The sequence below is a fragment of the Spinacia oleracea genome, chromosome 3 (assembly GCF_020520425.1).
Source record: "Spinacia oleracea cultivar Varoflay chromosome 3, BTI_SOV_V1, whole genome shotgun sequence".
Taxonomy (NCBI): Eukaryota; Viridiplantae; Streptophyta; class Magnoliopsida; order Caryophyllales; family Amaranthaceae; genus Spinacia; species Spinacia oleracea.
In genome coordinates, this window is record NC_079489.1 from 7,257,840 (window position 1) to 7,318,461 (window position 60,622).

General features: G+C 34.4%; 6 protein-coding genes, 1 non-coding gene and 1 pseudogene across 9 annotated transcripts; 5 read left to right on the top strand and 3 right to left on the bottom strand.

Moving 5' to 3' along the window:
* Nucleotides 1–10,075: 10,075 nt before the first annotated feature.
* Nucleotides 10,076–13,258, top strand: LOC110797509 (cytochrome P450 81Q32). The gene is made up of 2 exons (XM_022002627.2): nucleotides 10,076–10,713; nucleotides 12,164–13,258. The coding sequence occupies exons 1-2, from the start codon at nucleotides 10,142–10,144 to the stop codon at nucleotides 13,104–13,106; spliced, it is 1,515 nt and encodes a 504-aa protein (XP_021858319.1). The 5' UTR covers nucleotides 10,076–10,141; the 3' UTR covers nucleotides 13,107–13,258.
* A 7,506-nt stretch (nucleotides 13,259–20,764) lies between these two features.
* Nucleotides 20,765–21,863, top strand: LOC110796633 (NDR1/HIN1-like protein 26). The gene has a single exon (XM_022001708.2). The coding sequence runs from the start codon at nucleotides 20,865–20,867 to the stop codon at nucleotides 21,486–21,488; it is 624 nt and encodes a 207-aa protein (XP_021857400.1). The 5' UTR covers nucleotides 20,765–20,864; the 3' UTR covers nucleotides 21,489–21,863.
* Nucleotides 21,864–26,228: 4,365 nt separating this feature from the next.
* Nucleotides 26,229–27,341, top strand: LOC110797517 (acidic endochitinase SE2). The gene has a single exon (XM_022002635.2). The coding sequence runs from the start codon at nucleotides 26,273–26,275 to the stop codon at nucleotides 27,152–27,154; it is 882 nt and encodes a 293-aa protein (XP_021858327.1). The 5' UTR covers nucleotides 26,229–26,272; the 3' UTR covers nucleotides 27,155–27,341.
* Nucleotides 27,342–28,482: 1,141 nt separating this feature from the next.
* On the bottom strand, nucleotides 28,483–29,960 carry LOC110797525 (uncharacterized). The gene has a single exon (XM_022002647.2). It carries the CDS (start codon nucleotides 29,775–29,777, stop codon nucleotides 28,863–28,865), a length of 915 nt encoding a protein of 304 aa, XP_021858339.1. The 5' UTR covers nucleotides 29,778–29,960; the 3' UTR covers nucleotides 28,483–28,862.
* A 409-nt stretch (nucleotides 29,961–30,369) lies between these two features.
* On the bottom strand, nucleotides 30,370–37,586 carry LOC110797534 (uncharacterized). The gene is made up of 14 exons (XM_022002657.2): nucleotides 37,336–37,586; nucleotides 36,377–36,437; nucleotides 35,924–36,259; nucleotides 35,593–35,768; nucleotides 35,417–35,480; nucleotides 35,054–35,331; nucleotides 34,571–34,949; nucleotides 34,357–34,457; nucleotides 34,216–34,259; nucleotides 33,128–33,326; nucleotides 32,591–32,735; nucleotides 31,025–31,155; nucleotides 30,798–30,930; nucleotides 30,370–30,663 (listed from the first exon to the last, which is right to left on the bottom strand). The coding sequence occupies exons 2-14, from the start codon at nucleotides 36,420–36,422 to the stop codon at nucleotides 30,629–30,631; spliced, it is 2,067 nt and encodes a 688-aa protein (XP_021858349.1). The 5' UTR covers nucleotides 36,423–36,437; nucleotides 37,336–37,586; the 3' UTR covers nucleotides 30,370–30,628.
* A 2,094-nt stretch (nucleotides 37,587–39,680) lies between these two features.
* LOC130470899 (U6 spliceosomal RNA) lies at nucleotides 39,681–39,780 on the top strand. Its single transcript, XR_008931616.1, has one exon. It is a non-coding gene; the product is annotated as a U6 spliceosomal RNA (small nuclear RNA).
* Nucleotides 39,781–47,397: 7,617 nt separating this feature from the next.
* On the bottom strand, nucleotides 47,398–55,814 carry LOC110797543 (uncharacterized). Of its 3 annotated transcripts, none has more exons than XM_022002668.2 (13): nucleotides 55,267–55,740; nucleotides 53,860–53,924; nucleotides 53,401–53,742; nucleotides 53,067–53,224; nucleotides 52,889–52,952; nucleotides 52,516–52,799; nucleotides 52,032–52,413; nucleotides 51,817–51,917; nucleotides 51,693–51,736; nucleotides 50,247–50,445; nucleotides 49,715–49,850; nucleotides 47,733–47,863; nucleotides 47,398–47,637 (listed from the first exon to the last, which is right to left on the bottom strand). In XM_022002668.2, exons 2-13 carry the CDS (start codon nucleotides 53,903–53,905, stop codon nucleotides 47,494–47,496), a joined length of 2,031 nt encoding a protein of 676 aa, XP_021858360.2. In that variant the 5' UTR covers nucleotides 53,906–53,924; nucleotides 55,267–55,740; the 3' UTR covers nucleotides 47,398–47,493. The 3 variants fall into 3 exon arrangements, 2 of the variants coding, with proteins under 2 accessions (XP_021858360.2, XP_056694492.1); XM_056838514.1 differs by having other exon boundaries at nucleotides 52,519–52,799; nucleotides 55,267–55,725; XR_002535865.2 differs by lacking the exon at nucleotides 47,398–47,637 and adding an exon at nucleotides 49,470–49,605 and having other exon boundaries at nucleotides 47,732–47,863; nucleotides 55,267–55,814.
* Nucleotides 55,815–58,493: 2,679 nt separating this feature from the next.
* On the top strand, nucleotides 58,494–58,584 carry LOC130470898 (uncharacterized; annotated as a pseudogene).
* Nucleotides 58,585–60,622: the final 2,038 nt, after the last annotated feature.

A 60,622-nucleotide genomic window follows, 5' to 3' on the forward strand; every position in this document is an offset into this window, starting at 1 on the left:
GATAAAAACGTTAGGTAGGGGGACACAATAACAGTAATGTTTCTGATTTGTTATCATCTTCCACGATTTCATGTATTTAATTCTCTTATCTTCCCTGGCTTCCTTATCTTCCATGAATTCACATAAATTTTCACCACCATTAATTCAAAAAATTGACAAATTTTAATTAAAGTAAAGCGAGAAAGGGTGAAAGAGTTAAAGTAAATCACACAAGGAGTGAAAAAATTGGAGGTAAATTGAATTAGGTAGCCACATGTAAATATTTCATCTACTTTTTCGTTTTCAGGTAGTAAAAACAAGTTTTAATTTATTTTTAGGTGGTAACAAGTTTTAGGATTTAGGTGGTAAAAAATAAATTTTCAAATTTGTTAGGTAGTAAAAACAAAATTTCCTTTAAATTATCAAAATTGGTCGATTGAACAAGAGAGTTCCAAAAAGCGTGGCACTATAGATTCTCCATGTCTTTTATTTTTGTAACACATTCTTTTCTTAATCTAATAAATCCAATATTAGAGCTTCACTTAAAACTCCCCCTTTTAAGAATCAGACTAATTAATTATGTTATGAGTATTTTAATTATGATATTTTAGTCTATTAAAGGATATTCCTAATGGTTATATCAGGGTATAGCCTATACCCTCCTCTAATGAAGCATTAAAAAATAACATTTATGTTTGTTGATTAGGTTCTGCAACTTATTACTGTTCATTTTTTGAGAATAAAATGTTCACTTCTTGTGTATAATATTGTATTGTCTTGCAAATATTTTTGTATTTTATATTTTTGCCAAAATTGGATCTAGATATTTAACGTTTAGATCTGAATTTTTCAAAATGTTCATATTTATATATGGTTATGTTCATTTTGTGAGACTCTGATGTACATATCTACTTATTAAAATTAAGTACATGTAATTTATTCATTTAGTTCTGGAACTTGTACGTTAATGTTTATATTATAATAATAAAATATTCTTTTTTATTGCATGTAATATCAGAAAATGATATTCACATCTACTCTTATATATACGGAGTAAAAATTAAACTTATGATGGTTAACTTGATTAAGTTGTCCCCTCAAAAAAAAAACTTGATTGAGTTGTGGAACTTAAAAATGTTCATTTTCTGATAATGAAATGTTCATTTTTATAAAGTTTTATGTTTAAATTATTGAAAAGTAAGAGGTACGATGTTCATAATGTGAATGTGTAGTATGTATACTATTTAAGTTCATTTTTTTTATAAGTTTCCGGTCTCTTCATTAATTTTCAAAAACACATTTTCATATTCATTTTAGTAAATAATACATAAATTATGTACATTCATTTTAAATAAGTATTATGTTCATTCATAAAATGATTTATTATGTTAATAGGGCTTGATTTATTTGATAACTGTTCAAAAACATGTTAAAATTTATTTTGAGCATGTACATTTATAAAAGGTTGAATGTTCAAGTATAAACACATTTGTTATTCTATTTTTTTTTAATTCACATTGATTATTCTTGTATATTATCATTTAAAAATTTTGCATGCTCATCATTTTTAAATCAGTAAATGTTCATTTTAAAATTAGTAGTGATCATCATAACCAATTACTTACTAATTTCATTTTCAGCGTACAACAATGAGGAAATTGAAACCGTGAAAGTCAAATATTGTGTTCAAATCACACTTCATACACATATTCAAAAGTATTAGAATTTGAGACTACATCAAAAGCAAGATTCAAGATTGAACATATAGAAAATTAACATGATGATTTGTAATTTTGTACCAATATCTTGTAATTCAAGTACAAGTTTACATAGGTAGTGCCTAAAATGTTCAATTTTTTTGGTAAAAATATGTTATTTGACATGTTTTAATTGCACAATATATGTTCAATGTAATACTCCCTCCGATTTATTTAAGAGATACACTTGGCCGGGCACGTGTATTAAGAAAAAGAATTGAATGAAATAAAGTAATAAAACAAGTAGGGTTGAGTAGATATTTTAATAATAAAAACAAGTGGGACCATGTCATTTTAGGTAGTGGGGGTGGGGGTGGAGTGTAGATAGATTATTTAATTAGATGGTGAGGTTGATAAGTTACTAAAAATGGCAAGTATATCTCTTAAATAAATACGGCCGGAAAAGGCAAGTGTATCCCTTAAATAAATACAGAGGGAGTAACATAGTAATATAATAACTATGTTCAGTTTAAGATTATTAATACTCATTTCACAATTAGAAGATAAATGTTCATTTGTAAATTGGTAGAATAAATGAGGATTCCTAAACAATATGATAAATGATGTGGGAACTTTCGTTGGTGCTGACGTGTCACCCTTTTCACGGAGTTATCAGGTATGCGCTGGCACGATCTTCTTACAACTTGCAAAACAAAAATATCCTCGTAGAAATATTTTGAGAAAGTATTTTTAGAGAGAAAGTAGAGCAGAATAGGTGAGAAACTGAGAATGAATTAAATGTACTTTCACCTTGGGATTTGGACTATTTATAAGGCTTGGATTTTGGAATTTGTTCCCAAAACCTAGCTATCTGATTGATTAACTCCGTAAATTTTTGGCTATACCCGGGTACAGCCAAAGTTGGCTGTACCCCCATCCAAAACGATGTCGTTTTGTGTTGTTTAAAATGAACATTAATATACTGGTACAAAAATGAACGTTTACTATTTCGGAAATGAACATTTATTTATTTATTTGGAATGAACATTGACTATTTTGGAAATGAACATTTATTTATTTATTTGGAAATAAACTACAAAAATGAACATTTACTATTTCGAAAAAGAACATTTATTTAGTTATTTGGAATGAACATTTACTATTTTGGAAATGAACATTTATTTATTTATTTGGAAATAAACAATATAGGCGCTTGTAAAAACATAAAAGACCAATGAAGTGAACAATTTCATTATGAACATTAACCATATATTTATTAGAACAAACAAATAAACAAGAAAGAACAAATAATTCAACAAAAAAGAACAAACAATATAAAAAAGAACATAAAATTCCAGAAAAAAGAACAACCAATACAACAATTATGAACAATTTTATGATGAATTTTAAAGCCAACATGAAAAAACAAACAATACAACAAGAAAGAACAAATACTGGTACAAAAATGAACATTTACTATTTCGGAAATGAATATTTATTTATTTATTTGGAATGAACATTTACTATTTTGGAAATGAACATTTATTTATTTATTTGGAAATAAACTACAAAAATGAACATTTACTATTTCGAAAAAGAACATTTATTTAGTTATTTGGAATGAACATTTACTATTTTGGAAATGAACATTTATTTATTTATTTGGAAATAAACAATATAGGCGCTTGTAAAAACATAAAAGACCAATGAAGTGAACAATTTCATTAAGAACATTAACCATATATTTATTGTGAACAAACAAATAAACAAGAAAGAACAAATAATTCAACAAAAAAGAACAAACAATATAAAAAAGAACATAAAATTCCAGAAAAAAGAACAACCAATACAACAATTATGAACAATTTTATGATGAATTTTAAAGCCAACATGAAAAAACAAACAATACAACAAGAAAGAACAAATACTGGTACAAAAATGAACATTTACTATTTCGGAAATGAACATTTATTTATTTATTTGGAATGAACATTTACTATTTTGGAAATGAACATTTATTTATTTATTTGGAAATAAACTACAAAAATGAACATTTACTATTTCGGAAATGAACATTTATTTATTTATTTGGAATGAACATTTACTATTTTGGAAATGAACATTTATTTATTTATTGGGAAATAAACAATATAGGCGCTTGTAAAAACATAAAAGACCAATGAAGTGAACAATTTCATTATGAATTTTAAAGCCAACATGAAAGAACAAACAATACAACAAGAAAGAACAAACAATAAAGCAGATAATTATTATGAACAAAAAAATAAACAAAAAATAACAAAAAATTCAACAAAAAATAACAAACAATATAAAAAAGAACATAAAATTCCAGAAAAAAGAACAAACAATACAACAATTATGAACAATTTTATGATGAATTTTAAAGCCAACATGAAAGAACAAACAATACAACAATAAGTTTGATGAATGAATTTAAAAAACAACAAGAAAGAACAAACAGTACAACAAGAAAGAACAAACAAAACAAAAAGAAATAATAAAATATTAATGAAGAGTTTAATTATGGTCATTAACCATATGATTATTATAAACAAACAAATAGACAAGAAAGAACAAACAATATTAAAAAAAACATAAAGTTCTAGAAGAAAGAACAAAAAATACAACAATTATGAAATTTTGATGATGAATTTAAAAAACAACATGAAAGAACAAACAGTACAACAAAAATGAACAAACAGTACAACAAGAAAGAACAAACAGTACAATAAGAATGAACAAACAGTACAATAAAAAAGAACAAATAGTCGACAAGAATGAACAAACAATATGAGCGCGTCATTTTTGGGGGTACAGCCAGAGTTGGCTGTACCCGGGTACAGCAGTTAGCAATTGGATTAACTCTTTAGGAGGAGACATGTGTCCTTATTAGGTACTTTGAAAGATGACTTAGTGGACCTCTTATCATTGGGCCTTCCGTACTTCACTTTGGCTTATAGATTAGCTGTATGGCTTGTGCTTATGTGGAATACATGACACCTAGCTGTGCGCAGTTGCTGCCATGTGTCGTGTTATAATTGACTAATGGTGGACAAATTGTTTTATGCTACATCAATAATCGTTCATCTTCAAATGAGTAGATAAATGTTTATTTCCAAATAAATAAAGAAATGTTAATTTTCAAAATAGTAAATGTTCATTTTCAAATAAATAAAAAAATATTTATTTCCGAAATATTAAATGATCATTGCCAAATAAATAAATGTTCATTTCCGAAATAGTAAATGTTCATTGCCAAATAAATTAATGCTCATTTCCGAAATAGTAAATGTTCATTTCCATATCCAGGTATATTAATGTTCATCCTAAACAACACAAAATGACGTAGTTTTGGATGGGAGGTACAACCAGCTCTGGCTATACACGGATACATCAAAAAAATTAAAGGCTCTTTATGTTTTTTTTCTTTAATTGTGTGAGCAAGACCCAATAGCAAGTTTGTTAAGCTATGAAGAACTACTCGTTCGCTTTAGTAGTTATATATATGAAGTACGAAATACATTTCCCTTAAAAAAAACAAAGAGTACGAAATACATAGATCTTGTCATTATGATTGAGACTGGTTCGGATCATATTGGGTTTAGAGAGTATTCGGTTTGCTTTTGGACTAGGTCGAATTGGGAATATTATCTTTCAACCCAAATTCTTATATGAGAATGTCTTCATCATCAACTGATGGTGAGACCAATTCACACTTGCGAATTTAGGTATGTTACTTCTATAGTTTAGACATATTACTTTTTTAATAATTTTAGAGGAGGTACTTTTTTAGTTCAGGTATGTTACTTCTATAGTTTAGACATGTTACTTTTTTAATAATTTTAGAGGAGGTACTTTTTTAGTTCAGGTATGTTACTTCTATAGTTTATACATGTTACTTTTTTTATACGGAGTAGTTTTAGGGGAGATACCTTCTTAGTTTAGGTATGTTCTATAGTTTAGACATGTTACTTTTTTTATAATTTTAGAGGAAGTACTTTTTAGTTTAGGTATGTTACTTCTATAGTTTATACATTTTACTTTTTTTTAATATTTTTAGAGGAGATATTTTTTTTTAGTTTAGTTATGTTACTTCTATAGTTTAGACATGTTACTTTTTTTTATAATTTTAGATGAGGTACTTTTTTAGTTTAAGTATGTTACTTCTATAGTTTAGACATGTTACTTTTTTTTATACGGAATAGTTTTAGGGGAGGTACATTTTTAGTTTAGGTATGTTACTTTTATAGTTTAGACATGTTACTTTTTTTATACGGAATAGTTTTAGGGGAGGTACATTTTTAGTTTAGGTATGTTACTTCTATAGTTTAGACAAGTTACTTATTTTTTTTATAATTTTGGAGGAGGTACTTTTTTAGTTTAGGTATGTTACTTCTATAGTTTAGATCTGTTACTTTTTTTTATTTAGTTTTAGAGGAGAAACACTATTGGTTTCGCGCTCGTCACAACATCAAGTTGATGGTGTGACTGGTCTCACAGGAGACGCGCTGATCTTTCAATGCTTTACCTATCTAATGAAATAACCTTATGATTTCAAAAGAAAAATGAATATAAAACATTGCGTATTTAAATTGATGTATCACAATTCACAATCATGAGTTATTATTCCCTCCATCCCTTAATACTCACCTAAGTTTGACCGGTATAGAATTTTAGGCAATTTAATTGACTTATTTATTTATTAGATGGTACTAGTACTCCCTCCGTTCCTTAATGTTATTCCCATTTGGAATGTTGAGACTAGTCACAATTGAAGAAAATCTTTTGAATTACTACCAATATATAAGAAGAAATATAGTCATGTGAGATCTAATTTGATTCATCTCGATGAGTTCTTTAACAACATAAAAATTTTATAATTTTTAATAACATATAATTAGAGATATTAACGATGTCAAATATGCATTGCCAAATGTGCCAAAATGAAATGGGAAAAACATTTAGGAACAGAGGGAGTAGTTGATAGTTGAATATTTTTCAAATATAGTTAGTGAGAAATATGTCAAATAAAGGGGTGGGGATGAGGGAGACCGGTGAGTTGAACTTTTTTAATGATTTTTTTAAGAAAGTAGGAATAAATGTTGGTCCATGTTAAGTGGGAAAAATGATAGACACGCTACACTATTCACAAATTCCAATTTGACTACAACTTGTGATTTATGGGTGAGGAAAAATATTAATTTTCATTCAGTAATTAAGGCCCTGTTTAGTTCACCTTATTTCAGGACCTTATTACTTATTTTAAATTTAATAAGATCAGATCAGATCATTAGAAAAATAAGTTCAGATCAGAAAAAATAAGTTCAGATCATATCAGACCAGATTATTATTATTATTATTATTATTATTATTATTAATAATTATATATTTATATCATTGTTATTATATTTACTATTTTATTAGAGTTAAGCCCATTATTGGGGTTTAAGTTTTGCTAAATCACCAATTGGGACCTCACTTTTTTTTGGTCAATAATTGGGACCTAAGGTTAGATTTTTGGTAGTTTAACTCACCTTTAATTCGAGGTTGACTATTCAAACTAATAAAATAAATCAAAAATAAATTATAAGAGTTATGACGTAATAAGTAGTATTATTTGCCAATTTTTTTAGGGGTTTTATTGGGTTTATTTTGTTCGTCTTTAGATTTTAGTTAATTAGTACTTGTTAATTTTGTGATTTTTTTCCCCTCAAAAAAAAAATTGTGATTTTTTGTGAGATTAATAATTGAATTGGTTAATTTTGTGATTTTGTATGATATTAATGCTGCTAAATTTTATTGTTTTTGTGTTGATTTTGATCGATTTGTTATTGTTTGATTTTTTTTTTTATGTTTACTTTGTGATGTTTATACCTTAATCACTTAAGGAGATCGAGCAATTTTTTTGCATACTTTATAAATTGATTGAAAGTAAAATGAGGTTCCACCATTCTTTCAAATGAAGATGCCTTTTAAAGGGGTGACATACAGTGAGAAGTATGATAGATTGATACAGACTACGAAGTATTTTTAGGATGCGACTCGTATACTCATTTTCTTTTAAAAAATCATGGGTCGGGACGGGCTGGGCTATGCTAAATAGGTCACTTGAACTGACTAAATATGACTTGCTTATGACCCGAACAGACCAATTTCTTTAAGTTTGGGCCGGAGCCGCCCTTGACATGGCCCATTTTATAGCTCTATGTTAAAACATTCAAGGGAACATTTTGGTTTTTTTGGTTTCTAAGTAAAATTATGTAAATATTAGAAATTAGTTATTTAACATTTATTTTATCAATTTATCGTTGAACTGTGAACTATAAATCTATAATGGACGAACTTCATCAATAAAGAAAATAGAAATTAATGTGGTGTTGGTAGTTTCCGATGATGTTTGTTTAAGAGGGGGATATTGGAGGTGTAAGAATAACAATTAATTAATTAAATTAGTTTTGTATTTTTGCAAAAATAAAATGTTATAATTATATTTCTTATTTCTTAACCCAAGGACTTAACATTTTTTTAACCACCATAGTTAACTTTGGCTAAAAAAGTAAGATGAGGTCCCAATTATTGACCCAAAAAAAATGAGGTCCCAATTGGTGATTTTATATAAAACTTGGACCCCAAACATGGGGTTAACTCTATTTTATTACTATTATTGCTTTAATGAAAAAGAATGTTGTTGTCGGCGCAATTAAAATCTATTACTTAAGGCATAAAAAAAACATTAACAAAGCATTCAAATTCATCATGTCCAAATTAAAATCATTGAGTCCAGATCAGAAACTATATGATCAGGTCATGTCCATATCAGAACTGATTTTTATAGATCAGAACCATTATATATTTAGACCAGAACTTATATGATCATATAATATCCAGATCATAACTGATATGTACAGATCATGTCCAGATCATGTTCAAATCTGCAAAGATTTTATCTACATCAGAACCAATCCTTACAGAACCAATATGTTCAGATCAAAACCGATTTGTACAAATCATGTCCAGATCAGAATCGATATGTCCAGATTATAACTGGTCTAGATATCGACTTTGTACAGATTATGTTCAGATCATAATTGATCTGCAAAGATCATGTCCATATCAGAATTGATTTGTACAGACCGTGACCAGATCAGAACTGTCCTGTACAGATCATGTCAAGATCAGAACTGAACTATATAGATCATGTCCAGATCAGAACTGGTTTCTACAGATTATGTCCAAATCAAAACTGAACTGTGCAAATCATGACCAGATCAGAATTGGTCTGTACAGATCATGTCCAGATCAAAACCGAACTGTACAGATCATGTCCAGATCAGAACTGGCCTGTACAGATCTTGTCCAGATCAGAATTGAACTGTACAGATCATTTCCAGATCAGAACTGAACTGTACAGATCATGTCCAGATCAGAACTGATATGTACAAATCATGTCCAGATCAGAACCGATCTGTACAGATCATATCTAGATCAGAACTTATATGTCTAGATCATAATCGATCTATCTAGATCATGTCTAGGTCTATCTAATATAAGGAATAGTTAAATCATGAGCAAAGTCAAATAAATAATAACAATGTTATAAATTTGTGTAACATTTATTTTACACGTAAGTCGTTTAATACTAATAAATGTAGATTTTTGTTTAAAGTTAGTTATGAAGAATCAGATTAGATCAGACTAGATCAGATCAGATCAGATCAGGAAAAATAAGATAAACTAAACAAGGTCTAAGCCTGTGATTTGCGTAATACTTCGTATTTCGGAAGATAAATTTTAATAACCTGAGGAATTAGGTAAGTTGAGTGGTAGAAAAAGAGTGGAAGTAAAAGGACCACAACGTGCCACGTCCAAGCTGCAACTAACTACATGGAAATTGCTGGAAATATCTTAAAACAAATGGAGTACAAGGTACTGACAATGCTCGTGACCATTTAATTTCTTTATTTTAATATATCTTGTATTTTGCTCCACAACCTCTACCTACCCCTTATACTAAATTATACTTAATGAGTTAATCATACAATGGTACCCTCAATATTCCATTATTAGCCTCACATGCTCCCTAAATTGACCACCTCTACCTAGTTTTTAATGTTAAAAGTATTGTACTAATGTTTTATTAAAAGAAAACGGATACTACTACATGTACATCTAGTATACAATGCATCTTATACATCATGTTTTTCTATGGGTTGAAATGACATATTTATTGTCTTTCATTCTCATTTTTTAGTGGGTTTGATGATGTGTCAACAAATTAATGGTGGTATACAAGAAAATCATGTACACTAGGTGTACATGTAGCTTTTTCCAAAGAAAACAGAGTGAGTAGCATTTCTATATAAAATGCACCACATAACATTTAATATATAGTTAAAGAACACAAACTTTAGAATAGTCTCTCAAACATTAAGCAACACACAAAGATGTTAACATGGGTAATCTCACTTATGTTCATATCATTAATAGTTTATAAGTTGTTATTATCAAACACAAATAAGAAAAGGTTACCCCCAAGTCCACCATCACTACCCATAATCGGGCACCTTCACATGCTAAAACAACCCCTTCACGAGTGTTTCCACAATATAGCCACCAAGTATGGAGAAATCATACTCCTTAAATTCGGTGTTCGTAATGTCCTCCTCATCTCCTCCCCTAACGCAGTTCAGGAATGTCTTGTTAAAAACGACACCGTATTTGCTGACAGACCCAACACACTTGTTGGAACACTGTTGCACTACAACAATACCTCGATTGCGTTTTCGCCTTACAATGATCACTTCCGTACACTTAAACGACTCTTGACTCAGGAGGTGTTTTCATCAACTAAGGCTCCTCTTTTCTCTTCAATTCGTGTTGATGAATGTCGTATCCTTCTCCGCGATTTGTGGTCGGAAACAGAAGCTAATACTCAGAAGCCAATGAAGATCAGTATCAATAAAGGGGTTATGGAATGTGGGCTTAATATTATGACCAGGATTACTTCTGGGAAAAGGTACTCGATCTATCACTAGTTGTAGTGTATGTCGTCTTAAAATATGTCTCATTAATCTCATTAATTTACTTACTTGCTAATACTTACTACCAAGTTTATCAAAATCGTGATTCTACTTTGAATCGAAAGGGACATTTAGAATCGAATCGTAAAATTCTACAAACAACATAATCAAAATTTTATTCTCAAAATTCATTTAAAATGCTTATATTATAGGTAAAATACATAATAATTGAAATATATAGCTGTTTAATAGATAAATAAGCAATAATTAACAATATTTATCTATTAATAACTTTGTCAACGTGATTCAAACTTATGAGGTTTCCTCTAGTCAAGAAAAAAGTGTAGAATCGTAAATCGAATCGGTGACAATATTTAAATCGTAGAATCGTAAGATTCTTCGATTTGAATCGCGATTTTAATAACCTTGCTTACTACTTCCTTTTTAAAATTATCTTTACACTTTCCGTTTCGGTACGTTTCATAATGTTCTTTACCCTTTGCTTTAGGCCCAGTTATGTTCACTTTATTTCCACTTATTTCAGGAAAAATAAGTTTAGTTAAGATCAGATAAGTTCAGATAAGATAAGTTCGGAAAAATTAAGGATTGACCAAGTTTTATAACTAAAGTAAGTTTTGATAAGTTCTAATAAGTTCAGTTAAGTTCAGAAAAAATAAGTTGAAATGGTGAATAGAAGCACCCTTATTCTACTTTTGGACTTGAATATTTACAATTTTTCACTCACTCTATCTTACTTAATTCATTTTTTTCTTACCCACCCACCATTTTACATATTTTGTTATAAACTATACTTTGAATATTAATAACCGCAAAAAGATTCATGTTAATAACATCCTTAAATAAACCGTGCGTGTGTCAAGTGCTAAGTCGTGATATATTAATAATATATAGCAATATTAATTACCAGCCCAATACTAGCAAACCAAGCCTAATGCCCCACTTGGCCCAATAACTCAAGCCACCACATATTCAATCTATTTAAGGATATGCAAAACAACATATGTCATCCATCCCATATGTTAAGTGAAGACTGTTATCTAATATATTTATTTTACTTTATCCATATTTTATTATAGGAAAATTTGTCAGAAAGGTCATTTTAAAACACAAAAATTGTGAAGAAATGACCTTTTAAAAAAAAGTTGTCAACCAAGGACCAAATTGGAATTTTTGTTGTCAATCAGGACCAATTGTCAATTTCCGGTAGTCAGCCACTGCTTTCCGGTGTTGACTGGCGCGTGACAAGCACGTGGTTGACTTTTTACCAATTTTTTTTTATATAAAAAACTTCCCTCCAATAACGGTAATTATATTCAACCAACTTTTCTAGTAATATTTGTGCAAACAATAATGGTAAACATCTTTATGAAACGGGAGGTAGTACTAAGAACTAAGAAGTCTAGATGCTGTTGTTGTGCACTGCAGGTACTACGGAAAGGATGTGGAGAATATTGTTATAGCGAATGTGTTCAGAACCTTAATGAAGGAGGGATCAGTTCTAAGTGCAGCTGATAATCCAGGGGATTTTCTACCAATGTTGAAGTTTTTGTTTAGAGGTTTGAAGAAGAAGATGTTAGCGTGGATGGAGAAAACAGACAGCTTTTACCAACGGATCCTTGATGAGCGAAAGAAAATGGATGGTAGTAGTACTAGTACTAAGGCTGTAATCGATGTTCTAATTTCAGCTCAAAAACAGGACCCTGTATTCTTCACAAACGAAGTGATTAAAGGTATGCTTATGGTACTAATACTTGCTGGATCAGACACAACAGCATCCACCATAGAATGGGCATTATCACTTCTCCTAAACCATCCTGAAGAAATGAACAAGGCACAATCAGAGATTGATGCAGTTATAGGACATGATCGCTTATTAAATGAAGAAGATATTTCCAAACTACCTCATCTTCAAAATATTGTAAACGAGACACTTCGTTTGTACCCACCAACACCACTTCTTCTCCCACACCAATCGTCAGATGATTCTACAATTTGTGGTTATGAGGTACCACGAGGAACGATGTTGATGGTTAGTCTTTGGACCATTCATAGGGATCCAAAGGTATGGGATGAACCAGAAAAGTTCATTCCAGAGAGATTTGAGGTCAAGGATGCAGAACTTATGTATAAGCTTTTACCATTTGGACTTGGTAGGAGGGCTTGTCCGGGGACTTCTATGGGTAAAAAAGCTGTGTGTTTGGTGTTAGGTTCACTAATTCATTGTTTCGACTTTCAAAGGATTGGTAAAGAGATGGTGGATATGTCTCAATGCAATGGACTTACTATGCCTAAAGCTATACCATTGGAAGCCCTTTGCAAAGTTCGTCCTTGTATGGCTAATTTACTTGCTAAAGAATTCAATCTATAAAAGAGTAATGTGTATGTCTTATTCCATGTACCACATTACTAGTTAGGACTTCAACTGTGATAACCCTAGCTTGCATACTTTCTTTTATGGAATAATTAATTAATAATTGCAATGCTTGTACGTTTTAATAGGAATAAAAAATATCTTTTTTCTTTTGGTGTTAGCAACCGGTTTACCTTTAAGGCTAATCCGGATTCGGGGCGAGTTTTGGGTGGTTAGGTTCCAGATTTCCAGTCCCCTCCCAATTGTTACTGCAGGGGATAAAAAATATCTTACTGCACTTTGATCGATCTATCAATCCATTTGAAATATTGACCGCAACATTTAACACTAACCTTATACAAGGAGAAACAAGATTAGAGGACATAACTCATAAGTCATCATTGCATATTTGCATACTTAAGCAAACCTCTCGCACTCGATCTTTCTGGCATAGCTAGCCAACAATTTAATGAAACTATTCTTGGGCCAATATATACCATCCAAACTTTTGGATGACCTTGGCCTAACCACTTACTACGTATAAGTTATAACCACCACTCGTACAATACCCTTTCATAAGGTGCTATTTCTAATTTAAATGCGGTGTACGACATTAAATATTGTACATTGGACTATTGGAGTAAAAGTTATGGTAAAATGTTTAAAATTTATCCCGATATAAGATAAAAGCTCTCTATTGGACTCCGTTCAGATAAGTTCTAACAGTTTCAATTTAGGCTCCGTTCTATTGGACTTATTTTGATTCAACTTATCTGAACTTATTTTATCTGAAATAAACTTATTTGTGTGTGAAAATGTCTGAAAAAAACTTACTTTTGCTGAACTTATATTATCTAAACTTATCTGAACTTTTCTGAAGTTAACTGAACTTATCTGAAATGCATTTGGCACACCATTTGAGCAATATACAAATGACACCATTTGGTAAGAGTATTATTTGCATTTATGTTTGAACCATTTAAGTTTAGGCTATGTTATGTTCGACTTATTTTGACTTATTTCAGACAAAATAAGTTCATATAAGTTCAATTAAGTTAAAAAAAGTTCAGTTAAGTTCAGATAATATAAGTTCAGCAAAATTATTTTTTTTTCCAGGCATTTTCAAACACAAATAAGTTTATTTCAGACAAAATAATTTTTTTTAAGAAAAAATATGTTCAGATAAGTTCAGTTATGTTCAAATAAGTTCAGTTAACTTCAAAATAAATTCAGATAATATTAATTTAGTAAAAATAAATCCAATAAAACAGAGTCTTAGAAAAACAACTTTACAATATTAACTCACGTATGGTGGCTTTGCTTGACAAGATTAAAGACGAAAACGCAAGTAACCTGGCTTCGCCACGACGCCACCCCACTAAACATAAAGACAATCGGCGTAAAAAAAGAACTTGGTCTTATGAATAATATGCAACAAGTACTCCGTAGGTCCTATAATGTACTCCATTCGTATTTAACAAATGAAACTTGGTTAAAAATTCTATTGCCCACTACTACTCCGTTTCAGTGAGTTCTTTATACTTATTATTTGCACAAACTTCATTGTAAAATTTAACCATTAATATATCCAACTCTATATAGCAAAAAAATATAAAAATTTGATATTTATAAAATATATTTCGAAACCGGGTAGTAGTACGTTTTTAGGTACTAGCTTTATTACATTTTCAAGAAACCAAATAATTTTTACATTTTCAAGTAAATATATTTTCTCTAATTGTAATCTTATTTAAAGTGCGTAGTTTCTTCCTTACCCGTCGAAATAAAAGGTGTAGTTTCTTCCTACTACGTTTTCAAAATGATTTTTTCATATTCCGTTTTAGTCTATTTTATAATGTTGTTTACACTTTGTTTTATTCTAGTTTTGGACATGAAAATTACTATCTTATCCGTATTTTATTCATTTTTTTCTTACACTCACCCACATTTTAACCCATCTACCAAACTTTACCTAATTTTATTATAGCTACCCAATTTTTACACTATTTTTCTACTTTGTTTTAATATTTGTGCAAATAATAACCGTAAAGATTATTTGGAAACGGAGACAGTACATATAACCACATTTTCTTACGTATTACAAAAATACAGAGCAACCATTAACATATTACAAAGTACCTCATAAACCACCCCTAGATCCTAGTTTTAAAACATAAACTGTTAGTTTCAATATTCATTAAACTTGGTCAAAACTCAAAAGGAATGCGGTTTCGGTAGGATTTATTAATTTGATTATTTGAAGAGTCATTTTCATTTAGCACCGACACCCCCATATTTTGACACACTAATTAATGTCGATGATTGGTGGATATTATATACTTACTATTTAATTGCATCATTATGTTTCAAACTTTCAAAGGTTGTACATCTTAATTTGCTTAACGTCATACTAACACAAATGCATAAAATATTTCCGCTTAACGTAAAAGTAACGCATACATGGGAAAAAACAACCATTTAAATTACCTAAATTGGTTGATTGAACAAGAGAGTTCCAAAAAGTGTGGCACTATATATTCCCCATGGGAAATGATAAATCCAAGGAAGAATTTCACTTCTTCCAAGGAAATCAACTATAAAAAAATGTGGATTTCCTTGGAAGAAGTAAAATTTTCCTTGGATTTATCACTTCCCATTCCCCATGTCTTGTTTTTGTCTTGTTTTTGTAACACATTCTGTTCTTAACCTAATAAATCTAATATTAGAGTTTCTCTTAATCACCTTTTCAAGAATATACTTAATTATTAATTATGTTATGGAGTATTTTAATTATGATATTTTAATCTACAAAGGCTCTTTATGTTTTTTTTTTTCTTTAATTTTGTGAGCAAGGCCCAATAGCAAGTTTGTTAAGCTAACTACTCGTTCCCTTGAGTAATATATACAAAGTACGAAATACATTTCCCTCCAAAAAAAAATATAAAATATATGTCTTGTCGTTATGCTTGAGATTGGTTTGGATTATCCTTCAATGCTTTACTTATCTAATGAAATGTTATGCTTAATTGAGAGTATTGGTTTGCTTTTGGTGTAGTTCGAATTGGGAGTATTATCCTTCAATGCTTTACTTATCTAATGAAATAACCTTATTATTTCAAAAGAAAATAATAATTCGTATAATACAATGGTTATATAAATTTGATGTATCACAATTCATAATCAAAAGTTATTACATCCTTCAATTAGGTTTGAGATTTACAACCATTGAGGGCTTCAACAAGAAATGTGGAACTTACATGGCCCAAAGATCAGAAAAGGTTGGCCCAATAGCCCAGTAGAATACATGATGGAGTGCAATAGTGCATTACTTAGCATTGTGTCACGTGCTGACTATTTCCAAGCCTTATGCACGTTGCCTACCAGCGTTATAGTCCCATCATATCATTAGTCAAGGCTATCCGACGTTTTAACTAGGCTAAGTGTACTACGAAATTTGCTAAGTAAGGAAACTTGTAAACAAGAGTGTTTGGAAAGGTTTTTGTATTGCTTGAGAGGGTTGACAATTGTGTTGGTTGGTTGTACAAATAAATGGGGGCATCCTATTTATAAGCACCCAAGTCCCTAAAGGCTAAAGCCTTCTACTCTAGAACATTCTACACTACTCTTTACATACAAGAGCCTACATTTCTCTATAATGTCCCCACATCCAAGGGAACTCCTATACAAGGAGGTATCTAAAAATATCTTCCATGATCTGTAAAGCAAGGTTCTAGACTCATCTTACCTAAAACCTCCAAGAAACAACCAATCTAGAATGCTCAAGACCCATATGGAGCACTCTAGAACCTTCCGGTGCACAACCGGACTGACCTGCTGCAAAACCGGGCCTTCTGCGCCTCAAACCCAAAATATGGCCCAACCATCATCTTGATTGACCCAAAATACGCGGGACCCCCAAGTTTCAGCCTATTTGGATATCGTTTGGTCCCCTGAACGACCCATTATTACATTACTGTCATGTGAGTGTTCACTAGAAATTCAAGGCTTATTCAAAATAAACCTGTATAGGGGAAGAGTGCTCCTCATGCTGCCAGCGCCCAGGCACACCCCTGCTGCCCACAATGCTGCGTAGCACCCATGACCATGCCCCGTGATGCATTCTGATGCCTCAACGACCCACACCACCCAACTTCCGATGGAACACCACATTGCTTGGTGGTGCCCGACGACCTTGTCGCCATCCTTGGCGGTGTACCGCATTGCTTTGCGATAATTGTTGCCTTGCATGCTACACTGCATGCGAGGGTGTGGTAGGTCATTCGAGACAATTGGCTGACAAGTGACAACAGAACTACAGAAGCCTAACTCTTCCATGGAGTGTGTTTCCAAGGACATAATTATTTTATAAATCTTGATTATAATGAATCTTTTAGACTAAACCAATAACAGATAAACCTATACAAAGGTGAAAGGTTTATACATAGGACCAATATTATTCAACTTATTTAAAACAAAACAAAAAAATTGAAAAATAAATAAAGATCCTACTGAATCAACATATATTTCAGGTTAGTCGATCCAGCTAGCATGTCTATGCTTAATCCATTTCCAAGAATCTCTCTTCAACTTCACATTGTGAGTTTCCCACCAACTCAATCAACTTATGTTGGTTACGAATCGGCTACTCTTTAGTAACCTTTGTTTTGCAGCTTTTCCCAACCTCCAAAATTCAATGCAAATTTCTTTGACAAATCTCTTATTGCTATTGCTCATAATTTTCAACGATTAAAAACGCTTGCACAAACGTAGAAAACTTTCATGCATAGTACATCACTACTTGAATGTTCAATTCTGCTTTCTTAATCTCTTATTGCTATTGCTCAGAATTTCAACGACGTAAAACGCTTGAACAAACCTAGAAAACTTTCATACAGAGTACATTACTACTTGAATGTTCATTTTTTTTCTTACCAGCAAGAACAAGACAATTTTCTAGGTACACCTGTTTATGCATTAACGAAGTACATGTTTATAACGATGTATTTTTTGTTTGTGTGTTCGCTCTCTCTCTTATTTAGAAGGCCATATAGTGAAAACTCCTGAAGAAAGGCCCCTTCCGTGGCCATTAGGCCCATTACAAAAAGTGAGCAAGATGTTGCCAGAGACTTATTCCGACTTAACTAGAGGTGGCGAGATTAGACCTTTAGGACTTAGGATTAGAAGTGCAATATCATTGATACAAAGTACTACTTACTTGATAGAGAGTTTTTGTTTTATCGATGCTGTCACTGAATTAAACTCGACTCGACTAGACTCGACTCGAATCCGTAATAGTTGCAGTGTAGTAAGCTTCATTCCCATAACAAGCTCCTCAATTTAGTAATAGTAAGCTCGTCATAGCAGGTTGTTTACCACAAATAAAACCAATCAAACTGATACACAACAAGTGCCACGAATGACTACTATCCATGAATATGTAACGCTAGAAAAAAAAAAAGAGGGCCCAATAATCCATTGATTGTTTCGTGTCTGTCTCAATTCTACTCCAATAAAAACAACTTTTAGAAAAGAATGCCTACCTTTTTATAAATTAAATTATGTAGCAGGCATGCAAAAGGTATCCCCATATCAATTTACAAAATCATTTCATTGGTTTTCAAAAATATGTTAGTGCATCTCATGTAATATTCACGGTTGAACCTTTACCTAGCATACAAAAAGTCTATTTTCATTATATTAGACTCTCTTTTCATAACCTAAAACATATATACTTCGTATTCTGCTAATATACAACTAATGCTTACACATATCTTGTATTCGAGGATTAGTTTATATTTTGCGGAACAGAATAGCTAGGGCCGTATACCAATGCGCGACAACTTTTGTGTAAACCTTAGCGAAAAGACCACTTTGATTGCTTAGCTAATTGCAATTGGTTTCATTAGTTAACTACTGCAATTATTTCTATTGATTAACTAATTAGTTCCATTCTTAACTAACTGGTTTCAGTGGTTAACTAATTAGTTTCAGTGCTTAACTAATTGATTCCATTGCTTAATTTATATGACACCAAGGTAGTTTTTTGTGTAAAACAGTCTTATATAAAAGTTTGTATACCAACACGCTACTTCATACATGTAGTACATACAAAGTATATGATATACCATGCCACCTCGTGAGGAAGATACTTTGAGCTCCAATGTACACTGTAGTCCATAATTACTTAATTAGTCATATTCAATCAATGTGCCCGAGAAATACAGATTTCAACTATTGGATACAATTATAAACACAAACTACTAACTAGAGAGTTTCACCAACTTTGTCTAATGAGCTTTTGATAAAAATGGTGTAAAGCTTATTGTTTTCTACACACATGGTTACTTTTGACCTTTGTTTGCGCAAAACTTGAAAAAGTGCAATATCAATTATAATGACACCTTGACTTGTTATTAGTTTTACACCTTTTAAATTAATTTTCTCCCTAAACATCTGATTAATAAGCAACAAACAGTAAATATATTCGGGATAATTATGTAATTAATTCAGATTAAAATGATTGAATTTGTGGCGTAAGAAACACTCAACTAATAATGCACAAAAGCTAAAAGTGACATGACTTCCCTTTTCTTATATTTGGAAATTGCTTTTGCAACTAATATACATTACCATCGAAATAAATCATTACCCCCTTTCCCAAAAGACAAAGGAGAAAATTTCCCAACCTTCTCCCAAAGAAAAGAAAAGGCGAGTTCTGTAATACAAGCAATCTGTTTGATTACTGTAGGTTGATTAAAATCACTTTTGTCGTAACTCGCAGAAATCAGAGAAGTGATTTTGGTACATCTTTTGTGAGCATAACACAGTTTTATAAGCACTTACATAAAGTATCCCAAAATCAATTTAATTAGTGTACCTAAATCAGTTTCCCATAAATTTTTTGTAACCATGCTAGAATAGTACGGAGTAGAATGTATGAACAAAAAGAGGGGACAAATTAAAAAAGCTTCATTAGTCCGTCAAATTTGGCCACTTTTCCCTAAACAATACCTTTTTGGATGGGAATTTCCTAAACAATACTCTTATTTGGATTAATTTTATGATTGGATTACCTAACATACAATTGTATCAAATGATACGAATCATGTTACGAGTAATGAAAAAACATAACCTTTGTAATGGATACTTTTAAAAATTGTAACACCGTGTTAATCTTTGTTGTGTAGAGAGAGCCGCGAATGACAAGGCAACAAATGATATAGACAGGATTTGATCTCAGGTTCTCGGTATCATCCCCTTAAAAGTTTACCAATTAAGCTAGTTGACGTCCATAAAGAAAATATTACGTGATACTACCTCCGTTTCAAAAAGACATGTACACTTACTATTTGCACGGACTGTCGGACTCCGGTGCAATGTTTGACAGTTAATATATCTTATTTTGTATGGCAATTTTTTTAAAAAAAATTGATATTTTATAAAACACATTTTGAAACGAATCTAACAGAAAATTTATGATCAAAGTTTTGATTGTTGGACACATTTTTCAAAGCGTAAAGAACTTAATGAACCGGAGGTAGTACTACATGATTAACACACTTCCCACCACCACAAAGTCACAAACAATAGCAATGCCAATTAAAAGGACAATAGCAAAATTATTGATCCCCTTTATTTCTTAGTGCAATGTTGCTGCCCCCCTCCTTTATTTAACCCCTTCTAACCTCCCCTTGACTCTCTGCCATGCAAAAACCTCCTATAATTCCCACTCTCTCTATCTCTTCCTCTTAACTTTAACACTAGACATTCTTGCAAATGTCTCAAATCGACATCAAATCACCAAAACATTGCGCCAACAAACGTTTCCACTTCAATAAAAAGCTCTTCAAAATCATCTCAACACTCATATTCTCAATCCTCTCATTAACCCTTCTAATTTGGTTCCTCCTCCACCCTTCAAACCCTCAATTCATCCTCCAAGAACTCGACATCTACCAACTCAATTTCACGTCCCCTCACGTGCTCAACTCCTCCCTCGAAATCACCTTAGAAGCAAGAAACCCGAACCAAAAGGTTGGAATTTACTACGACGAGTTACAAGCTTATGCATCCTACAAAAGACAGCAAATTACACTAGACACCTCAATTCCTCCTTATTACCAAGGACAACAAGATAGTAACTTGATATCGGCTTCTCTCGTTGGAAACGGCCTCCCTGTGTCTCCTTCCCTCGGTTATGAACTTGGTCGTGATCAAGCTTCCGGGAAGATGATATTAGTCGTAAAGCTTGATGGACGCATAAGATGGAAGGTTGCGAGTTGGGTTTCGGGAAGATATCGGATAAATGTTAAGTGTGTGACAATTCTGCCTCTTACACCATTTAATCCAAGAGGGTATATGAATTCTAGGCAGGGGACTCAATGCTCTACCAACTTATAGAATTATTAGAATATAGATTCAGTATTTTATTATTCAGATCCTGATCTAGCTAAGAATCTTGAGTATAAGATTCAAGTATAAAATCAAAGTGTTTTAGTTTTTGAGATATTCTTATTCTCTTTCTCTTTTCAGGTAATTCAGATTCCGGGTTCGGGTTCGGGTTCGTTGTGTAATGAATGTGGTAAGGACTGATTATATATAAGTAGAATTAGCAAAATGAACATAAAGATTAATTAGCAAAGAGTGAGGATTACTTGAATTACTTTTATCTTGTTTACTTAATTTGCTCTAATAATATGTTTTTACTAGTATCAATCAGTTAGAGGGGCAAATGATAAATCCAAGGAAGAATTTCACTTCTTCCAAGAAAATCAACTTTGAAAAATGTAAAATTTCCTTGGAAGAAGTAAAATTCTTCCCTATTACCTCTCAATTTGAGGATGCGAAGATGCTCTCTGATATCTCTATTATATATATATATACTGTATAAGCTAACTCTTGAGTACTTTGGTGTCTACATAAAATGTCGATGCCTAACATAATAACAATTCTTAAAACTTAAGAAACATTTATAAGGTGTTGGAACATTTCTTGCATATAAAACAGTAATTTCCGCATGCATCGCGTGCACCAAAGTGGTAGCAATCAATAAGCAAAGAGAAAGCTAGGAAGGGATAAGGAGGCAGACAAATTGAGATTCCAAAGAGAAGAAAAGGGCAAACACAAAAGAGCCCAAAAACAGCGATATCTTTGCAACTAAGGAATCCCTGTAGCCACAAGTGAATCACTCATCCTCAACTTTAGTCATTGTTATAACCCATGAAAACTCTGCATGAAATGCAGAACAACAATCAGCTGGGCCCCTATATCTCTAGAGATAAATCAGGATGAAATTGGCACTCGGGTAAAATCAATCTATGTGACTCGGACTCTTTCTATTAACTTCGAGTAGGCAAGTTTTCATGTAAAATAAACATGAGATGTTTAAAAATAAACATTTTATGAAAAGTTGAATGTTGTTGTAGAACGCTTCCCAATGGAGCTAAAATAACATCTTTAATAATAAGAGCAAAAACTAGTTGAAAAGATTTGAGCCAAGGAAACTAAAGGAAAATGTCTTTCTACCTAACTTGACTCATCCATTATTCATCTGAAAATTGAAGTTTGGCTACAAGACTTACAACTGCACTTGGCACATCATTTGAGCAATAGGCAAAAAACCCGAAAATCACTGCCTTATATCTCGTCTTAAATTCCGTAAAAAAATCAAGCTCAACCTAGGATATCAGTAATACATAATCTAATTCTTCACCACTCATCATCATCCAAAGTTTACCTTAACAGAGAGTTACCCATCTTTTGAAGAGCGCGCAGAATTCGATCTCACTGTTAAAACAGGAAATGTACTGATGAAATTTACTACCCATCTGTTTTCTGCATGTATGGTTTATCTTGCTGAGAAAAATCAGTTCATTGTTTCATTGCACAAATTCTTCACCTCAAATCTACCATTGACCCATTAGATACCCTTGTAATAGGTAGCACCATGATCGATACTGAATCCAATCTAGGACAATCATTAAACACTCACCGGCTACTTATCAGAGAAACTCCAAGTTGATCTCGAGGATTAACAAACAGTCCAATTTCATGTTTTCAGTAATACATTGGATAAGCATCGTTTACTTTCGACAATTAGACACTTCTTGCACAAATTGGTAATTATGGTAGTAATTTAGGGTGGTTCGAACCAGCGTGTTTTGGCGATTCTCAGGATAAACCTATCAAGCTCTTTCAAAATTCTAACATAGTTCCCAAGCTACAAAAACTCGATTAAACAAAACCTCAAAGCTAAACCAAGAATCCTCAAGCAAAAATATCAGTTTAGAAGCCCCAATTATTGCACACTTGCATGTCACAGTCACGAAAATCATATGATTAACTCAGTATGGTCCAAAGAATAGAAGTAAAGCTAGCTTTATACTCTCTAAAAAGCAATCACCTATTGTGGTGGAAAGTATTTAAGCAAAAATCAGATGTTAAAAGAGTGGCTATATCTAGGCAATAACCAAACAAAATGTCATTATCCTCTTTCTCCCATAGTCCCATACAACAACTTGGTTAAAGCAAACTCTCTTTTTCTTCCAAGTTTTCGAGCTACGGCTTATGAGTTATGTCCCTCTCAACACGTCTCAAACTTAACAGCAGTGCTGTCACCTTCAGCGGTCATGGTGAACAGTTACAAAATGGTAAAAAATCATTAAAAGCCATGGAAGAATGTTCCGTGGCGATTCCTAAATAAGCCCTGGAGGGTACAAGATCTTGAAAAGATATGTAGGCTGATGGAAACTAGAACTTAATACAGTCATACAGAAAAAAGGATGACATAGAAACTGATAGTCCGTACATTTTAAGAATGTTCTTTGTTATTCCCTGCAGAAACATGCAACTACTTAAACTATTCTTCCTATCCCCTGTACGTTCCTAATGAGACTTGGTACAACCTTAAGCTAATTTTCGAAGAAAATCATATGAATGGAAGCATATGTTTAACAATTGAAATCATAAAGGTGCAAGGATGCCAAACATCACATTAAAATCATTACCGGATTATACAACACCTTAAACCCTTAGACCAACGGGTTGAATATTTCCTTTAAAAATCATTGTACTTGGGAAATGTAGAATGAATAGCTCTTTCTTTGTTAGGTTGTGAAGAAGAGAGTGTGAAAACGAGTTGTGGAAATGATGTGAAAGAGAGAAATTGCGAGGAAGACTGATGAAACAATTTAAGCTCTGTTTGTTTCAACGGAAAATGATTTTCCATGGAAAATAATTTTCATTTTCCATGGAAAACTATTTCGATGGGAAAGATTAAGGGAAAATAGTTTGCTTTGTTTGTTTCCTTACGAGAAAAGCTATACAAAAAATAGAAGTGAAAACAAAAGATGGATATGAGGAGAGAAAAAAAAACGTCAGGGATTAGAGAGGAAAATATGAATTTTCTTCTTTTCCCTAGGGAAAGTTGTTTCTCTTTGCGAAAATTGTTTTCCACCCTTGTCAAAATAAAGGGAAAATGGAACAAACGATTTTTCGCAAAAGTATTTTACATCAAAGCAAACAGAACCTTAGTCATTGGCGGACACCGTATATTCTTAGGCAAGGATGTATTTGGGTATGTCCATATATACGTGGGCGGGCCCGAAAAATGGAAAATGTTGCCACTTTCTGGATATATTTCAAAAGAGAAGACATCCATTCATTTCAAAGATGCCTTCTCCCAACCCCACTTCATCAATACTCTGAAGTTTTTCCTTGCCCCATAATTTGGAGTAGTTCTGTTTAATGAGAATCCAAGTACTGATAGTCATACTAGAAGTTGGGCACAAATAAACAACGTAGACAATAAACATCTCCGATACAAGTAGCCCAAATTGCAGAATATCCAGTATTTCTCACGGGATGTTTACAGCATTTTCACTTCGCTTAACAGAAAATTGAACATCAGAAATGGAGCTATGCATGTGAAAACAGAAGTAAGGCTCTGTCCTATTCGACTTATTTTGACTTATTTCAAATAAAATAAGTTCATTTAAGTTCAGATAATATAAGTTCAGAACAAAAAAGTTTTTTCCAGACATTTTCACACACAAAATAAGTTAAGATAATATAAATTCAGACAAAATAAGTCTAATATAACAGAGCCATACTTTATCTTAAAGAAAACGAGATGACAAATTTCTGTGACAGATGTACTCCAGATACTATTATGAATGTTTAACTCAGACAAAGGATCTGTTCCTGGATACAAAAGAACGCAAGCTAACTGCTAAAACAAGGATTTTCCAACACACTTCATCCTAGATCAAACATTCAAACCCCCTGTTATGATGAAATTTAAGGAAGATATATTCACGAGTCGGAGAGGAAGAGAAAAGTAAATATGTTAGATACAGGAAAGCTCTCAAAATAGAATGCCAGTATGCAGAAAAAAGGGCTCTTAAGAGCATCTCTAATGGTAGGCTAATTTGATAATTAGCTTGTTATGCCACATAAGATTTCAAGCTATTACATTGTCTAGCTAATTTGTACTCCAATAGCTAGCAACTAGCTTGTTATTTAAATTGGTCTCACTTGTCCCACTTGTCAATTAATAATTTGGCAATTTTTGAGAGCTAGTTGTCAAGCTAATTTATTACTCTCACTCCAATGGTTTAGCTATTAGCTTAAAACTTTTATAAATTTCAAGCTAGTCCCTAGCTACAACCATTGGAGATGCTCTAATTCAAACATAGAGCGTGATCTGGGATGGCCAAACTGGAAGAATATTACTCTTAAGAAATTGGAAAGTATACGTAAACACGAGACTCTTTTGGTAGTCCTGCTAATTGTCAAACAATTAGGCAACTAATCGTAAACAAAAGGGTCTTAACTTCTCACTTGACTCCAACAACAATTTCTTCAAAAAAGGGGTATTTAAGACATTTCGCTCCTCGTTCGACTAATTAGACAAATAGTCTTTTGTCTGAACATACCAGAGAAATCAATTCCACACAGTATCCATACAACATTAACAGGTTATGCATTCTAATTTGTGGGAAAGGAGCTTTTCTTGACTAGACTTCCCAAGACATTTTCCACAGAGCCCTTCCAATACGCAAAGAAACTTCCTTGCATTTATTTTCTACAAAAACTTATTGACCTCATTGACTCCAACATGTATATATAGTCCAACTTACCAAGTGCAAAACTCACAAGTCACAACCTAAGCATCCAAAACAAACATGGCACCCAAAATCACATCAGTTCTGTTCCTATTTTCTCTCTTAATCTTTGCTTCATTCAAGTCTTCCCACAGTTCGCAAATAGTCATATACTGGGGCCAAAACGGCGATGAAGGAAGTCTTATAGACACTTGTAACTCCGGAAACTACGGAACTGTGATCCTAGCTTTTCTATCTAGCTTTGGGAATGGCCAAACCCCGGTTCTTAACTTAGCTGGGCACTGTGACCCTGCTACAAATTGTGGCAGCCTAAGCACGGACATCAAAGCATGCCAACAAGCAGGCATTAAGGTGCTCCTTTCTATAGGAGGTGGGGCTGGAGGCTATTCTCTCTCCTCAACCGATGACGCAAACCAGGTTGCCGATTATCTCTGGAACACATATCTAGGGGGTCAGTCTACTTCTCGACCCCTCGGAGATGCGGTTTTAGACGGTATTGATTTTGATATCGAATCTGGTGATAACAGATTTTGGGATGACCTAGCAAGATCTTTGGCAGGTCATAACAATGGTCAGAAAACAGTTTACTTATCAGCAGCTCCTCAATGCCCTTTCCCAGATGCTAGCTTAAACACTGCTATAGACACAGCCTTATTCGACTACGTGTGGGTTCAGTTCTATAATAACCCCCCTTGTCAATATGATAACACTGCTGATAATCTCTTAAGTGCTTGGAACCAATGGATATCAGTTCAAGCTGGACAGGTCTTCCTTGGACTACCAGCATCCACTGATGCTGCTAACAGTGGGTTTATACCTACAGATGTTCTTACATCTCAAGTACTTCCTACTATCAAGGGTTCCGCTAAATATGGAGGAGTTATGTTATGGTCAAAGGCATATGACAATGGGTACAGCAGTGCTATTAAAGGCAGTGTTTAAGTTGAACCATTATTGTCTACAAAAATACATAGATAATATCAGAATAAGGACGATAGTAAGATATATACCCCATCAAACCATACTCTATAGAAACTTGTAATACTCGTAAATGGCATATTGTGCTGCTATATTTAGGTTGTATTTTACATAATACACAGTTTTTTATAAAGAGGAACATTTTCCATTATTAAGTTTACAAATTTATGCTTTGTAGTGATGTACCGTGATTAGAAGCAAGTAATACTACTGAAACCGCCGCCAAAGGCCAAATGCATATTGACCTTGCTAAATACTGCCCTCAACTTTCACCAGTTCATCACTAACATTCTAGGGCCTTAAATTGTCTTGGAATAGAATAGATTATCTTGGAGTTTTCAAGTCCTTAAATTGTAACACAGAGTCCAATCATGAGTATTTCCCAGTTTCGAACTGTGATGGGTTTTTAGAGGCTGTTGCAGTTGGGAAAATACAGTATCTTGCTTAACCGTAGAAACTTTGGCACCAGGATTTGAAACGAACAATCTAGAAACACATGATTGTAAATTATAATCTAGAATAATCTTAGAGAATATCTAGGAGCTAGCCTAGAAAAATCTAGTAACTAAAATGTCTAGAATTATCCTAAGAAAAGTCTAGATAAGAATCTAGAAACCATAATACAACAACTATAAATAGGTTGTATTTGCATAAGTTTAGGGTGAGCCAATTAAGAGAGCTCCATAGAGATAAGGGAGAGACATGGACTCTCACAAATATTGTTGTACAATTCTTATTAATGTAATCAATGATAACAACACAAATATTTTGTTATATTATTCAGACCTATCAAAACTTCCGCGTGCGCCCTCAAATTTCTATCACTAAATATATATTTACCACTCAACTAGTTTTATACCAAAAAAAATTCATACTACATTTTTTTTATATACTAATAGTTTAATACTACAAAACACTATTTCAGGCTCCCTTAACTTATATCAAGCTCAAAGTTCTATTTGGACATGGGGCAACAGAGTATGTGATTTTTGCATTATAATTAAATAAAGCCTCACTGGTAGTAACAAAATTAAGCTGTGATAGCTAAACGCTGAATGCCTAAGATATTGTGACCAGTGCAAAAAATATGAGGAACGCGATTTAACTCTTGTATATAACCTCCCATCTATACGCAAACTGCCTTCTCCAAAGAGCAAACTGTATAATACACTTTGAAATTAACTACTCAAAATTCGTTGTATCACAAATGCGCAAAACTCACGTCCATATGATCATGGAACCAGAAAAGAAAAGCAAAATTAAACATGAAAGACAACAAAAATTGCCAAAGATTTACACCAAGAAACAAAATTATTTACTTTTATTTCATTTCGTATAAGACTCAAGCTCCAAAAATGTAGAGTTGGTAGACATTATATATTTACACATCACATGAATCAAAACTGTAAATGGCATACATCCTACACCGAAAGAAGCAAAAGAGAAACACGATACTGTATAAAGTATAGAACTCCTCACAACCATCAAAACAATAACTACAACTAGTTAAACTGAATTCAGGGCAACAATTGAGGGTTCTCAAAACTCACCAACTGATTCATCATGATTCATCATGAGGAGCAAGAATCAAACTTTGTACATCGCAACCGCCACAGGCCACACCCATCTCCGCTAGCACGAATGCGATAAGGTTCAGCCGCCACTACCCAAATCACACTGAATCAGCAGGAACCCATTTCCAGAAATGCTTCTTTACAGAAACTGCTTCGTCCACAACCTCATTACCACAACCTTCATACTCTGTCTCCTCCTCAGTAGAAAACTCACCCTCAGGCAACCCCTCCACAAAAGCATCCACAGTATGCAATACATAACAAGCTGGCAAACCCGGATATGAAACTGATGTCCTTTCTTCAACCTTCTTCCCATAAGAATCCATCACAATCCTTACAATCTCATCAAATTGCACAGTTTTTCCACCATCATTAACCCTAAAAATCGCAGACCCCAATTCTTCTTTAATAGCCCGTTTTGCGGCGGCCTCTATGTCCTCACCGGACTTCAATTTCTCCGATAACGGACGATTTCTTTTACGTATGGACCCATCAGATAACTCCTGATGAGATTCAACCAAAACCATATTATTATTACCCAAAACTCTAACACAAGCTACCTCTAAATTCCGAATTGGGGGAATTTCATCGACGAGAAAAGTTTCACCATCAGCGAGCTCAAGCCATAGATTATGAACGTTTTTAGTGCCGGGTCTTGTGCCCCAAGCAGAAAAAGAATCGGATGGTAATCGAGGTTTAAGCCAATCGGAGAGAGATTGAGGAGTGGGAAAGGCGCGGGAATTAGGGTTAGGGCTAGAATTTTGGGACATGGCGGAAGTGAGGCGAATGAAGCGGCGATTAGTAGACGGAGGAGGGGAGGAGAGAGAAATTGCGCGCGGAGGAAGGTGATGTTTGGGGGCGGTGATGAAGAGGAAGACAGAGAGAGCTGTGAGGAGAAAGTCAGGGAGGTTAGCAGATTTTGAGAAGGATGGGAGAGGTGGTTGATTATTGACCGTTGGATTCTTTGGATTGTACTGATTGGACGGTGGATGCGGTGGTTGTGATTGGGGCATGTTAATTGTGGGGTGGTGGTGGCGTGGGGTTGGAAACGGTGGCGATTGTAAATTTGGAATTAGGAGAGAGAAAATGGGGAAAGGCCATAGTTTGAGTCAAAATGGAGGATTTGGTGGTTTTTGTGAGTAGATAACGAACACAGGAAAGATGTGGAAATTGGAGGTTGCAAGTGTTACCGTTTGAGCCTTTGATGAATTCAGAATCAAATATTCCTAAAAAGTAGTTTGTTTATTCGTTTATTCTTGTTCCACGTAGCAGGAATATGCAAAATTTTACCCTGTAATTTTAAAAAGGATATATTGAACCCGACACGATAATATTACGCTAAATTTAAGAGAATCGCTAATTAAGAGGAGTAGATGACACGTACACGAAGCAACCTAACCAAATTTGATCTATTGGTCAAAGGCTTTGTTCTCGAAACTAAAAAAAATCAAACCAGATCAGGTGAAGGGAACAAGGTCTAACACGCTATGTGACAGACGAATATAGACTGTAATTCCTAGCAATCTAGCTGAGTTTCTCTCTGACGCGTTTGCTATCTGAACTTTTCTTGTGCCATGGGATAAGACTCAAACGAAAGATTCGTAGTTGAAAATAATAACGGTGCTTAATTCTTTTAATTTTCATGCAAGCAATAAGTTAAATTTATAGTAATATCTTCACATTTGTCAATACCAGTTACTAGAAAATTAATCAATAATATAGCAAATGGCCATTAATAATAGTATACAAAGTATAGTTCAAGGTACAATTCTCTCAAGGGTATATTTTCTTACTCTCCTACTACTACTAGACCTCTCACTGAAATGCTGGAGGTTTGATTTCTGGTTCTTACCAGCGCCCAACGTCAGACGCCTTTCAAACCTCCTAAAGAGTGCAAGACTGCAAGAGTTTGTCAAATGATGAATTAGTGGCGCGATCAAGGATCTAGCTAGGTAGAACAAAATTGCAATCTAAAGGTGTATCATCGTAATAAATAATTGAAAAGGTGTATCTGTTTGAATGCTATAATTCACTTTTATATGAACTCCAGTCTATTTCCTCTTCTTCACTGTAATAAGACTTGGGGGGGATTTCGACTTGGCGCTTATCTGGCTCTTGATCAACAGCTCCGCCTTCTTCTTTCTTCTTGGAATTTACAACGTCGTCCTGCAATTCCACCAACACCAAAAAGAGTAAGAACAACTCAAGTGTAAGAATACATAAGATGCAATAGATGGAAAACTGAAACATGTGTACATACATGAGTGTTGAGAACTTCCTCTGGCCCTTCTTCCTCGCCAGTTATGCAAACTGAATCATCCTTATCCATTTTTGCATCTTCTGCAGCTTGTTCTTCCAGCCTCTTAATTACTAGCTCAAAATGTGAAAGATCTGCACACAAAATGGATTTCAAATCATCAGTTAGCTGAGATCAGGTCAACAAGGAGCACAAAAATTGATAAGGTCAAGGTTTTCTACTGTTGGCTTTTGTAACCTTTTTCTTGCACAATTTGACAGGCACACTATTATCCAAATTCGGCTCTATTAGATAAGGTACATCAAGTTTGAACATACAAAAGTAGGCAGCAAATTCTCAGAAAATCTATGTGCTGAAACAATTTCATGGAGTGTACAGAGTAAGAGGTGCTTTAAATCCACACAAGATTCCTGCACTCTACTAAAGTCCTGACTCCTCTCCCAGTGGGGAAAAATATAAATAGAGTTAACTAGAAGCAACAGTTGAACTCCGACATTTTCAAGGTACAAGAATTCTCAAGTGGAAATATATCCTGTTAATAGCATCTTTACGACATTAATGAGCTACATCTAATCCTGATAGCTCTTAAAATGTTATGTTAAATCTTTCAGCAAAAAAAATAAAATCCTGCTGTAAAAGCCTTTTCCAGGCTAAGACCTACACAATCTTCATACTCATTGCCTCTGAAACTGGACAGCACTGTTTCATCTCCATGGGACACCAGCATATTTGCGAGGGTAACATTTTACTAACTAAAAGCCAGCACTCCTCTCTACCTCGCAAAATATTCCTGGTAGAGCTTTAATGGTGGAGTCCATTTCCGATGGAGTCAGATATTCATTTGTTCTTTTGGCTGTGGGATGTAATGGACTAAATCAAAATGGCTATTAAAACCTCTTCGCTTTTTTTCCATGAAGTAGGAGATGGTCGTCCCGTTATCGTTTTTGGCTCAATTGAAAACAACCTCTCTGCAATTGCAGGGGTAAGGTTACGTACGTCCGACCCCCCCTTACCCCGCTTCTTGCGGGAGCCTCTTTGAGGCAATGGGGTAATGATAATGATAATGAATGAGACCTTTAGTGGTGGATGGGGCCAAAATTGACATCGTTTTCCATCTGTAACAACTTTTTCGTCTGATTTAAACAACAGTATTTTCACATTGTAAATCAGCTTCAACTTTTATGAAGTTAACAGTTATCTTTTACCACACATCAACCAAACCTAACTTATTCCTGATTTGCAGGCATCACCGTAGCCAAACAGGAAAAACAAGTATCTTTCGGTCATCCTAAATCCTAAACATGACATACACATTGACAAACATGAAATGTCCGAAAAGAGGATTCTAACTTCCTAAGGTTAAAAGATGCTTCCAAACGTTCTATATTCTCCAATCTCCGCCATAAAGAAGGGCATAAGGCTTCAATCTTCACAGATATAAATTCTTAAGAAGATACACACTTCAGATTGGAAATAAAATTAAATAAATTAGAATAACCAAGAAAGACGAACAACATTGTCAAAGCATGGTACACAATTCAAAGTAGAAGGTAGAACACAGAAAAATACCTTGTCTTCTGCTAGTCAAAGCATCATGAAGTCTCATAGGGTTTTGGCGTTCTTCCTTTTTATATTTCAATTTGATTTGATGCCGAGTGCGCCCAGGGAAAAGTTGTTGTATCATTGATAAGTCTGACCCAAATTGGCTGAGAGCCTACAACACACATGGAAACAGAGTTGTTATGAATGCAATAGAAGGGGAACACACAAACATAGTAAGAATGCAAGGGCTATCGGAATTCAAAAATAAAATTCATAAGGCAGCTATTTAATCTCTTAGAGGTGCAGGTTTACACCCTTTTCTTTTATGTGTGGGGTGGGGGGGAAGAAATAGTTCCATGACATTAGTACTTTAGTAGCTTAGTTAACAAAACCAAAATGAATATAGAAAAGCTGCTGAGTATAACTATGTTTAGTGTGCTGTATTTTTTTTATTAAGTTCGGGTCTCTTTACAACTCTATCTTCTAATTTCAATAAATAGTTAAATATTAAAATTATTAAAAAGAAGGAACATGTTACACACACAAAAAGGTTTTATTTAATACCTGGTAAAACAATTCAGTGTCCTGCTTTGTCCATCTCATTCTTGGTTCTTTTGTCATGAATGACTGATAATTAAAGTAGCCTGTATCTTTTTGAACCTCAAAGGTTGAAGGATTATCAAAAGTCTCTCCATCTTGATCATAACCATATGTCTCGTTATCATCATAATAAGGAGGGTCCTCTGGTGGCAAGTCATCAATCCTGCAGAGGACTAATTGTCAGAATAAAACAGAGAAAGCGGGGAATGAAAGTCTGAAAAGAAACAAAAAAAAAACTTCAAACATTGGTTTGTCCGACCCCACACTCACAACCACAATAATATTTAAAACGCAATGAACCCTAAAATAGTACTCCATCCGTGCTTTTGTTGTTCCCATTTACGGTAGACTCTTGTTCAAGGAGTGGTGGTGGGTGTAAGAAAAAGGTAGTAAAGAGATGTAATAAATTAATGGGTAATAGTGGGTAAAGTAGGAGAGAGGTGATGAAAAGGTGTAATTATTATGGGGAAAGGATAAGATGGTAAAAAAATGTTTGCCAAAAATAGAACAAAGTAGAAGCGGATAGAACCAAAAAAACACCTCTTTTTGGATAGTTCGATACATTAGATAAAACACGGAGGGAGTAGCAACTAGCAAGTAAAAACAAACCACAAACATTAAAACGAGAAAGGAAATTGACCGGGAAGTGCCATTCACTCTCCCTAAAAAGATTTCTTCAACTACACAGTGAGGCTTTTCAACCATTTCCAACACCTTTGGGAATATGCAGACTGACAATATAAGCACTGATGGAAATAGAGCTAATGAGATTCTAATGTTTAGCAACTGATGGTCTGATGAGAATGTGCATGTGTTAACGTGTGACTGGTTAAGATTGCAGCAGCTATAGCTAATGGCAGCTCAGAAAGATAAAAAATCAATTCCTTTGAAAAGATTTAACACACATGGTTCAACTACTGCATAAATTGATCAACTGCAAACTCAAGTACCAGAGTAAATTTAAGAAGAAACAATTGAGACAAATATCACTACAGCTGCAGCCTACAGCTTAAAACTATGTCCAAGTCAAGCAAGCCCTATTATTCTGTTACCTCTCACTAGTCGGTGGTGGCATAACTGCTGCTGCTTCTTTCCTCTGCAATTAAGGATCAAAACAGAAAATGTGAAAAAGTCAATCAAATAATACAGACGGAAACAAACATCCAAACCGACTAAGGAGAAACACCACATACGTTTTGACGCTCTTTATACTCTGCAAGTATGATCAAATCCCTAATCGGCACCCTTTGGAGGTCCAGCTCATCATCTGGTACTTCAAGCAAGGCCTTGTCCACTACGCGAGAAAGAAAATTGTATACATAGATCTCGTCAGAATATAATAAAGTTAAAGAAAGGCATGCATGAATATTACATTGTGACTATTGAAATCAACTGTAGAAAAATTACCGATTCTTTTTCGTCGAGTTGCACGAGGGAACTTCTTTGGAGGTTTTTCAATAGGTTCATCAAGTTCCTGTGCTGCCTTCTTCCTCTTTCTAGCTGGTTTTTTATTTTCAGCTGCAACTTTCTTAGACTTTCGTGGTCTTTTCTTTTGTGAAGTCTCTACTGCTAAATGGTCGCCATCATTGTTTTCATCCCTATTTAGAGCTGATTCATCAGGTGCTCTGTCGTAAGAGCTGTTATTGTCATTAAACCCACCATTGATTCCATTTAGCAGTTCATATCCATTTTCATTTCCTTCAAATCCTGACAAAAATCCTTCATCTACTGATTTGGCAAAAGAGCCTAATGCATCATTTGAATTCGTTTCACCGTGGTCCTCCCTCTGGGATATCAAATCAACAAATGTCAATACTTTAAGAATCAGATATTATACATGGATCACAATCAATAATGTACAAATACAATTGATTGGAACAGTCTTACTACCTGTAGCGGTAAATTTTCAGGCATCAATGAATCTGTATCTTCAAAGACTGCAGCATCAGGTTGATACGCGGAAGAATCTAAAGAAAAATTGCCATCAGGCCTCATATGCAAAATATCAGAATCAGTGTCAGGTTCTTCAGCATGAATAGAGCCATCCCTCATCGTATATTGATTTTCAGAAGGAAGCTTCAGAGGTAGATGAGAAGCCTCAACTAGATCTTTCTTCAGTCTATCAATTTGTGCCTTAGGCTTGGGCTGGAATTTAACAGCTCTCTTTTCTACAACAATAATCCACCAAGCATAAGTAAAACAAACATGACGAAAATAACAATTCAAAAACAAAAAGTTTTCATTTGGAAATACCAAAAGCAGCAGCGCCCTCAGTCGTTATATCTATAGAGTCGAGGCAAGAAAAATCCCCTGCTTCCTGTTGTATTTAGCATGACAGAAAAAATACATAAGAGAAAACATCAAACATATCCAAGACAACTTGGAAAAGGGGAACGAGAAACAAACACTGTGTTTTAATCTTTTCTTACCAGCTGCTCAACATCTATCTGAAAGTCAGTATCTTGGAATGTCTTGTCTATAGACTCATCAGGAGCAGTTTGTACATTACATGGCCTGAGCAGTGAAGCACTGGCAAAAGAAACATTGGGGAAATCTGATAACTGCTCTTCATTCTGAATACTGGATGCATCCTGAGTCGACGTCTCTAAAGTTCAGGAGATATGTTCTCAGTGAGTACCAGCAGTCCAGTATATCTCAAATAAAAAACAAAGCAGTAGATATTAAGAGCGCTTAGGAGTAGCTATAATAGCTTCTAACATACTACAGAGCAACTATAAGGGGAATCTTAAATCAATTTACCATCATGACAACCAGCTTCTGTTGTGGATAGACCAGCAATATCTGAATGCTCGATAACAGCTGAACCTGTCAAATCCGTTGCTTCAACTGATGTTTTCCCCTTTTCAAGGAGATTTCCTGAACTTTCATAATCTGCTAAGGATGAATTCTGAGGAGCATCTGATAAAACTTCTACAAGATCATTTGACTGAACAGATTTATCCAAGACTGAATCTTGTGGAACTGATGTTAAAGGCGGCTCCTTTGTAGCTGTGGTAATGACAGGTCGAACGGCTGCCAATGGTCCTTTCTTAGGTCGTGGTTTAGCTTTAGGCTGAAACCTACCGGTAGGTGGAGCTGTCAAAGATCAAAATATACCATTCGTCAATCGCTTGATTTCCCCATTACATTGCAAGAATAAAAGTAAGGGCATAACATAACTATTTGTTGAAAAAGCATGGGTTATCATATTACCTTTGGTAACCACAGGATCAGCAAAGGGATCATCCAGAAAATCCATGACTAGAAGAGCTACCTAGAACAAAATTAAATTCGCAGAAACTTAGAAACATCAAATAATAGTCTTGAAATCACATAAACAAGATAAAACTAATGACTGTTAGGTTCTGTTTGATAGGGTGTAAAACGTTTTCATAGAAAACGATTTTCCCCTTTTTAATCATTTTACATTGTTTGGTTTGGCAACGGACGAAAAACAATTTCCCATAACTCCATCAAAGGTGGGAAAGACCTTTTCCACCACTCCTCCCTCTCCCTTCTTCCCCTCAATCATCACCATCTTCTCCCATTTTCCTTTAAAGAACCAAACAAAGGAAAACTAGTTTGGAATTGTGTTTTCCATTGGAAAATGTTTTGAAAAATCATTTTGCACTTAAAACGTTTTACACCAAACCAAACGGAGCCTTAGATCCTGCACGCGAATGCATCAGGCAGACAGGCACTGAGGCCTTGGTAATCATCAAACTTCTTGAGGCATCAGAGGTTCAATGGTATGGAGGCCTTGTTAATCACCTAACTTAATACACTATCGTCTCACCAAGAGCACATTTCCAAAAGTTCCAGAATTCAAATATTAAAAAAAAAAATTAAAATTGCCCAAATTCTTATTCAATCAAAATGAACTATATATAAAAAAATTAATTCAAACAAATTAATCTTTGCCCTTAATTTTTGCTCTATTCACTCTGCTCCCTTTTTATAACAACAAAGTAACTCCCAAACATAATTCAAATTGAAAAAAGAATAATACGGAGTATGATTTGCAAGTACATGGGTATAGACTAATTAGACATAAAACAACACCAAAACAGACCAACAAATTGTATTTGAAACACTATTTGAATCTATACAAATACAAAAAGAATCAACAAAAAAATCCATAAAAATAGAAAATTGGAGATAAGAAGCCATACAGTGTCGTCAACGTCTGGAATAGCAGCGGCAGAGAAGGAGATGTGCTCGGAAGCGGTGCCGCCGACAAGAGGTGGTGATACAAGTGGAAGATGGTGGTTTTAATTGGAGGAGAAAGGAGATGAAGAACAGGTGCGAGTTGGCGGGAGATGAGAAGAGTGAAGAGAGGCTAGGGCCTAGGGCTTTTTGCAGAAAATATACAATTGTTTTTTCCGAAACAAAAAGAATTAGGGATTGGGAGTTGGATTGATGGTAGTTATTCATTGTCACGACGTTACGAAGTTTATGTAGAAGTGCAGAGGTTCAAGGTTCGAGCGTCCTCTCTCAATTCTCAACTGAATTTAAAACGTGGATTGCTAATTTTCTAATTTATTTTTTAAAATACATATTAAGACGAATCTAACAAGATCCCACATACGTTGTACTTATATTTCCCTCATATTCATTTAACAATTTCGTCAGTGTGAGACTCACGGACTAATTTCTCTTTATATTTCCCTCATATTCATTCTCCTATTCCATGAATTGAATTGGTCCTACAGTCCTACTCCCTCAGCATTCATTCTATCTCCTTAATCTTGTACTTCCTTTGTTCTTATTTACTTGACACATTTATTTAGTCACGTTTGTCAATGCACGACTTTAAAAATTAATATTTTCACTTATGGATAAGAAAAAATTATAAAAAGTTGATAATTAAAAATATTTATTGAGAAAAATCTAACAATACTCCACACGACTATGTTTTTTTGAGTATAAATCACAAAATGAAGTCAAAAGAACTTGTGTGAATAGTATTAAAAAGACAAAAACTCAATTGTATCATGTAAATAAGAATGGAAAAAGTATTTGGTTGCTTCATTATATCATTTTTTTCTCATCAAAGTTAGATCAAATTCAAACTTTTATGTAAGGCGATTTTACATAAAAGATCACTTTGGTGTCATATAAGTTAAGCAATGAAATCAATTAGTTAAGTACTGGAACTAATTAGTTAAGCACTAAAATCAATTAGTCAAACAATAAAACTAATTAGTATAGCACTGAAACTATTTAGTTAATTAATGGAACTAATTAGTTAAACAATCAAAGTGGTATTTTCGGTAAGACGGTCTTACACAAAAGTTACCGTAAATCAAATGTAATGATTTCAGGAGAACGTCTTGTTTTTGCTTAATGTTGGTCAGACCTAAGCACATGAAGAGTTCTCTCTTCAACCCTTTTTTGAAGGTGGGAAGAGCAGAAGAGGAGAACACTGATGTAAAGTTCTGATTGTGTTTTGTTGGGTGGTAACTTGTAAGTTTATTACAAACTTCCTTCGGTTAGTAATAAAATAATTTTACCTTGCCAAAAATAGATGTAAGTGTGGGTATCAAATTGGAGTTCACACTGTTTGAGGAACGAAAATATTCGAATTATTATCACTTTACTAGATTTATAATGCTTGGAAAAACTCCAATTAAGAAGATCTACAAATAAAACATATTACCTAAACTAATTTATAGTTTCCATTGAAACATTTGAAACAGGGAAATAAATTGAAGTCCAATTGAATTAAATAACATAAATACACTACTCTAGAAAGTCACATATAAAAACTCCAATTGACCTTTTTTTTCACAATGAGAATTGATCGAGTATGGAATCCAGTGGCGGCACCAGTAAGGGTTCAGTGGGTTCAACTGAACCCTTACTGGCCCGGAAGAAAAACTGCCACATTTTTAAAATTAAATGTCGTTTGTATATAATTAAATGCACAAATATGGCATAGCAAACCAAGTGAGGTGGTGGTTTTGACATCAACATATTAAACCGAATGTCTTGGTTTCGATACCCTCTAGCTGCATATTTTCCCCTTTTTGTTTATACTGCATACAAACCTTTTTTTTTTTTTTTCCTTTCCTCTTTTTCATTTTATTTCTCTTTTACATTAAATTGAAATTTTTTTGATTTGATTTTAAATAGGTTGAGATGAGATGAAAGGCTTATAGTATATGTTGAATGATTGTGCGTTAAAGTCACAAAAATCACCCGTTTGTTTCCCCAATATATTCAAGACCACTTGAACCATCTCAAAATCTCCAATACGAAAATGAAAACTCGTCGAGTTCAATTGTATTTTTTTTAGTGTCATTGTAATACAACATATTTACCACCGAATTATTAATTATAAGTTGGATTTTGATGTTTGATTTTATTATATGTTTTTGAAAAATTTCGAACCCTTAAGTGGTGAATCCTGGCACCGCCACTGATGGAATCCCTGCCTAATATGTTGATAAGTCGTACAGGTATGAGTTATACGGAAAAATTTTAATTTTCGGTCGAAGGTAACTCTATTATAATTGTCTCTTCAAAGACATCTAATAAAATTGGAATGACAAAAGAAATTAACATGATCCCTGCGCAAAGATGACATGCACACACAAATAGTAATCCGTACATTGAAACTAGCTAGTCTATACCGATGAAGTTTTGGCCTAGTGGTCAAGATTGAAAGTCTGCGTACGATAGGTCTAAGGTTCAAATTCCCCCTATTTCATTTATCATTTATATTGGCATGGTGGGCTTGTGGCTCCCTGGCGTGTGCACGCCAAAAAAAAAGCTAGCTTATGACTCTCTATTCTATAAGGGAACTCTTGAGTTCAATTTAGTAAATGCAATTTTGACGCCCCTCTATGGAATAGACTAAAGTGCCCCTATTAGAGCATCTCTAATAATTCTAGTTAGGGACTAGCTTGAAATTTATAAAAGTTTCAAGCTAATAGCTAGACCATTGGAGTGAAAGTATTAAATTAGCTTGGGTAAGCAAATTAGCTTCAACAAGCTAATTTGCTTGACAGCTAGCTCCCAAAAATTGACAAATGATTAATTGACAAATGGGACAAGTGAGACCAATTTAAATAACAAGCTAATTGCTAGTCATTGGACCACAAATTAGCTAGACAATGTAATAGCTTGCACTACAAGAAAGCGCTTGATTACCAACTGTTTTTACCGACCGCCGTGAAAGTAGTCAGTAAAAATAAATTTATCGACCGATAAAGTAGCAGTCGCTAAATTTACCGACCGATTTAAAAGCGATCGGTAAATTTTAGCGACCGTCTTCCGGTCGGAGTTTTCTTAATTACCGTCCAGGTGAAAACTGACCGCCATTTTGCGACCGTTGGCGGTTGGTAAAATTTTTACCAACCGTTTTTCGCGTTTTACCAACTACTTTTGGCGGTCGGAAATTAATCAATTTCTTGTAGTATTGAAATCTTATGTGGCATAACAAGCTACTTGTCAAATTAATTTACCATTAGAGATGCTCTTAACCATAAATTATTAGTATTAATATATTAAATGCAATAAAAAGGGGAAAAAGATAAATCAGTCAATAGCCTACACGTGATTGGAGAAACAAAAGAATTAATGATAGCAAAAATCACGCAAGTGAAACAGTAAAACAACAGCAAAAGGTCAAAATAAAAAAAGAAAATCACAGCCAAATAATCACAGTAAACTGCACCCACAAAAATCACGCTAGAATTTACACGTCAACAAGCAAAAAAGTCAAAGATTCATAGTGAAAAATAAAAAAAATTTAGGTGTTAGCAAAGTCATAAACATTTCCACAAAATATTTCAGTATTACAATTGACAAAGTTGTCAATAAACTACATTAAACAAAATATTCCAGTAGTACATTGACAAAATTGTCAATGAACTACATTAAACCAAAACTGGCGTATATGAGTCGAATAAATCAGCAAAAACTACGCTCCATCACTGTTGCTCCTCCTACAATTGACTTCATGGCGATTCAAGTAAGTACATTCTTTATCCTGAATCCATACATCTCATCGGTATTGATTAACCCACTCAATCAATATGTGACTTTCAAGGAATAAGGGGAAAAAAAGTAATGAAGAAAAAAAGATACATGACTTGCCTTTGAAAAAAAAGCATCCTTCACGGCTTGAACTACGATTTCTTCTTCTTCAATTGCCGAATGTTAATATTTGAATCACGTACAAGAACTATTATTTAGTCAAAAACAAAATCATTGCATATAATATAAATGTCTACTAAAACCCTTGGGACGACCTTTAATGCAGGTTTTATAGTTTGTCATTTCATTCGATTACCACCAACAAATAATTTTCATAAACAAATGTATTTTTACCATTGACCCTTTAAACAAAAAAATGTACTTTGTACTGTGTAGTACACATGTTTTATTGACTTATTTGTTGTAGATTGTATTTTTGTTTCATTTAATGAATGACTTCGTAGTCGCATAACTATTTCCTTCAAAAAAAAAAAAAAAATAGCCGCATCAACTTTAATTACGAAAATTTCCTTAGAGCAACTCCAATGGTTGGAAAATGGACCTGCTCACGAAAAAAAAGAATATATGAGCATGTAGCCCACCATTGTTGCAATAATGACATCAGCAGCTACTAAAACATTGTAGCTATTTTGGGCAGATAGCTCAAAAAATAAAAGGGTAAAGATATGAATTAAATATTATATGGAGCTATAATGGATTGTAGCCCACCAATGTGAAAATTTGTAGCTTAAAATAATTGTAGCTAGAAATATGATGTAGCAAACTTAGCTATATCACCTTGTAGCCCACCATTGGAGTTGCTCTTAACATTTCGCACAACTTCTAATTTATTACAAACCAACACTTCTAATTAACAATACATTGAAAAGTTGCATAAGTTCTGCATAAAACTAGGAAGTTGAGACATTTAGAAGCAAACCTTGACTTGAAAGAAGATGAAGAAGTAGTAACCAATTCCAAGGCCAACACTCAAAATTGTATTTAAAAACCTCATTTTCAATTTTCTTCCTATTTTTTTTATTAAATCAAGCAAAATCACATATAAAGGTGGAAATGCTAAAAGCAAAACCCACAATAAATCCAACCTACAATTGGTGAGTCTGGATTTAGCAAGATTCGTCGATTCAACGAAGAGGGTGAGGACCAATTATTTTTCTTATACACCTCAAGTCCTGAACTTTTGAATCGGGGATAAACTACTCAAAAACTAGCCATGAAGAAATCATAGACTCATACTACATTAACCTTCTCATTAAATAAAAAATCTCGAAAACACCCACCAAAAACACACACTCTCTCTCTCTCTCTCATGGTGAGCGGTGCAAGGGACTGTACTACTCCGTATCTTGTACTACGTCCATTGATGGGGAGGAGGAAGAAGGTAATGCAAGTTTCTAAACCCGATAATAATGAAGATTCTTCGCCGGTGAACAATGGCCACCATACCGATGCTCAATCGCCAAACTTGGAGACCACGTAACATCCAAGCATTTCCATGTTGGAGGAGTTGTTGTCTGAACCTGAATCCATTGCTTACCCGAAATTGGTTCATCCTAGTTTTGGACCAGTTCCTATTAGACTTCAAGAGGTAATTTGTGAGTTTAATGTTTCCAATTTTTCTGTTGAGAAAACGCAACCTCGATCTGGAATGTTGGATGTCGGTAATTTTGTTCAGCCTGATTCTGCACATATTGTTAGTAGGAAATTGCAAATGGGGGGTGTTTCTGGTGTTCAGGCTCATAAATCATCCGAACCTTAGGTTAATATGTTTAAAGGTAGTTATATTTATTCAAAAGGGAGGGCATTGTCATATGTTGCCCCCGTTTGTACTGATGGGAAGGTTATTTCTCATTTATAACAATCTGAAATTGATAAATGTACTGCTCAATGGGCGAATGCAGTGGTGATGTTTGTGTTGGGGGGGAACTCCAACCATTACTCGTGTAATGGGGTTTATGGCTGAGAAATATAGTAATGTTGCCACCCCAAAATTCTTCCTTCACGGTGAAGGTTGTTTTATGTTGAAATTTGCTTCATTAGAAGATAGGAACGTAGTTTTGTATGCTGAACCTCGGTTCTTTTATGGGAAGCCATCTATACTCACACAGTGGTCTCCACACTTTAGATTCCATGAGGAAGTTTTGAAGGTCATTCTTCTGTGGGTCAGGTTTCCAAATCTGCCTCTCAATTATTGGGGAGATGGTTCTCTCAGTAGATTGATCAGTGTATTGGTGTTCCCCTGTATGTAGATGGGTGTATCTCTCAGCAACTCGGAATCTCCTTTGATAGAGTTCTTGTTGAAGTGGATGTCACTAGACCCTTGCCTAGTAGTATTATTGTGGCTGATCCTTCAGGTCAGGAGTTTGAATAGGAAATCACATATGATTGGAAACCAGCTTACTGCAAACAGTGTTGTCTTGTGAGACATAGTTGTGATGTCCAATCTAAAGATGCCTCCAAGGTTCACGTTCCTGTAAAGAAAGTTGTTAAGAAATGGGTTCCAAAAAAGATCCAACACCAGGTTCAAGCAGGGGCACACGGGCAAGTCACTCTTGTTGTTACACATGTTGGTGTACACTCTGAGGATGAGGTAGGGTGGAGAGTGGATGCAAGGAGACCTAACACACAGATAAGAGAGAACATCACTACTAGATATCCCTATTCATAATACTTCCAGAGTGCTGACTCTTGAGCACCATGATGTGTTGCAACACATAGTAGATGGAGAGAATAAAGAGGAACCACCTGGTAACACCTCTATCTTTCCTGGATGATTGTTTGCTCTTGGAATGTTAGGGGTCTTAATGATCCCAATATGACAAGAACATTGAGAAGTTTCTTGTCAGAGGATAATGTAGATATCATTGTTGTCTTAGAAACTAGGGGTTAAGAATCAGAACACAGTCAAAGTTCAACATAAGTTTGGCAAATTTCGGGAATGACACTGTAATTCTACTTGTAATCCAAGAGACAGAATATGGTTGGGGTGGAAGTTGATGAATTTTTATGTGAATGTTAAGATTACCCATGAGTAGTTTACTCATGGTGAGAATTTAGATAATATAGAGGTGTTTGTGTGTTTCTTTAATGTGTATATGGATTGCATACAATGGAAATATACTTGGAAACCCTTGTGGTATGCTCTTTCTGGGTTAGCTACTGGTGGTAGTCATGCTCCTTGGCCAATCTTGGGAGATTTTGATGTTGTGTTAAACTTCCATGACAGGATTAATGGAGTTGATATAAGTAGGTATGAAACTCAAGATTTTGAATCCTTTTTCATTTAATACAACGGTGAGTGAATTGAGAAGTACATGGCATTTCTTCTCTTGGAGCAATAAGGGGTTAGGAGATACTAGAGTGTCTAGCAGAATTGATAGGGCTTTAGGGAATAGCTTTTCAATGCTATAATATGGGCATATGTCGGAGGATTATCTAAACACTTCAATTTCATATCATTCTCCTTTGCTTATAAAGTTTGGGGATGATCATAAGGGAGGGGGTAGACCATTTAAGTTTTTTTTTTTTTAACTTTATGGTGAACCATTCTCAGATTGAAAAGGTTGTTGCTCAGGATTGGCATAGACCTATTCAGGGTAACCCTCTCAGTAGTGTGTGGTTTAAGCTTAAAAGGGTTAAAATCAACTGAAACAACTTCATCAAAAGGAGTTTGCAGGTATTAATATGAGAATTCATCAAGCTCAACTGGATCTGGAAACTGTTCGGACCCTATTACTCTCTGATCCTACAGACTTAATGTTGCAATTCGATGAGATGATGTGAACTACGAACCTCATGAAGTGGCTTTCTATTGAGGAAACTGCTCTTAGGCAGAAATTAAGGATTCACTAGTTGGCTGATGGGGATTCTAACTCCAAATTCTCCGTTGCTTCTGTTAAGCAAAGAGGAATATAAATAGAATACTTTTATTGTATACTGATCAAGGGCAAAGGTTAACTGATCATGATGATATCACCAATGAGATTCGTAGATTCTATATTTCTTTGCTAGGTACTGCTACTGCTAGTCTACCAAAAGCTGATATTCCTACACTTAGAGCAGGTGTTAGGCTATCTAGTGATGCAACTAGCTACCCGTGTGATCCAGTCACTACTACTGGGATTTATGCAACTCTTAATGCTATTTATGATACTAAAGCTCGTGGACTTGATGGTTATAATGTTGTTTTCTTTAAGAAGATTTGATACTTTAATTATTAAAGAAGATATGTACAGGGTTGGGAGAATCTTTCTTTTAGTATAGAAAGATGTATTCTAGTGTGAACTGTACCTTCATCACTTTGGTTCCCAATGTTGTGAATTCTTCTCATGTGAAGGACTTTCGTCCTATTGCTTGTTGTTCCAGGGTATACAGATTTTTCAAAGATTCTTACTACAAGGCTATAGAGAGTGGTCACTGAAGTGGTTTGTGAGTGTTAGTTAAGGTTCAATTCCTGGCAGGTACATTGCTGATAATATCTTACTTGCTACTGAGCCTATCAAAGATATGGGAGAGCTCATATTTCTCCTAGATTTGTTCTTAAGATTGATATGAAGAAAGTATATAGAGTGGAGCTATCTGGAAACTATTCTGCAAGAGCTAGGGTTTCCTGAATTGTTTGTGCAGTGGATAATGGCTTGCATTACCATTGTTTCTTATTTAGTATTGATTAATGGATTCCCTAGTAAGCCTTTCTTAGCTAGGAAAGGTTTGAGGCAAGGAGACCCCCTATATCCTTTTATGTTTTCCATTGGTGTGGAGTATTTGACCAGATGTATAAATTAGCTAAGAGTTGTTCTTGACTTTAATTTTCATCCTAGGTGTGAGAAACTCAATATCTCTCACATGATGTTTGCTGATGACTTACTCCTCTTTGCTAAAGATGACAAGATTTCAGTTCGCCTGTTGCTTGAGGCTTTTTAAAAGTGTTCTCCACAGTTTCAGGCCTTGAAGCCAATATGAGTAAAAACAATAACTATTTGGGGGAGTTTTTGTTTATGAGAAAGCACATATTCTTGAGAGTGTGGAAGTTTCAGAAGGTTATCTTCCTTTTAGGTACCTAGGGGTGCCTCTCTCTTCTAAAAAGCTGAACTATCATCGGTGTAACCATTGGTGGATAAGATTCTAACTAGGGCCAGTGTGTGGTGCGTAAAATTCCTATCTTATGCAGGCAAGCTTCTTCTTATCAAAATAATTTTGTTTGGGATGCAAAAATTCTGGTGTCAGATTTTCATTCTTCCTTGAAGAATCATTAAGGAAGTTAAGCTTTTTGTAGGGTTTTTTGTGTGGACTGGTGATATTGTTAGCTCCAAGAAAGCCTTAGTGGCTTGGGAAAAGCTTTATTTGCTAAAGTCCTCTGGGCGTTGGAATGTGAAGAATGTTGCGACGTGGAACAAAGTGGCTATAGGTAAGTTGTTATGGGCTCTGGCTTATAAAAGGATAAGCTTTGGGGGTGCAGTGGGTTGATAGCTATTATATGAAAGGACAAGACTCTTTGCAATGTGTTGTTCCCGGTTCTTGTTCTTGGGCATTGAAGAATATTTTTGGTACTAGAGATGTTATTTAGCAAATTGGGGGTTGGAGCAAGACTGTGGCTAGGGGTAAATACTCTATTAGCAAAGTTCACAGAAATCTTCAAGGAGAATGTCTCAAAGTACCATGGAGAAGGGTGATCTGCAACAACAAAGCAAGTCCAAGAAGCATATTTATCACCTGGTTAGCTGTTCTAAACAGGTTGTATAATACTGGTAGAATTCAGCCTTGAGGGATTACTTGTTCTGACATTTGTGTTCTGAGTTCTGCTGGGAAAGAATCAGTAAAGCATTTGTTTTTTGATACAGTGTGGCAGAGAGTTCTCTTGAGCTTGGCTGTTACTGGTAGAAGAGCTGAGTTACACTAGCAAACAGTTGCTGAGCAGGGAAACTGGTTGTCTTGCTAAGTTGTATGTTATGTGCTTCTCTGAGGCAGTGTACAACATATGGCTTGCTAGGAATGCTGCTATTTTCAGGAATTCTGTCAAATCAATTGATAGCATTGTCCAAGAAATTTGTTTAGAGTTTCTTGTAGAAGTTCTAATGAACTTAGAGCTAGATTATTGCATGTTTAGGGATGTTGCCTTGTAATTTGGTGGAGTTTATGTCCTAGAGGTTTTGTCTCATTGTAAAACATGGGTTTTCTGCTCAAGTCTTGATTATACAATCTAATATTAATTGCCAAAAAAAAAAAAAATCTCTATCAAGCCAGAAACAACCACATACTAAAGGTGTAATCATCATCATTATCATCATCATATTATTAATAATTGAAAAGGTGTATCTGTTTGAATGCTATAATTCACTTTTATATGAACTCCAGTCTATTTCCTCTTCTTCACTGTAATAAGACTTGGGAGGTCTTTCGACTTGGCGCTTATTTGGCTCTTGATCAGCAGCTCCGCCTTCTTCTTTCTGCTTGGAATTTACAACATCGTCCTGCAATTCCACCAACACCAAAAAGAGTAAGAACAACTCAAAGTGTAAGAATAATTAAGATGCAATGGATGGAAAACTGAAACATGTGTACATACATAAGTGTTGAGAACTTCCTCTGGCCCTTCTTCCTCGCCTGTTATGCAAACTGAATCATCCTTATCCATCTTTGCATCTTGTGCAGCTTGTTCTTCCAGCCTCTTAATTACCAGCTTAAAGTATGAAAGATCTGCACACAAAATGGATTTCAAATCATCAGTTAGCTGAGATCAGATCAACAAGGAGTCTGATCAGATCAGATCGACAAGGTCAAGGTTCTCTACTGTTGGCTTCTGTAACCTTTTTCTTGCAATTTGACAGGCACACTATTATACAAATTCGCCTCTACTTTACTTTTCTTAGACAAGGTACATCAATTTTGGGCATACAGAAGTAGGCAACAAATTCTCAGAACTAGAGCCCAAGGAGTCGGAATCTATGTGCTGCGACAATTTCATGGAGTGTACAGCGCAAGAGGTGCTTTATCCACACAAGATTCCTCCACTCTACTAACGTCCTGACTATAAATAGAGTTAACTAGAAGCAACATTTGAACCCGACATTTCCAAGGTACAAGAATTCTTAAGTGGAAACATATCCCGTTAATAGCATCTTTACGACATTAATGAGCTACATCTAATCCTGATAGCTCTTAAAATGTTAAATCTTCAGCAAAGAAAATAAAATCCTGCTGTGAAAGCCTTTTCCAGGCTAAGACCTACACAATCTTCATACTCATTGGCCTCTGTAACTGGACAACACTGTTTCATCTCCATGGGACACCAGCATATTTGCAAGGGTAACATTTTACTAACTAAAACCCAGCACTCCTCTCTATCCCGCAAAATATTCCTAGTTGAGCTGTAATGGTGGATGGTAGGGATGGCAGCGGGTCCAGGACCCTACCCGGACCCTGTCGGACCCTACCCTAAAATTAGGGTATGGGTCTTTATTTTTTAGACCCTATAGGGTAAGGGTAGGGTATGGGCATATGCTGTTTTTTTTAGGGTAGGGTAAGGGTCTTAATTTTTCAGACCCGTACCCTACCCGCGGACCCTTAAGACCCATACCCTACCCATACCCTATATGTAGACCCGCTTAAATTTTGTTATTTTTATGTACTTCACTTTTTTTTTGTAGGATCTTGATGATGAATTAGATGATGATATGGACGATAACTACTACTAAAGTACTGACTATTTATTAACATTAATGTTGTGTAGTTAAGAATGTGGGATTTTGTAACTTATGAGCTTCGTACTTTAAAATGTATTGTGTTTAAGGAAAGACAAGGATAATTTTTGAAGACTAGCTATTTATTTGTTTTAAAATGTCTTATTAATCGTTGTTCTTGTATTATTTTTGCATATTACATATAATTGCATACAAAAAATGAAATAAAAGTTATAGTTTAACGCGGACCCGCATAAGACCCTAGACCCTACCCATACCCTGTCGGACCCATAGGGTCCGGGTAAGGGTCTTAAAATTTTAGACCCTATAGGGTAAGGGTAGGGTATGGGTATATGTCAAAAAGTTAGGGTCCGGGTGATGGGGCCAAATTTGACATTTTTTTAACATCTGTAACAACTTTTTCGTCTGATTGTAACAACAGTATTTTCACATAGTAAATCAGCTTCAACTTTCATGAAACTAGCAGTTAACTTTTACCACACATCAACCAAACCTAACTTATTCCTGATTGCAGGCATCACCATAGCCAAACAGGCAAAACAAGTATCTTTCAATCATCCTAAATCCTAAACATCACATAGACAGCAATCAGCATGACAGACCTGAAATGTCCGAAAAGAGGATTCTAACTTCCGAAGGTTAAAAGATGCTTCTAAATGTTCTATATTCTCCAATCTCCGCCATAAAGGAAGGTGTATGGCTTCAATCTTCACAGATAGAGTCTTAAGAAGATACACACTTCAGATTGGAAATTAGATTAAATAAATCAGCATAACCAAGAAAGATGAACAACATTGTCAAAGCATGGTATACAATTCAAAGTAGAAGGTAGAACACAGACAAATACCTTGTGTTCTGCTAGTCAAAGCATCATGAAGTCTCAAAGGGTCTTCGTTTTTATATTTATATCTGATTTGATTCCGAGTGCGCCCAGGGAAAAGTTGTTGTATCATTGAAAAGTTAGGCCCAAATTGGCTGAGAGCCTACAGCACACATAGATACAGAGTTGTTATGTATGCAATAAAAGGAGAACACACAAACATATTTAGAATGCATGGGCTATCGGAATTCAAAATTAAAATTCATAAGGCAGCTATTTAATCTCTTAGAGGTGCAGGTTTACATCCTTTTCTTTTATGTATGGGGTGGGGGAGAAGAAATAGTTCCATGACATTATTACTTTAGTAGCTTAGTTAACAAGACCAAAACGAATATAGAAAACCTGCTGAGTATAACTATGTTTAGTGTGCTGTATTTTTTTTTTTTATTAAGTTCGGGTCTCTTTACAACTCTATCTTCCAATTTCAATAAATAGTTAACTATTAAAAATATTAAAAAGAAGGAATATGTTACACACGCAAAAAGGTTTTATTTAATACCTTGTAAAACAATTCAGTATCCTGCTTTGTCCATCTCATTCTGGGTTCTTTTGTCATGAATGAGTGATAATTAAAGTAGCCTGTATCTTTTTGAACCTCAAAGGTTGAAGGATTATCAAAAGTCTCTCCATCTTGATCATAACCATATGTCTCGTTATCATCATAATAAGGAGGGTCCTCTGGTGGCAAGTCCTCAATCCTGCAGAGGATTTATTGTCAAAATAAAACGAAGAAAGCGGGGAATGAATCTCTGAAAAGAAACAAAAGCAAAAACAAACAAAAAAAAACTTCAAACATTGGTTTGTCCGACCCCACATTCACAACCACAATAATATTCAAAAAGAAATGAACCCTAAAATAGTACTCCCTCCGTTTTTTTTTGTTGTTCTCATTTACTATAGTCTCTTGTTTCGAGGAGTGGTGGTGGGTGTAAGAAACAGGTACTCCCTCCGTTTCTTTTTGTTCTTTACGTTTGACATTTTGCACGTTTATTAACGACTAATTAATAAGCATCGAGATTCCTCTATTTTTTATTTAAACAAGGAAAATTACATTTATTTATAATGTTTTCACTCTTATCAAAATTCTAATATTGGGAAAATGAGAAAAATTTAATGTCCCAATAGAAAAGTGTGAAATATTAAATGACCCAATGAATTTAATTGGTTAAAATAATCATTTGACACAAATTTTGATAGAATATTAAATCATTTATGTAATAATATAAAAGAAAATGTAAAGAACATTTTGAGACACCCAAAAAGAAAAACGTAAAGAAGAAAAAAAAACGGAGGGAGTAAAAAAGAGATGGTAATAAATTAATGGGGTTAGTGGGTAAAGTAGGAGAGAGATGTGAAAAGGTGTAATTATTATGGGGAAAGGGTAAGATGGTAAAAAAATGATTGCCAAAAATAGAATAAAGTAGAAGCAGATAGGGGAAAAAACACCTCTTTTGGAAAGTTGGATACATCAAAACAAACACGGCAGAAGTAGCAGCTAGCAAGTAAAAACAAACCACAAACATTAAAACGAGAAAGGAAATTGACCGGGAAGTGCCATTCACTCTCCCTAAAAAGATTTCTAGAGTATCAACTAAACAGTGAGACTTTCCAACACCTTTGGGAATATGCAGACTGTCAACGTAAGCACTGATGGAAATAGAGCTCATGAGATTCTAATCATTAACAACTGATGGTCTGATGTGAATGTGTTAACGTGTGAGTGGCTAAGAGTGCAGCAGCTCAGAAAGATCAAAAATCAATTCCTTTGCAAAGATTTAGTTGATCAACTACTGCATAAATTGATCAACTACTGCATAAATTGATCAACTGCAAACTCAAGTCCCAGAGTAAATTTAAGAAGAAACAATTGAGACAAATATCACTACAGCTGCAGCCTACAGCTTAAAACTATGTCCAAGTCAAGCAAGCCCTATTATTCTGTTACCTCTCACTAGTCGGTGGTGGCATATCTGCTGCTGCTTCTTTCCTCTGCAATAAAAGATCATAACAGACAATGTGAAAAAGTAAATCAAATAATCCAAACCGACTGAAGGAGAAACACCACATACGGCTCGGCGCTCTTTATACTCTGCAAGTATGATCAAATCCCTAATCGGCACCCTTTGAAGGTCCAACTCATCCTCTGGTACTTCAAGCAAGGCCTTGTCCACTACGCGAGAAAGAAAATTGTATACATAGATCTCATCAGAATGTTATAAAGTTAAAGAAAGGCATGCATGAATATTACATTGTGACTAATAGAAATCAACTGTAGAAAAATTACCGATTCTTTTTCTTCGAGTTGCACGAGGGAACTTCTTTGGAGGTTTTTCAATAGGTTTATCAAGTTCCTGTGCTGCCTTCTTCCTCTTTCTAGCTGGTTTTTTATTTTCAGCTGCAACTTTCTTAGACTTTCGTGGTCTTTTCTTTTGCGAAGTCTCTACTGCTAAATGGTCGCCATCATTGTTTTCATCCCTATTTGGAGCTGATTTATCAGGTGCTCTGTCGTAAGAGCTGTTATTGTCATTAAACCCACCATTGATTCCATTTAGCAGTTCATATCCATTTTCATTTCCTTCAAATCCTGACAAAAATCCTTTATCTACTGATTTGGCAAAAGAGCCTAATGCATCATTAGAATTCGTTTCACCGTGGTCCTCCCCACTCTGGGACATCAAATCAACAAAATATCGATAATTTAAGAATCAGATATTATATATGGATCACAATTAATACTGTAGAAATATAATTTCTCGGAACAGTCTTACTACCTGTTGCAGTAAATTTTCAGGCATCAATGTATCTGTATCTTCAAAGTCTACAGCATCAGGTTGATACTCGGAAGAATCTAAAGAAAAATTGTCATCAGGCCTCATATTCAAAACATCAGAATCGGTGTCAGGTTCTTCAGCATGAATTGAGCCATCCCCAGTCGTACATTGATTTTCAGAAGGAAGCTTCAGAGGTAGATGAGAAGCAGCTTTAACTAGATCTTTCGTCAGTCTATCAATTTGTGCCTTAGGCTTGGGCTGGAATTTAACAGCTCTCTTTTCTACAACAATAATCCACCAAGGTTAAGCATAAGTACAACACATGAAGAAAATAACAATTCAAAAATACAAAGTTTTAATTTGGCAATACCAAAAGCAGCAGCACCCTCAGTCGTTATATCTATAGAGTCGAGGCAAGAAAAATCCCCTGCTTCCTGTTTTATTTAGCATCACAGAAAAAATACATAAGAGAAAACATCAAACATATCCAAGACAACTTGAAGGAAAGAGGAACGAAAAACAAGCACTGTGATTTAATCTTTTCTTACCAGCTGCTCAACATCTATCTGAAAGTCAGTATCTTGGAATGTCTTGTCTATAGACTGATCAGGAGCAGTTTGTACATTACATGGCCTGAGCAGTGAAGCACTGGCAAAAGAAACATTGGGAAAATCTGATAACTCCTCTTCATTCTGAGTCGACGTCTCTAAAGTTCACGAGATATGTTCTTAGTGAGTACCAGCAGTCCAGTATATCTCAAAAAAAAAAAATACAAAAAAAAAAACCAATGCAGTATTAAGAGTGCTTTGGAGTAGCTATAAGCCTATAATAGCTTCAAACATATTACATAGCAACTATAAGGGGAATCTTAAATCAATTTACCATCATGACAACCAGCTTCTGTTGTGGATAGACCAGCAATTTCTGAATTCTCGATAATAGCTGAACCTGTCAAATCTGTTGCTTCAACTGATGTTTTCCCTTTTTCAAGGAGATTTCCTGAGCTTTCATAATCTGTTAAGGATGAATTCTGAGGAGCGTCTGATGTTTTTCCCTTTCCAAGGAGATCATTTGACTGAACAGACTTATCCAAGACTGAATCTTGTGGAACTGATGTTAAAGGCGGCTCCTTTGTAGCTTTGGTAATGACAGGTCGAACGGCTGCCAATGGTCCTTTCTTAGGTCGTGGTTTAGCCTTAGGCTGAAACCTACCAGTAGGTGGAGCTGTCAAAGATCAAAATATACCATTGCTCAATCACTTGATTTCCACATTACATTGCAAGAATAAAAGTAAGGGCATAACATATCTATTTGTTGAAAAGGCATGGGTTCTCATATTACCTTTGGTAACCACAGGATCAGCAAAGGGATCATCTAGAAAATCCATGGCTAGAAGAGCAAGTTACCTAGAACAAAATTAAATTTGCAGACACTTAGAAATATCAAATAACAGTCTTGAAATCACATAAAACAAGATAAAACTAAGAGCAACATCAAGGGAGTCTTATCTTAAGACTTTTCTTATATCTCATATTCCCATGTCAGTTTTCCATTAATATTTAATTAATTAAATTTGTTAAGACTTCTTCACATTCATCCAAATTTAGCTCTTCACCCCTCAAACTCATTTAAAATATCTCAGATAATATAACATCTTAATTTATTTATTTATTTGACTCACACATTGAGTCTTAAGTTGAATCTTAGTTTTCAAGACTCGATTTAAGCCTTTGTTAAGACTAACTCACTTCAATGCTATAAATGGACATGTCTGATCTTAAGACTAGCTGAGTCATATGCCATGTCAGCAAAATTCAAGTCTGAAGACTTAGCGCTAATGTTGCTCTTAGGCTCCGTTTGGTAGGGCGTAAAACATTTTCATGGAAAATAATTTTCCCCTTTTTCAATCATTTTACGTTGTTTGGTTGGGTAAGGGATGGAAAACAATTTTCCATGACTCCCTCAAAGGTGGAAAACCCTTTTCCATTTGAAAGGGAGGGAAACCATTTTCCTTCTTTCCTCCTTTTTTCCCACTTAATCTTCACCATCTTCTTCCATTTTCCTTTAAGGTACCAAAGGAAAACTAGTTTGGAATTGTTTTCCCTTGAAAAATATTTTCCATGGAAAATCATTTTACAATGAAAACGTTTTACGCTTTACCAAACGGAACCTTAGATCATGCACGCGAATGCATAAGGTAGAGGCCTTGTTAATCATCAAACTTCTTGATGCATCAGGGTTAACCCCACTTTTGCACCAAAAAAACCTTCTTGAGGGTTCAATGGTATAGAGGCCTTGTTCATCACCTAACCTTATACACTACCGTCTCATGACGACCACATTCCTAAAAGCTACAGAATACAAAATTAAAATATTTTAAAAAAAAATTGCCCAAATTCTTATTCAATCAAACTCATGAACTATATATAAAACATCAATTCAAGCGAATTGCCCTTAAATTATTGCTCTATTCTACTCTGCTCCCTCTTTAGAAACAACAAATTAACCCCCAAAACATAATTCAAATTAAAACAAATTGAAAAAAGAATAAAATGATTTGCAAGTACTTTTTTTATTTTTATTTTGAATGTTGATTTGCAAGTACATGGGTATAGACTAATTAGACATTAAACAACACCAAAACAAAACCAAGAAAATGTATTTAAAACACTATTTGAATCTATACAAAACAAAAGACATCAACAAAAAGATCCATAAAAATAGATAATTGGAGAAAAGAAGCCATACAGTGTCGTCAACGTCTGGAACGGCAGCGGCAGAGAAGGCGAGGTGCCCGGAAGCGGCGCCACCGACAAGAGGTGGTGATACAAATGGAAGATGGTGGTTTTAATTGGAGGAGAAAGGAGATGAAGAACAGGTGCGAGTTGGCGGGAGATGAGAAGAGTGAAGAGAGACTAGGGCTCTTTGCAGAAAATTTACAATTGTTTTTTTTGGAAACAAAAAAAAATTAGGGATTGGGAGTTGGATTGATGGTAGTTATTCATTGTCACGACGTTACAAAGTTTATGTAGAAGTGCACGAGGTTCAAGGTTCGAGGCTCGAGCTTCTCTCTTCCCCTCTCTCTCAATTCTCAACTGAATTTAAAACGTGGGTTGCCAATTTCATAGTCCATATTTCCTTTAATTTGTGGTTTTTTTTTTGTTTTTTTTTTGTGTGTGTTTGTGTTTGGTTGTTACCACCTTATATAAAAATATATACTTATATCATTCATAATTTTGCAAACATTTTGAAATCGTAAACAATTCGTTATTGTGGGACTTCATGAATGATAACTCTTTATATCATAACTACTATAAAATCTGCAAACGTTTTGAAGTCACAATCAGGTAAATCATTTAACAATTTTATCACGTTATTGTGGGACTCAATAATTAATTTCTCTTTATATCCCTCATTTTCGTTCTCTTATTCCACGAATTGAATTGGTCCAATTCCCTCGCATTCATTTTATTCTCCTTGATCTTGTATTTGGTAGCTTCATTACATTTTTGTTCCATCAAAGTTAAAGCAAATGTAATGATTTTAGAATAACACCTTGTTTTTGCTTAACGTTGGTCAGAACTAAGCACATGAAGAGTTTTCTCTTCAACCTTTCCTGAGAGGTGGGATGAGGAGAATACTTATGTAAAGTTCTAATTATTGTTTTGTTGAGTTATAAGTTTGTAACAAAATTACTTTCATCAGTAATAAGATAATTTTTACTTGCCAAAAAAAATGTAAGTGTGGGTATCAAATTGGAGTTCACTCTAGGGGTGTGCAAAAATTGGTCTGGATCGAAAAAATGGACCGGACCGGACCGATCCAGACCGGACCAGACCGGAACGAAGACAATCGGTCCGGTCATCGGGTCGAGAAATATCAATTTCCGGTCTTCGGTCCGGTCCGGTCCGGTCTGGTCCGGTCCAAAACCCGATTTTGGACCGGACCGATTTTTTCTTAATAAAATATAATATAAAATACTTAAAAAGTTAATTATCTCCTTTAATATGTTGTAAATATTATTATATTGTGATATGTTTTATTTTAGCTTCTAAAAAAGGCCTTAAAAAATTGATTTTTTTTATATATATTTTTTCTTTTTTACCATAATTTTTAGAAAAATAAAAAATATATAGAAAAAGGTCTACAACCGGTCCAAATCGGTCCGGTCCGGGATTTGGACCGATTTTATCGGTCCGGTCCGGGTTCGGTCCAAGCATAATCGGTCCGGTCTTATGGGTCTCAAATTATCAAATTTCGGTCTTCGGTCTGGTCCGAGCCGGTCCGGTCCGGGTTTGGACCGATGAACACCCCTAGTTCACACTGTTGAGGAACGAAAATATTCGAATTATTATCACTTTACTAGATTTATAATGCTTTTTTTTTTTTATGCGACTAGATTTATAATGCTTAGATAAACTCCAATTAAGAAGATCTACAAATATTAATTAACATGTTACCCAAACTAATTTATAGTTTCCATTGAAGCATTTGGAATGGGAAAAATAAATTGAAGACGAATTGAATTAAAGAACATAAATACACTACTCTAGAAAGCATTTGGAATGGGTAAATGAATGAATTCATGATACGATAATAGATATGTTTAATTTATAGATAAACTTAGTATCTCATGTTAAGATAAGAATACATATTTATCATTTTAAAAAAATAAAAAACCTGAGTGTTATCATATTAAAGTAAAAATAAAAGAATAATTTCATAAACAATTCAACTAGGACTGAACTACATAGTACTATGCTTTATATCGTTCAAATATTACCGTGTTGATCCATCTGGTTGACTCAAAAATTTCCATCCACCAATTCCTCAATGCTTTCCTCAGATCCTAACTTCTCTACTACTCCCTATGTTCCTTTAAGTTTTTTCCGGTTGGAATCAGAGAGGGGATTAAAAAAATTGGAATCTTGATTTGTTTGTGTATATGCGTAATGATTGGTTGTAAGAATAATGATTATGGGTAAGAGATTGGAATAAATAAAGGAGAAAGAAAATAATAAAGAAATAAGGTAAAGGGGTGATATTTATGGGGAGAGAGGGGGTGATAAGGATGGGTTAAAAAGGAGGTGAAAGGATAGTTTATGGGAAGGGTTAATGAATTTAATGTCGGGGGTTGAAAATTTTAGGTTAGAATATGGGTAGAATCTTTATGTATTTTAGTAAATAGAATGGAATATAAGGGTATTTTGGGGAAAAAAGTGTGGCAAAAATAATATAGATTCAAACTGGGAAGAACATTTAGGAACGCCCAAAATAAAATCGGAAGAACATTTAAGAACGGGGAGTACTAAACTCCAACCATATGAAGGGCGCTTCCTACATATTTGTGCACTTTAACCTCATTCTTGAACTGCATTAAAAAAAGTAGAGATTGCATTACATAGTAAGTTACAAGAGCAGTAATAGAAATCAAATAGAAAATGGTGGAAACAAGCTCTAATATAATCGACCATTTATCCAGTTTCTTCAACCTTTGGTTTTATGAATACTTTGAAATTGATGTTAAAGTTATCTGAATTATAGATCGTATGTTGTTTGACGAAAATTCGGAGATATCATATTTAGTAATTTGAAATTCTTTAAATAGAAACCCGTGCATAGTACATGCTTCAAAACTAGTAACTCTATTACCCCTCCGTCCCAGATTAGTTGTTACACTTTCCTTTTTCGTCCATCCTAGATTAGTTGTTACACTTTCCTTTTTCGTCCATCCTAGATTAGTTGTTACACTTCTAAATTAAGAATGACCCCACACTTATTATATTGTCTCTCTCTTCCCACTAATTTTTTTTGTCCCCACACCATCTCTCATTCAATTAAAAAAAAATACCCTACTAACTTCTGTCACATCTACTTTTTCAATAAAATAATACTCGATAACCAAACAACCACTTATCACCTAAAACTTTGTGCAAAGATAAGTGTAACGACTATTCTGGAACGGAGGGAGCATTATTTTATCTTCGGAGATATCTAATAAAATTGGTACAATACAAAGAAATTAGCATGATCCCTGCGCAAAGATGACATGCACACTCAACTCTTGGTCTAGTGGTCACGATTGAAGGTATACGTATGATAGGTTTAAGATTCGAATCTCCCTCTTCCGTTAATTTTGGGCTGGGCTGGTAATGACTAGACATGTCACTGGGCCAACTAGCTCAGCAAACTAAACTATACGGAGTACTAAATTACTAATGTACTAAATGACTTAATACAGACAGTGCTGAATCTTGAAACCAAAAACTGCATATTCTTCTTGATTCATCAAATGGCAAAACCATAAGGCATCAGTATGTCATAATGTGTTAAAGTAACTAGTGACTATGCAACGACATTGGTATAAAGGGGGTCGACCCGAGGGGAGGAGATCAGTGACAGTTGAGAAACCGAGAGATACCATTACACTACCACGTACCACCTCAATTCATTTCCCCCTAATTCCCATTTATACAATAAATTTAAATCTCGAAAAGATATACTTCCTTCGTTCCGAAAATATCGCACTATGGTTGACTTTTACTCCTCTAACCATTATTTTGACTCTTAATATCTCAAATCGTGTGCAAGTAAAAATTTATAAAAAGTTAATATTTATAAAATATATATATATATATATATATATATATATATATATATATATATATATATATATATATATATATATATATATATATATATATATATATATATATCGATACGAATCTAATATGATCCACATACTAAAATTTTCATACGTACGAATCACAAAAAATGGCCAAAGTCATAGTGTGAATAATATAAATAAATAAACAAATGGTGCAATATTTCCAGAACGGAGGAAATATATATCAATCTATAATAGACATGAAAATAGTCGGTAAATCGTGTTGTCTCATTTTCTTAACGATATAAGGCCATATTAGACATGTAAATTGTCATATGGACTCATATATCATACCGCCCATCTCAAAAGCTAGATTATAGTACAATGGTCCATGTTCCCTGTCGCGCGCCGCCATTGCACTTTCATTTTTTCCAAATGAAACTATTGTTTGGGACCGGGCGATGCCCCGGGTCGATACACATATAAAATTTTTAAATAAATTCAATACTTTGTATTATTAAATTGTCATTTATTATATTTTGTTATGAAAAAATGACATATAATATGATTTGGAGTAGTGGTTAATTATTTGGTTTACAAATTAGAGGTCACGGGTTCAAGACTTGTGTACCACACATATTTATCATTTTATTAGTGCGAGTGCCACGTGACACATAGACTTGTTGAAATGAGATTAGTGCGAGTGCCACGTGACACATAGACTTGTTTATCAACGCCTTTTAATATATTAGTATAGATTATTTTGAGCGTATCAATCCTATTCCTAGGCCATACCAAAACATTAACCATGTTCAAACATGACCTACTGGCCACCCATTTTGGCATTGAAGCAATGCTTTTAAAAAAAAAATCATGTAATCTTCTTTTTAGTACTCCTGTCCATGTACTTTTTGCTCTCATAATATCGTCCTCTTATTTCAGAATATCTCTATTCACAAAATAATTATTTTTTATAGATTTATACGAAGTATCATGGTACTAGGTACGTATTTGTTTAAGAAAGCATGAGAATCCAAATCTTTTAACTGATCACTAAACTACAACCACCGCAAATGTCACATCAATCTCATCCTTCCATGTAACTTGAACTACTGGCAGCGGTGAGTCCAGAAATTTAAAATAGGGGAAAATGACGGAAACTAGCAAGAACAATTCTAAATTTTTGTTTTTATTTAGGGTGTCGGTGGTTACAAGGAATGGCGAGTCTTAACCAAAAAATTTAAGGGGCAAAGGTTTGAAGCTACATCATCTTGTTGAATACAAGTGCATTGTATCAATATATCACATCATTTTATTATATAATACGAAGTATATTTTAACTTGTATGTACTCCCTCCGTCCCGGAATACTCGACCCGGTTTGACCGGCACAGAGTTTAAGGCACTTGAATTGACTTATTTAATTTAATAGGTAGTAGTTGATAGTGGGGTATTATTTTAATGTAGTTAGTGGGAGGTGGGTTAAGAGGTGGGGTTG

Bases quoted from the DNA above. Each gene is read 5' to 3' on its own strand.
- LOC110797534 (XM_022002657.2), bottom strand. From the start codon at position 36,422: ATGGATTTTCTGGATGATCCCTTTGCTGATCCTGTGGTTACCAAAG. The intron at 33,327-34,215 runs GTAACAGAATAA...AGTCCTCTGCAG, and splicing joins CCACCACCGACTAGTGAGAG to GATTGATGACTTGCCACCAG. The intron at 30,664-30,797 runs GTGAATTATAGC...AAACTCTTGCAG, and splicing joins AGACTGGAGTTCATATAAAA to TCTTGCACTCTTTAGGAGGT.
- LOC110797525 (XM_022002647.2), bottom strand. From the start codon at position 29,777: ATGCCCCAATCACAACCACCGCATCCACCGTCCAATCAGTACAATCCA.
- LOC110797509 (XM_022002627.2), top strand. From the start codon at position 10,142: ATGTTAACATGGGTAATCTCACTTATGTTCATATCATTAATAGTTTAT. The intron at 10,714-12,163 runs GTACTCGATCTA...TGTGCACTGCAG, and splicing joins AGGATTACTTCTGGGAAAAG to GTACTACGGAAAGGATGTGG.
- LOC110797543 (XM_022002668.2), bottom strand. From the start codon at position 53,905: ATGGATTTTCTAGATGATCCCTTTGCTGATCCTGTGGTTACCAAAG. The intron at 52,953-53,066 runs GTAAGAAAAGAT...TAAATAAAACAG, and splicing joins AGATAGATGTTGAGCAGCTG to GAAGCAGGGGATTTTTCTTG. The intron at 50,446-51,692 runs GTAACAGAATAA...AATCCTCTGCAG, and splicing joins CCACCACCGACTAGTGAGAG to GATTGAGGACTTGCCACCAG.
- LOC110797517 (XM_022002635.2), top strand. From the start codon at position 26,273: ATGGCACCCAAAATCACATCAGTTCTGTTCCTATTTTCTCTCTTAATC.
- LOC110796633 (XM_022001708.2), top strand. From the start codon at position 20,865: ATGTCTCAAATCGACATCAAATCACCAAAACATTGCGCCAACAAACGT.